Source organism: Phalangium opilio, unplaced genomic scaffold (assembly GCF_054372755.1).
Source record: "Phalangium opilio isolate 3A_F unplaced genomic scaffold, DU_Popi_V2 ptg000002l_1, whole genome shotgun sequence".
Taxonomy (NCBI): Eukaryota; Metazoa; Arthropoda; class Arachnida; order Opiliones; family Phalangiidae; genus Phalangium; species Phalangium opilio.
Window position 1 is genome coordinate 16,956,190 of NW_028324144.1, and position 69,210 is coordinate 17,025,399.

Consider the following 69,210-nt stretch of genomic DNA (forward strand, 5'->3'; position numbering starts at 1 on the left):
AGCCCAAAAGTTAAATGCTCGTCAGGTATTATGTAAAAACCTTGACTTTTTACGTCACATCTGAGACCTCACAACACCGCTCCCGGATGGGGTCGAACCACCAACCTATTGGTTAACAGCCGAACGCGCTAACCATTGCGCCACGGAAGCCCAAAAATTAAATGGTCGTCATTTATTGTGCAAAAACTTTGGCTTTCTACGTTACATTTCAGATCCCACAACACCGCTCCCGGGTGGGCTCGAACCACCAACCTATTGGTTAACAGCCGAACGCGCTAACCATTGAGCCACGGAAGCTCAGAAATTAAATGGTTGTCAGGTATTGTGGAAAACCTTGACTTTTTACGTCACATCTGAGACCTCACAACACCGCTCCCGGATGGGCTCGAACCACCAACCTATTGGTTAACAGCCGAACGTGCTAACCATTGCGCCACGGAAGCCCAAAAATTAAATGGTCGTCAGGTATTGTGGAAAAATTTTGGCTTTCTACGTTACATTTGAGATCACACAACACCGCTCCCGGGTGGGCTCGAACCACCAACCTATTGGTTAACAGCCGAACGCGCTAACCATTGCGCCAAGGAAGCCCAAAATTTAAATGCTCGTCAGGTATTGTGTAAAAACCTTGACTTTTTACGTCACATCTGAGACCTCACAACACCGCTCCCGGATGGGCTCGAACCACCAACCTATTGCATAACAGCCGAACGCGCTAACCATTGCGCCACGGAAGCCCAAAACCTAAATGCTCGTCAGGTATTGTGCAAAAAACTTGACTTTTTACGTCACATCTGAGACCTCACAACACCGCTCCCGGATGGGCTCGAACAACCAACCTATTGGTTAACAGCCGAACGCGCTAACCATTGCGCCACGGAAGCCCAAAAGTTAAATGCTCGTCAGGTATTGTGTAAAAACCTTGACTTTTTACGTCACATCTGAGACCTCACAACACCGCTCCCGGATGGGCTCGAACCACCAACCTATTGGTTAACAGCCGAACGCGCTAACCATTGAGCCACGGAAGCTCAGAAATTAAATGGTTGTCAGGTGTTGTGGAAAAACTTTGGCTTCTTACGCCACATCTGAGACCTCACAACACCGCTCCCGGATGGGCTCGAACCACCAACCTATTGGTTAACAGCCGAACGCGCTAACCATTGCGCCACGGAAGCCCAAAAGTTTAATGCTCTTCAGGTATTGTGTAAAAACCTTGACTTTTTACGTCACATCTGAGACCTCACAACACCGCTCCCGGATGGGCTCGAACCACCTACCTATTGGTTAACAGCCGAACGCGCTAAACATTGCGCCACGGAAGCCCAAAAGTTTAATGCTCGTCAGGTATTGTGTAAAAACCTTGACTTTTTACGTCACATCTGAGACCTCACAACACCGCTCCCGGATGGGCTCGAACCACCAACCTATTGGTTAACAGCCGAACGCGCTAACCATTGCGCCACGGAAGCCCAAAAATTCAATGTTCGACAGGTATTGTGGAGAAACTCTGACATTTTATGTTACATTTGAGACGTCACAACACCGCTAACGGGAGAGCTCAAACCACCAGTCTTTTGAATAGCAGCTGAACGCGCTAACCATTGCGCCACGGAAGCCCAAAAGTTAAATGCTCGTCAGGTATTATGTAAAAACCTTGACTTTTTACGTCACATCTGAGACCTCACAACACCGCTCCCGGATGGGCTCGAACCACCAACCTATTGGTTAACAGCCGAACGCGCTAACCATTGAGCCACGGAAGCTCAGAGATTAAATTGTTGTCAGGTATTGTGGATAAGTTATGACTTATTACGTTACATCTGTTAACCAATAGGTTGGTGGTTTGAGCCCATCCGGGAGCGGTGTTGTGAGGTCTCAGATGTGACGTAAAAAGTCAAGGTTTTTACACAATACCTGACGAGCATTAAACTTTTGGGCTTCCGTGGCGCAATGTTTAGCGCGTTCGGCTGTTAACCAATAGGTTGGTGGTTCGAGCCCATCCGGGAGCGGTGTTGTGAGGTCTCAGATGTGACGTAAAAAGTCAAGGTTTTTACACAATACCTGACGAGCATTAAACTTTTGGGCTTCCGTGGCGCAATGGTTAGCGCGTTCGGCTGTTAACCAATAGGTTGGTGGTTCGAGCCCATCCGGGAGCGGTGTTGTGAGGTCTCAGATGTGGCGTAAGAAGTCAAGGTTTTTACACAATACCTGACGAGTATTTAACTTCTGGGCTTCCGTGGCGCAATGGTTAGCGCGTTCGGCTGTTAACCAATAGGTTGGTGGTTCGAGCCCATCCGGGAGCGGTGTTGTGAGGTCTCAGATGTGACGTAAAAAGTCAAGGTTTTTACACAGTACCTGACGAGCATTTAATTTTTGGGATTCCGTGGCGCAATGGTTAGCGCGTTCAGCTGTTAATCGAAAGGTTGGTGGTTCGAGCCCACCCGGGAGAGGTGTTGTGGGTGTCTCAAATGTAACGTAGAAAGCCAAAGTTTTTCCACAACACCTGACAACCATTTAATTTCTGAGCTTCCGTGGCTCAATGGTTAGCGCGTTCGGTTTTTAACCAATAGGTTGGTGGTTCGAGCCCATCCGGGAGCGGTGGTGTGAGGTCTCAGATGTGACGTAAAAAGTCAAGGTTTTTACACAATACCTGACGAGCATTTAACTTTTGGGCTTCCGTGGCGCAATGGTTAGCGCGTTCGGCTGTTAACCAATAGGTTGGTTGTTCGAGCCCATCCGGGAGCGGTGTTGTGAGGTCTCAGATGTGACGTAAAAAGTCAAGGTTTTTACACAATACCTGTCGAGCATTTAACTTTTGGGCGTCCGTGGCGCAATGGTTAGCGCGTTCGGCTGTTAATTAATAGGTTGGTGGTTCGAGCCCATCCGGGAGCGGTGTTGTGAGGTCTCAGATGTGACGTAAAAAGTCAAGGTTTTTACACAATACCTGACGAGCATTTAAATTTTGGGCTTCCTTGGCGCAATGGTTAGCGCGTTCGGCTGTTAACCAATAGCTTGGTGGTTCGAGCCCACCCGGGAGCGGTGTTGTGTGATCTCAAATGTAACGTAGAAAGCCAAAATTTTTCCACAATACCTGACGACCATTTAATTTTTGGGCTTCCGTGGCGCAATGGTTAGCACGTTCGGCTGTTAACCAATAGGTTGGTGGTTCGAGCCCATCCGGGAGCGGTGTTGTGAGGTCTCAGATGTGACGTAAAAAGTCAAGGTTTTCCACAATACCTGACAACCATTTAATTTCTGAGCTTCCGTGGCTCAATGGTTAGCGCGTTCGGCTGTTAACCAATAGGTTGGTGGTTCGAGCCCACCCGGGAGCGGTGTTGTGGGATCTGAAATGTAACGTAGAAAGCCAAAGTTTTTGCACAATAAATGACGACCATTTAATTTTTGGGCTTCCGTGGCGCAATGGTTAGCGCGTTCGGCTGTTAACCAATAGGTTGGTGGTTCGACCCCATCCGGGAGCGGTGTTGTGAGGTCTCAGATGTGACGTAAAAAGTCCAGGTTTTTCCACAATACCGGACGACCATTTAATTTTTGGGCTTCCGTGGCGCAATGGTTAGCGCGTTCAGCTGCTATTCAAAAGACTGGTGGTTTGAGCCCTTCCGGGAGCGGTGTTGTGACGTCTCAGATGTAACATAAAATGTCAGAGTTTTTCCACAATACCTGACGAATATTGAACTTTCGGGCTTCCGTGGCGCAATGGTTAGCGCGTTCGGCTGTTAACCAATAGGTTGGTGGTTCGAGCCCATCCGGGAGCGGTGTTGTGAGGTCTCAGAAGTGACCTAAAAAGTCAAGGTTTTTACACAATACCTGACGAGCATTTAATTTTTGGGCTTCCGTGGCGCAATGGTTAGCGCGTTCAGCAGTAAACAAATAGGTTAGTGGTTCGAGCCCACCCGGGAGCGGCGTTGTGGGATCTCAAACGTAACGTAGAAAGCCAAAGTTTTTCCACAATACCTGACGACCATTTAATTTTTGGGCTTCCGTGGCGCAATGGTTAACGCGTTCGGGTGTTAACAAATAGGTTGGTGGTTCGAGCCTGCCCGGGAGCTGTGTTGTGGGATCTCAAATGTAACGTAGAAAGCCAAAGTTTTTCCACAATACGTGACAACCATTTAATTTCTGAGCTTCCGTGGCTGAATGGTGAGCGTTCAGCTTTTAACCAATAGGGTGGTGGTTCGAGCCCACCCGGGTGCGGTGTTGTGGGATCTCAAATGTAACGTAGAAAGACAAAGTTTTTCCACAATACCTGACGACCATTTATTTTTTGGGCTTCCTTGGCGCCATGGTTAGCGCGTTCGGCTGTTAACCGAAAGGTTGGTGGTTCGAGCCCAACCGAGAGAGGTGTTGTAGGGTCTCAGATGTAACGTAATAAGTCATAACTTATCCACAACACCTGACAACCATTTAATCTCTGAGCTTCCGTGGCTCAATGGTTAGCGCGTTCGGCTGTTAACCAATAGGTTGGTGGTTCGAGCCCACCCGGGAGCGGCGTTGTGGGATCTCAAACGTAACGTAGAAAGCCAAAGTTTTTCCACAATACCTCACGACCATTTAATTTTTGGGCTTCCGTGGCGCAATGGTTAACGCGTTCGGCTGTTAACCAATAGGTTGGTGGTTCGAGCCCACCCGGGAGCGGTGTTGTGGGATCTCAAATGTAACGTAGAAAGCCAAAGTTTTTCCACAATACGTGACGACCATTTAATTTCTGAGCTTCCGTGGCTCAATGGTTAGCGCGTTCGGCTGTTAACCAATAGGTTGGTGGTTCGAGCCCATCCGGGAGCGGTGTTGTGAGGTCTCAGAAGTGACGTAAAAAGTCAAGGTTTTTCCACAATACCTGACGAACATTTAATTTTTGGGCTTCCATGGCGCAATGGTTAGCGCGTTCGGCTGTTAACCAAAAGGTTGGTGGTTCGAGCCCAACCGGGAGAGGTGTTGTGGGGTCTCAGATGTAGCGTAAAAAGTCAAAACTTTTCCACAATACGTGACAACCATTTAATTTCTGAGCTTCCGTGGCTGAATGGTTAGCGCGTTCAGCTTTTAACCAATAGGGTGGTGGTTCGAGCCCACCCGGGATCGGTGTTGTGGGATCTCAAATGTAACGTAGAAAGACAAAGTTTTTCCACAATACCTGACGACCATTTATTTTTTGGGCTTCCTTGGCGCAATGGTTAGCGCGTTCGGCTGTTAACCGAAAGGTTGGTGGTTCGAGCCCAACCGTGAGAGGTGTTGTAGGGTCTCAGATGTAACGTAATAAGTCATAACTTATCCACAATACCTGACAACAATTTAATCTCTGAGCTTCCGTGGCTCAATGGTTAGCGCGTTCGGCTGTTAACCAATAGGTTGGTGGTTCGAGCCCATCCGGGAGCGGTGATGTGAGGTCTCAGATGTAACGTAAAATGTCAGAGTTTTTCCACAATACCTGACGAACATTTAATTTTTGGGCTTCCGTGGCGCAATGGTTAGCGCGTTCGGCTGTTAACCAATAGGTTGGTTGTTCGAGCCCATCCGGGAGCGGTGTTGTGAGGTCTCAGATGTGACGTAAAAAGTCAAGGTTTTTACACAATACCTGACGAGCATTTAACTTTTGGGCTTCCGTGGCGCAATGGTTAGCGCGTTCGGCTGTTAACCAATAGGTTGGTTGTTCGAGCCCATCCGGGAGCGGTGTTGTGAGGTCTCAGATGTGACGCAAAAAGTCAAGGTTTTTACACAATACCTGACGAGCATTTAATTTTTGGGCTTCCGTGGCTCAATGGTTAGCGCGTTCGGCTCTTAACCTAAAGGTTGGTGGTTCGTGCCCATCCGGGAGCGGTGTTGTGGCGTCTCAGATGTAACGTAAAATGTCAGAGTTTTTCCACAATACCTGACGAACATTTAACTTTTGGGCTTCCTTGGCGCAATTATTAGCGCGTTCAACTGGAAATCGAAAGGCTGGTGGTTCAAGCCCACCCGGAAGAGGTGTTGTGGGGTCTCAGATGTAGCGTAAAAAGTCAAAACTTATCCACAATACGTGACAACCATTTAATTTCTGAGATTCCGTGGCTCAATGGTTAGCGCGTTCGGCTGTTAACCAATAGGTTGGTGGTTCGAGCCCACCCGGGAGCGGTGGTGTGGGATCTCAAATGTAACGTAGAAAGCCAAAGTTTTGCCACAATACCTGACGACCATTAAATTTTTGGGCTTCCTTGGCGCAATTGTTAGTGCGTTCGGCTGTTAACCGAAAGGTTGGTGGTTTGGAACCACCAACCTATTGGTTAACAGCCAAACGCGCTAACCATTGAGCCACGGAAGCTCAGAAATTAAATGGTTGTCACGTATTGTGGATAAGTTTTGACTTTTTACGCTACATCTGAGACCCCACAACACCTCTTCCGGGTGCGCTTGAACCACCAGCCTTTCGATTAACAGTTGAACGCGCTAATAATTGCGCCAAGGAAGCCCAAAAATTAAATGTTCGTCAGGTATTGTGGAAAAACTCTGACATTTTACGTTACATCTGAGACGTCACAACACCGCTCCCGGATGGGCTCGAACCACACACCTATTGGTTAACAGCCGAACGCGCTAACCTTTGAGCCACGGAAGCTCAGAAATTAAATGGTTGTCAGGTATTGTAGATAAGTTAAGACTTTTTACGTTACATCTGAGACCCTACAACACCTCTCCCGGGTGGGCTCGAACCTTCAACCTTTCGATTAACAGCTGAACGCGCTAATCATTGCGCCACGGAAGCCCAAAAATTAAATGTTCGTCAGGTATTGTGGAAAAACTCTGACATTTTACGTTACATCTGAGACCTCACAACACTGCTCCCGGATGGGCTCGAACCACCTACTTATTGGTTAACAGCCGAACGCGCTAACCATTGCGCCACGGAATCCCAAAATTTAAATGGTCGTCAGGTGTTGTGGAAAAAACCTTGACTTTTTACATCACATCTGAGACGTCACAACACCGCTCCCGGATGGGCTCGAACCACACACCTATTGGTTAACAGCCGAACGCGCTAACCTTTGAGCCACGGAAGCTCACAAATTAAATGGTTGTCAGGTATTGTAGATAAGTTATGACTTTTTACGTTACATCTGAGACCCTACAACACCTCTTCCGGTTGGGCACGAACCACCAACCTTTCGGTTAACAGCCGAACGCACTAATCATTGAGCCACGGAAGCCCAGAAATAAAATGGTTGTCACGTATTGTGGAAAAGTTTTGACTTTTTACGCTACATCTGAGACCCCACAACACCTCTCCCGGGTGGGCTCGTACCACCAACCTTTCGATTAACAGCTGAACGCGCTAACCATTGCGCCACGGAAGCCCAAAAATTAAATGTTCGTCAGGTATTGTGGAAAAACTCTGACATTTTACGTTACATCTGAGACCTCACAACACTGCTCCCGGATGGGCTCGAACCACCTACTTATTGGTTAACAGCCGAACGCGCTAACCATTGCGCCACGGAATCCCAAAATTTAAATGGTCGTCAGGTGTTGTGGAAAAAACCTTGACTTTTTACATCACATCTGAGACGTCACAACACCGCTCCCGGATGGGCTCGAACCACACACCTATTGGTTAACAGCCGAACGCGCTAACCTTTGAGCCACGGAAGCTCACAAATTAAATGGTTGTCAGGTATTGTAGATAAGTTATGACTTTTTACGTTACATCTGAGACCCTACAACACCTCTTCCGGTTGGGCACGAACCACCAACCTTTCGGTTAACAGCCGAACGCACTAATCATTGAGCCACGGAAGCCCAGAAATAAAATGGTTGTCACGTATTGTGGAAAAGTTTTGACTTTTTACGCTACATCTGAGACCCCACAACACCTCTCCCGGGTGGGCTCGTACCACCAACCTTTCGATTAACAGCTGAACGCGCTAACCATTGCGCCACGGAAGCCCAAAAATTCAATGTTCGACAGGTATTGTGGAAAAACTCTGACATTTTATGTTACATTTGAGACGTCACAACACCGCTCCCGGGAGAGCTCAAACCACCAGTCTTTTGAATAGCAGCTGAACGCGCTAACCATTGCGCCACGGAAGCCCAAAAATTAAATGGTCGTCAGGTATTTTGGAAAAACCTTGACTTTTAACGTCACATCTGAGACGTCACAATACCGCTCCCGGATGGGCTCGAACCACCAACCTATTGGTTAACAGCCGAACGCGCTAACCTTTGAGCCACGGAAGCTCACAAATTAAATGGTTGTCAGGTATTGTAGATAAGTTATGACTTTTTACGTTACATCTGAGACCCTACAACACCTCTTCCGGTTGGGCACGAACCACCAACCTTTCGGTTAACAGCCGAACGCACTAACAATTGCGCCAAGGAAGCCCAAAAATTTAATGGTCGTCAGGTATTGTGGCAAAACTTTGGCTTTCTACGTTACATTTGAGATCCCACACCACCGCTCCCGGGTGGGCTCGAACCACCAACCTATTGGTTAACAGCCGAACGCGCTAACCATTGAGCCACGGAATCTCAGAAATTAAATGGTTGTCACGTATTGTGGATAAGTTTTGACTTTTTACGCTACATCTGAGACCCCACAACACCTCTTCCGGGTGGGCTTGAACCACCAGCCTTTCGATTTCCAGTTGAACGCGCTAATAATTGCGCCAAGGAAGCCCAAAAGTTAAATGTTCGTCAGGTATTGTGGAAAAACTCTGACATTTTACGTTACATCTGAGACGCCACAACACCGCTCCCGGATGGGCACGAACCACCAACCTTTAGGTTAAGAGCCGAACGCGCTAACCATTGAGCCACGGAAGCCCAAAAATTAAATGCTCGTCAGGTATTGTGTAAAAACCTTGACTTTTTGCGTCACATCTGAGACCTCACAACACCGCTCCCGGATGGGCTCGAACAACCAACCTATTGGTTAACAGCCGAACGCGCTAACCATTGCGCCACGGAAGCCCAAAAGTTAAATGCTCGTCAGGTATTGTGTAAAAACCTTGACTTTTTACGTCACATCTGAGACCTCACAACACCGCTCCCGGATGGGCTCGAACAACCAACCTATTGGTTAACAGCCGAACGCGCTAACCATTGCGCCACGGAAGCCCAAAAATTAAATGTTCGTCAGGTATTGTGGAAAAACTCTGACATTTTACGTTACATCTGAGACCTCACATCACCGCTCCCGGATGGGCTCGAACCACCAACCTATTGGTTAACAGCCGAACGCGCTAACCATTGAGCCACGGAAGCTCAGAGATTAAATTGTTGTCAGGTATTGTGGATAAGTTATGACTTATTACGTTACATCTGAGACCCTACAACACCTCTCACGGTTGGGCTCGAACCACCAACCTTTCGGTTAACAGCCGAACGCGCTAACCATTGCGCCAAGGAAGCCCAAAAAATAAATGGTCGTCAGGTATTGTGGAAAAACTTTGTCTTTCTACGTTACATTTGAGATCCCACAACACCGATCCCGGGTGGGCTCGAACCACCACCCTATTGGTTAAAAGCTGAACGCGCTAACCATTCAGCCACGGAAGCTCAGAAATTAAATGGTTGTCACGTATTGTGGAAAAGTTTTGACTTTTTACGCTACATCTGAGACCCCACAACACCTCTCCCGGTTGGGCTCGAACCACCAACCTTTTGGTTAACAGCCGAACGCGCTAACCATTGCGCCATGGAAGCCCAAAAATTAAATGTTCGTCAGGTATTGTGGAAAAACCTTGACTTTTTACGTCACTTCTGAGACCTCACAACACCGCTCCCGGATGGGCTCGAACCACCAACCTATTGGTTAACAGCCGAACGCGCTAACCATTGAGCCACGGAAGCTCAGAAATTAAATGGTCGTCACGTATTGTGGAAAAACTTTGGCTTTCTACGTTACATTTGAGATCCCACAACACCGCTCCCGGGTGGGCTCGAACCACCAACCTATTGGTTAACAGCCGAACGCGTTAACCATTGCGCCACGGAAGCCCAAAAATTAAATGGTCGTGAGGTATTGTGGAAAAACTTTGGCTTTCTACGTTACGTTTGAGATCCCACAACGCCGCTCCCGGGTGGGCTCGAACCACCAACCTATTGGTTAACAGCCGAACGCGCTAACCATTGAGCCACGGAAGCTCAGAGATTAAATGGTTGTCAGGTGTTGTGGATAAGTTATGACTTATTACGTTACATCTGAGACCCTACAACACCTCTCTCGGTTGGGCTCGAACCACCAACCTTTCGGTTAACAGCCGAACGCGCTAACCATGGCGCCAAGGAAGCCCAAAAAATAAATGGTCGTCAGGTATTGTGGAAAAACTTTGTCTTTCTACGTTACATTTGAGATCCCACAACACCGCTCCCGGGTGGGCTCGAACCACCACCCTATTGGTTAAAAGCTGAACGCTCACCATTCAGCCACGGAAGCTCAGAAATTAAATGGTTGTCACGTATTGTGGAAAAACTTTGGCTTTCTACGTTACATTTGAGATCCCACAACACAGCTCCCGGGCAGGCTCGAACCACCAACCTATTTGTTAACACCCGAACGCGTTAACCATTGCGCCACGGAAGCCCAAAAATTAAATGGTCGTCAGGTATTGTGGAAAAACTTTGGCTTTCTACGTTACGTTTGAGATCCCACAACGCCGCTCCCGGGTGGGCTCGAACCACTAACCTATTTGTTTACTGCTGAACGCGCTAACCATTGCGCCACGGAAGCCCAAAAATTAAATGCTCGTCAGGTATTGTGTAAAAACCTTGACTTTTTAGGTCACTTCTGAGACCTCACAACACCGCTCCCGGATGGGCTCGAACCACCAACCTATTGGTTAACAGCCGAACGCGCTAACCATTGCGCCACGGAAGCCCGAAAGTTCAATATTCGTCAGGTATTGTGGAAAAACTCTGACATTTTATGTTACATCTGAGACGTCACAACACCGCTCCCGGAAGGGCTCAAACCACCAGTCTTTTGAATAGCAGCTGAACGCGCTAACCATTGCGCCACGGAAGCCCAAAAATTAAATGGTCGTCCGGTATTGTGGAAAAACCTGGACTTTTTACGTAACATCTGAGACCTCATAGCACCGCTCCCGGGTGTGCTCGAACCACCAACCTTTCTGTTAACAGCCGAACGCGCTAACGATTGCGCCACGGAAGCCCCAAAATTAAATGGTCGTCCGGGTTTGGGGAAAAACCTGGACTTTTTACGTCACATCTGCGACGTCACAACACCGCTCCCGGATGGGCTCGAACCACCAACCTATTGGTTAACAGCCGAACGCGCTAACCATTGAGCCACGGAAGCTCAGAAATTAAATGGTTTTCACGTATTGCGGAAAGGTTTTGACTTTTTACGCTACATCTGAGACCCCACAACACCTCTCTCGGGTGGAATCGAACCTTCAACCTTTCGATTAACAGCTGAACGCGCTAATCATTGCGCCACGGAAGCCCAAAAATTAAATGGTCGTCAGGTATTGTGGAAAAACATTGGCTTTCTACGTTACGTTTGAGACCTCACAACACCGCTCCCGGATGGGCTCGAACAACCAACCTATTGGTTAACAGCCGAACGCGCTAACCATTGCGCCACGGAAGCCCAAAAGTTAAATGCTCGTCAGGTATTGTGTAAAAACCTTGCCTTTTTACGTCACATCTGAGACCTCACAACACCGCTCCCGGATGGGCTCGAACCACCAACCTATTGGTTAACAGCCGAACGCGCTAACCATTGAGCCACGGAAGCTCAGAAATTAAATGGTTGTCAGGTGTTGTGGAAAAACTTTGGCTTTCTACGTTACATTTGAGACACCCACAACACCTCTCCCGGGTGGGCTCGAACCACCAACCTTTCGATTAACAGCTGAACGCGCTAACCATTGCGCCACGGAAGCCCAAAAATTCAATGTTCGACAGGTATTGTGGAAAAACTCTGACATTTTATGTTACATTTGAGACGTCACAACACCGCTCCCGGGAGAGCTCAAACCACCAGTCTTTTGAATAGCAGCTGAACGCGCTAACCATTGCGCCACGGAAGCCCAAAAGTTAAATGCTCGTCAGGTATTATGTAAAAACCTTGACTTTTTACGTCACATCTGAGACCTCACAACACCGCTCCCGGATGGGGTCGAACCACCAACCTATTGGTTAACAGCCGAACGCGCTAACCATTGCGCCACGGAAGCCCAAAAATTAAATGGTCGTCATTTATTGTGCAAAAACTTTGGCTTTCTACGTTACATTTCAGATCCCACAACACCGCTCCCGGGTGGGCTCGAACCACCAACCTATTGGTTAACAGTCGAACGCGCTAACCATTGAGCCACGGAAGCTCAGAAATTAAATGGTTGTCAGGTATTGTGGAAAACCTTGACTTTTTACGTCACATCTGAGACCTCACAACACCGCTCCCGGATGGGCTCGAACCACCAACCTATTGGTTAACAGCCGAACGTGCTAACCATTGCGCCACGGAAGCCCAAAAATTAAATGGTCGTCAGGTATTGTGGAAAAATTTTGGCTTTCTACGTTACATTTGAGATCACACAACACCGCTCCCGGGTGAGCTCGAACCACCAACCTATTGGTTAACAGCCGAACGCGCTAACCATTGCGCCAAGGAAGCCCAAAATTTAAATGCTCGTCAGGTATTGTGTAAAAACCTTGACTTTTTACGTCACATCTGAGACCTCACAACACCGCTCCCGGATGGGCTCGAACCACCAACCTATTGCATAACAGCCGAACGCGCTAACCATTGCGCCACGGACGCCCAAAACCTAAATGCTCGTCAGGTATTGTGCAAAAAACTTGACTTTTTACGTCACATCTGAGACCTCACAACACCGCTCCCGGATGGGCTCGAACCACCAACCTATTAATTAACAGCCGAACGCGCTAACCATTGCGCCACGGACGCCCAAAAGTTAAATGCTCGACAGGTATTGTGTAAAAACCTTGACTTTTTACGTCACATCTGAGACCTCACAACACCGCTCCCGGATGGGCTCGAACAACCAACCTATTGGTTAACAGCCGAACGCGCTAACCATTGCGCCACGGAAGCCCAAAAGTTAAATGCTCGTCAGGTATTGTGTAAAAACCTTGACTTTTTACGTCACATCTGAGACCTCACAACACCGCTCCCGGATGGGCTCGAACCACCAACCTATTGGTTAACAGCCGAACGCGCTAACCATTGAGCCACGGAAGCTCAGAAATTAAATGGTTGTCAGGTGTTGTGGAAAAACTTTGGCTTTCTACGTTACATTTGAGACACCCACAACACCTCTCCCGGGTGGGCTCGAACCACCAACCTTTCGATTAACAGCTGAACGCGCTAACCATTGCGCCACGGAATCCCAAAAATTAAATGCTCGTCAGGTACTGTGTAAAAACCTTGACTTTTTACGTCACATCTGAGACCTCACAACACCGCTCCCGGATGGGCTCGAACCACCAACCTATTGGTTAACAGCCGAACGCGCTAACCATTGCGCCACGGAAGCCCAGAAGTTAAATACTCGTCAGGTATTGTGTAAAAACCTTGACTTCTTACGCCACATCTGAGACCTCACAACACCGCTCCCGGATGGGCTCGAACCACCAACCTATTGGTTAACAGCCGAACGCGCTAACCATTGCGCCACGGAAGCCCAAAAGTTTAATGCTCGTCAGGTATTGTGTAAAAACCTTGACTTTTTACGTCACATCTGAGACCACACAACACCGCTCCCGGATGGGCTCGAACCACCAACCTATTGGTTAACAGCCGAACGCGCTAAACATTGCGCCACGGAAGCCCAAAAGTTTAATGCTCGTCAGGTATTGTGTAAAAACCTTGACTTTTTACGTCACATCTGAGACCTCACAACACCGCTCCCGGATGGGCTCGAACCACCAACCTATTGGTTAACAGCCGAACGCGCTAACCATTGCGCCACGGAAGCCCAAAAATTCAATGTTCGACAGGTATTGTGGAAAAACTCTGACATTTTATGTTACATTTGAGACGTCACAACACCGCTGACGGGAGAGCTCAAACCACCAGTCTTTTGAATAGCAGCTGAACGCGCTAACCATTGCGCCACGGAAGCCCAAAAGTTAAATGCTCGTCAGGTATTATGTAAAAACCTTGACTTTTTACGTCACATCTGAGACCTCACAACACCGCTCCCGGATGGGGTCGAACCACCAACCTATTGGTTAACAGCCGAACGCGCTAACCATTGCGCCACGGAAGCCCAAAAATTAAATGGTCGTCATTTATTGTGCAAAAACTTTGGCTTTCTACGTTACATTTCAGATCCCACAACACCGCTCCCGGGTGGGCTCGAACCACCAACCTATTGGTTAACAGCCGAACGCGCTAACCATTGAGCCACGGAAGCTCAGAAATTAAATGGTTGTCAGGTATTGTGGAAAACCTTGACTTTTTACGTCACATCTGAGACCTCACAACACCGCTCCCGGATGGGCTCGAACCACCAACCTATTGGTTAACAGCCGAACGTGCTAACCATTGCGCCACGGAAGCCCAAAAATTAAATGGTCGTCAGGTATTGTGGAAAAATTTTGGCTTTCTACGTTACATTTGAGATCACACAACACCGCTCCCGGGTGGGCTCGAACCACCAAGCTATTGGTTAACAGCCGAACGCGCTAACCATTGCGCCAAGGAAGCCCAAAATTTAAATGCTCGTCAGGTATTGTGTAAAAACCTTGACTTTTTACGTCACATCTGAGACCTCACAACACCGCTCCCGGATGGGCTCGAACCACCAACCTATTAATTAACAGCCGAACGCGCTAACCATTGCGCCACGGACGCCCAAAAGTTAAATGCTCGACAGGTATTGTGTAAAAACCTTGACTTTTTACGTCACATCTGAGACCTCACAACACCGCTCCCGGATGGGCTCGAACAACCAACCTATTGGTTAACAGCCGAACGCGCTAACCATTGCGCCACGGAAGCCCAAAAGTTAAATGCTCGTCAGGTATTGTGTAAAAACCTTGACTTTTTACGTCACATCTGAGACCTCACACCACCGCTCCCGGATGGGCTCGAACCACCAACCTATTGGTTAAAAACCGAACGCGCTAACCATTGAGCCACGGAAGCTCAGAAATTAAATGGTTGTCAGGTGTTGTGGAAAAACTTTGGCTTTCTACGTTACATTTGAGACACCCACAACACCTCTCCCGGGTGGGCTCGAACCACCAACCTTTCGATTAACAGCTGAACGCGCTAACCATTGCGCCACGGAATCCCAAAAATTAAATGCTCGTCAGGTACTGTGTAAAAACCTTGACTTTTTACGTCACATCTGAGACCTCACAACACCGCTCCCGGATGGGCTCGAACCACCAACCTATTGGTTAACAGCCGAACGCGCTAACCATTGCGCCACGGAAGCCCAGAAGTTAAATACTCGTCAGGTATTGTGTAAAAACCTTGACTTCTTACGCCACATCTGAGACCTCACAACACCGCTCCCGGATGGGCTCGAACCACCAACCTATTGGTTAACAGCCGAACGCGCTAACCATTGCGCCACGGAAGCCCAAAAGTTTAATGCTCGTCAGGTATTGTGTAAAAACCTTGACTTTTTACGTCACATCTGAGACCTCACAACACCGCTCCCGGATGGGCTCGAACCACCAACCTATTGGTTAACAGCCGAACGCGCTAAACATTGCGCCACGGAAGCCCAAAAGTTTAATGCTCGTCAGGTATTGTGTAAAAACCTTGACTTTTTACGTCACATCTGAGACCTCACAACACCGCTCCCGGATGGGCTCGAACCACCAACCTATTGGTTAACAGCCGAACGCGCTAACCATTGCGCCACGGAAGCCCAAAAATTCAATGTTCGACAGGTATTGTGGAAAAACTCTGACATTTTATGTTACATTTGAGACGTCACAACACCGCTAACGGGAGAGCTCAAACCACCAGTCTTTTGAATAGCAGCTGAACGCGCTAACCATTGCGCCACGGAAGCCCAAAAGTTAAATGCTCGTCAGGTATTGTGTAAAAACCTTGACTTTTTACGTCACATCTGAGACCTCACAACACCGCTCCCGGATGGGCTCGAACCACCAACCTATTGGTTAACAGCCGAACGCGCTAACCATTGAGCCACGGAAGCTCAGAAATTAAATGGCTGTCAGGTGTTGTGGAAAAACTTTGGCTTTCTACGTTACATTTGAGACACCCACAACACCTCTCCCGGGTGGGCTCGAACCACCAACCTTTCGATTAACAGCTGAACGCGCTAACCATTGCGCCACGGAATCCCAAAAATTAAATGCTCGTCAGGTACTGTGTAAAAACCTTGACTTTTTACGTCACATCTGAGACCTCACAACACCGCTCCCGGATGGGCTCGAACCACCAACCTATTGGTTAACAGCCGAACGCGCTAACCATTGCGCCACGGAAGCCCAGAAGTTAAATACTCGTCAGGTATTGTGTAAAAACCTTGACTTCTTACGCCACATCTGAGACCTCACAACACCGCTCCCGGATGGGCTCGAACCACCAACCTATTGGTTAACAGCCGAACGCGCTAACCATTGCGCCACGGAAGCCCAAAAGTTTAATGCTCGTCAGGTATTGTGTAAAAACCTTGACTTTTTACGTCACATCTGAGACCTCACAACACCGCTCCCGGATGGGCTCAAACCACCAACCTATTGGTTAACAGCCGAACGCGCTAAACATTGCGCCACGGAAGCCCAAAAGTTTAATGCTCGTCAGGTATTGTGTAAAAACCTTGACTTTTTACGTCACATCTGAGACCTCACAACACCGCTCCCGGATGGGCTCGAACCACCAACCTATTGGTTAACAGCCGAACGCGCTAACCATTGCGCCACGGAAGCCCAAAAATTCAGTGTTCGACAGGTATTGTGGAAAAACTCTGACATTTTATGTTACATTTGAGACGTCACAACACCGCTAACGGGAGAGCTCAAACCACCAGTCTTTTGAATAGCAGCTGAACGCGCTAACCATTGCGCCACGGAAGCCCAAAAGTTAAATGCTCGTCAGGTATTATGTAAAAACCTTGACTTTTTACGTCACATCTGAGACCTCACAACACCGCTCCCGGATGGGGTCGAACCACCAACCTATTGGTTAACAGCCGAACGCGCTAACCATTGCGCCACGGAAGCCCAAAAATTAAATGGTCGTCATTTATTGTGCAAAAACTTTGGCTTTCTACGTTACATTTCAGATCCCACAACACCGCTCCCGGGTGGGCTCGAACCACCAACCTATTGGTTAACAGCCGAACGCGCTAACCATTGAGCCACGGAAGCTCAGAAATTAAATGGTTGTCAGGTATTGTGGAAAACCTTGACTTTTTACGTCACATCTGAGACCTCACAACACCGCTCCCGGATGGGCTCGAACCACCAACCTATTGGTTAACAGCCGAACGTGCTAACCATTGCGCCACGGAAGCCCAAAAATTAAATGGTCGTCAGGTATTGTGGAAAAATTTTGGCTTTCTACGTTACATTTGAGATCACACAACACCGCTCCCGGGTGGGCTCGAACCACCAACCTATTGGTTAACAGCCGAACGCGCTAACCATTGCGCCAAGGAAGCCCAAAATTTAAATGCTCGTCAGGTATTGTGTAAAAACCTTGACTTTTTACGTCACATCTGAGACCTCACAACACCGCTCCCGGATGGGCTCGAACCACCAACCTATTGCATAACAGCCGAACGCGCTAACCATTGCGCCACGGAAGCCCAAAACCTAAATGCTCGTCAGGTATTGTGCAAAAAACTTGACTTTTTACGTCACATCTGAGACCTCACAACACCGCTCCCGGATGGGCTCGAACAACCAACCTATTGGTTAACAGCCGAACGCGCTAACCATTGCGCCACGGAAGCCCAAAAGTTAAATGCTCGTCAGGTATTGTGTAAAAACCTTGACTTTTTACGTCACATCTGAGACCTCACAACACCGCTCCCGGATGGGCTCGAACCACCAACCTATTGGTTAACAGCCGAACGCGCTAACCATTGAGCCACGGAAGCTCAGAAATTAAATGGTTGTCAGGTGTTGTGGAAAAACTTTGGCTTCTTACGCCACATCTGAGACCTCACAACACCGCTCCCGGATGGGCTCGAACCACCAACCTATTGGTTAACAGCCGAACGCGCTAACCATTGCGCCACGGAAGCCCAAAAGTTTAATGCTCTTCAGGTATTGTGTAAAAACCTTGACTTTTTACGTCACATCTGAGACCTCACAACACCGCTCCCGGATGGGCTCGAACCACCTACCTATTGGTTAACAGCCGAACGCGCTAAACATTGCGCCACGGAAGCCCAAAAGTTTAATGCTCGTCAGGTATTGTGTAAAAACCTTGACTTTTTACGTCACATCTGAGACCTCACAACACCGCTCCCGGATGGGCTCGAACCACCAACCTATTGGTTAACAGCCGAACGCGCTAACCATTGCGCCACGGAAGCCCAAAAATTCAATGTTCGACAGGTATTGTGGAGAAACTCTGACATTTTATGTTACATTTGAGACGTCACAACACCGCTAACGGGAGAGCTCAAACCACCAGTCTTTTGAATAGCAGCTGAACGCGCTAACCATTGCGCCACGGAAGCCCAAAAGTTAAATGCTCGTCAGGTATTATGTAAAAACCTTGACTTTTTACGTCACATCTGAGACCTCACAACACCGCTCCCGGATGGGGTCGAACCACCAACCTATTGGTTAACAGCCGAACGCGCTAACCATTGCGCCACGGAAGCCCAAAAATTAAATGGTCCGTGGCTCAATGGTTAGCGCGTTCGGCTGTTAACCAATAGGTTGGTGGTTCGAGCCCATCCGGGAGCGGTGTTGTGAGGTCTCAGATGTGACGTAAAAAGTCAAGGTTTTTACACAATACCTGACGAGCATTTAACTTTTGGGCTTCCGTGGCGCAATGGTTAGCGCGTTCGGCGGTTAACCATTAGGTTGGTGGTTCGAGCCCATCCGGGAGCGGTGTTGTGAGGTCTCAGATGTGACGTAAAAAGTCAAGATTTTTGCACAATACCTGACGAGCATTTAGCTTTTGGGCTTCCGTGGCGCAATGGTTAGCGCGTTCGGCTGTTAAGCAATAGGTTGGTGGTTCGAGCCCATCCGGGAGCGATGTTGTGAGGTCTCAGATGTGACGTAAAAAGTCAAGGTTTTTACACAATACCTGACGAGCATTTAAATTTTGGGCTTCCTTGGCGCAATGGTTAGCGCGTTCGGCTGTTAACCAATAGGTTGGTGGTTCGAGCCCACCCGGGAGCGGTGTTGTGGGATCTGAAATGTAACGTAGAAAGCCAAAGTTTTTGCACAATAAATGACGACCATTTAATTTTTGGGCTTCCGTGGCGCAATGGTTAGCGCGTTCGGCTGTTAACCAATAGGTTGGTGGTTCGACCCCATCCGGGAGCGGTGTTGTGAGGTCTTAGATGTGACGTAAAAAGTCAAGGTTATAAAGATGAAGGTTAATTTGTCTCACTTAATTTAAATTCGAATTTTTAACTAGCACTCTCGGCAACGGCCATATCACGCTGAGAACACCGGTTCTCGTCCGATCGCCGACGTTAGCAGCGTCGAGCGCAGTCAGTACTTGGGAATACTGCGTGCCGTTGGCTTTTCACTTTTGTTTCCTCTATTAAATTCCACCCGATTAGAAAAAAGCACACATATCTTCTTTTTGTTATTGTTTTATAAAGATGAAAGTTAATTAAATTCAAATTATTAACTAGCACTCTCGACAACGGCCATATCACGCTGAATACACCGGTGTTCGTCCGAAAACCGAAGTTAAGCAGCGTCGAGCGTAGTCACTACTTGGGAGGGAGACCACTTAGGTACACTGCGTGCCGTTGGCTTTTTCACTTTTTTTTCCTCTTTTAAATTCCAATCGATTTGAAAAGAGCAAACTTATTTTCTTTTTGTTATTGTTTTAAAAAGATGATGGTTAATTTGTCTCACTTAATTTAAATTCGAATTATTAACTAGCACTCTCGGCAACGACCATATCACGCTGAAAAAAGCGGTTCTCGTCCGATCACCGAAGTTAAGCAGCGTCGAGCGCAGTCAGTACTTGGGATGGAGACCACTTAGGAACACTGCGAGCCGTTGGCTTTTTCACTTTTTTTTCCTCTTTTAAATTTTAATAGATATGAAAAAAGCAAACATATCTTCTTTTTTGTTATTGTTTTATAAAGATGAAAGTTAATTAAATTCAAATTATTAACTAGCACTCTCGGCAACGGCCACATCACGCTGAATACACCGGTTCTCGTCCGATAACCGAAGTTAAGCAGCGTCGAGCGTAGTCAGTACTTGGGAGGGAGACCACTTAGGAACACTGCGTGCCGTTGATTTTTTCACTTTTTTTTTCCTCTTAAAAATTTTAATAGATATGAAAAAAGCAAACATGTTTTTTTTGTTATTGTTTTAAAATGATGAAGGTTAATTTGTCTCACTTAATTTAAATTCGAATTATTAACAAGCACTCTCGGCAACGGCCATATCACGCTGAAAACACCGGTTTTCGTCCGATCACCGAAGTTAAGCAGCGTCGAGCGCATACAGTACTTGGGAATACTGGGTTCCGTTGGTTTTTCACTTTTGTTTCCTCTTTTAAATTCCACCCGATATGAAAGAAGCAAACATATCTTCTTTTTGTTATTGTTTTATAAAGATGAAAGTTAATTAAATTCAAATTATTAACTAGCACTCTCGGCAACGGCCGTATCACGCTGAATACACCGGTTCTCGTCCGATAACCGAAGTTAAGCAGCGTCGAGCGCAGTCAGTACTTGGGAACACTGCATGCCGATGGCTTTTTCACTTTTGTTTCCTCTTAAATTCCACCAGATATGAAAAAACAAACATATCTTCTTATTGTTATTTTTTATAAAGATGAAGGTTAATTAAGTTCAAATTATTAACTAGCACTCTCGGCAACGGCCATATCACGCTGAATACACCGGTTCTCGTCCGATAACTGAAGTTAAGCAGCGTCGAGCGCAGTCACTACTTGGGAGGGCGACAACTTAGGAACACTGCGTGCCGTTAGCTTTTTCACTTTTTTTTTCCTCTTTTAAATTCCAATAGATATGAAAAAAGCAAACATATTTTCTTGTTTTTATTGTTTTAAAAAGATGAAGGTTAATTTGTCTGACTTAATTTAAATTCGAATTATTATCTAGCACTCTCGGAAACGGCCATATCACGCTGAGAACACCGGTTCTCGTCCGATCGCCGACGTTAGCAGCGTCGAGCGCAGTCAGTACTTGGGAATACTGCGTGCCGTTGGCTTTTTCACTTTTGTTTCCTCTTTTAAATTCCACCCGATATGAAAAAAGCAAATATATCTTCTTTTTTTTATTGTTTTATAAAGATGAAGGTTAATTTGTCTCACTTAATTTAAATTCGAATTTTTAACTAGCACTCTCGGCAACGGCCATATCACGCTGAGAACACCGGTTCTCGTCCGATCGCCGACGTTAGCAGCGTCGAGCGCAGTCAGTACTTGGGAATACTGCGTGCCGTTGGTTTTTCACTTTTGTTTCCTCTTTTAAATTCCACCCGATTTGAAAAAGCACAGATATCTTCTTTTTGTTATTGTTTTATAAAGATGAAAGTTAATTAAACTAAAATTATTAACTAGCACTCTCGGCAACGGCCATATCACGCTGAATACACCGGTTCTCGTCCGATAACTGAAGTTAAGCAGCGTGGAGCGCAGTCAGTACTTGGGATGGAGACCACTTAGGAACACTGCGTGCCGTTGGCTTTTTCACTTTTTTTTCCTCTTTTAAATTTTAATAGATATGAAAAAAGCAAACATGTTTTCATTTTGTTATTGTTTTAAAATGATGAAGGTTAATTTGTCTCACTTAATTTAAATTCGAATTATTAACTAGCACTCTCGGCAACGGCCATATCACGCTGAGAACACCGGTTCTCGTCCGATCGCCGACGTTAGCAGCGTCGAGCGCAGTCAGTACTTGGGAATACTGCGTGCCGTTGGCTTTTTCACTTTTGTTTCCTCTTTTAAATTCCACCCGATATGAAAAAAGCAAACATATCTTCTTTTTGTTATTGTTTTATAAAGATGAAGGTTAATTTGTCTCACTTAATTTAAATTCGAATTTTTAACTAGCACTCTCGGCAACGGCCATTTCACGCTGAGAACACCGGTTCTCGTCCGATCGCCGACGTTAGCAGCGTCGAGCGCAGTCAGTACTTGGGAATACTGCGTGCCGTTGGTTTTTCACTTTTGTTTCCTCTTTTAAATTCCACCCGATTTGAAAAAGCACAGATATCTTCTTTTTGTTATTTTTTTATAAAGATGAAAGTTAATTAAATTAAAATTATTAAATAGCACTCTCGGCAACGGCCATATCACGCTGAATACACCGGTTCTCGTCCGATAACTGAAGTTAAGCAGCGTCGAGCGCAGTCACTACTTGGGAGGGAGACCACTCAGGAACACTGCGTGCCGTTGGATTTTTCACTTTTTTTTCCTCTTTTAAATTTTAATAGATATGAAAAAAGCAAACATGTTTTCATTTTGTTATTGTTTTAAAATGATGAAGATTAATTTGTCTCACTTAATTTAAATTCGAATTATTAACTAGCACTCTCGGCAACGAGCATATCACGCTGAATACAGCGGTTCTCGTCCGATCACCGAAGTTAAGCAGCGTCGAGCGCAGTCAGTACTTGGGATGGAGACCACTTAGGAACACTGCGTGCCGTTGGCTTTTTCACTTTTTTTTCCTCTTTTAAATTTTAATAGATATGAAAAAAGCAAACATATCTTCTTTTTTGTTATTGTTTTATAAAGATGAAAGTTAATTAAATTCAAATTATTAACTAGCACTCTCGGCAACGGCCATATCACGCTGAATACACCGGTTCTCGTCCGATAACTGAAGTTAAGCAGCGTCGAGCGCAGTCACTACTTGGGAGGGAGACCACTTAGGAACACTGCGTGCCGTTGGCTTTTTCACTTTTTTTTCCTCTTTTAAATTTTAATAGATATGAAAAAAGCAAACATGTTTTCATTTTGTTATTGTTTTAAAATGATGAAGGTTAATTTGTCTCACTTAATTTAAATTCGAATTATTAACTAGCACTCTCGGCAACGACCATATCACGCTGAATACAGCGGTTCTCGTCCGATCACCGAAGTTAAGCAGCGTCGAGCGCAGTCAGTACTTGGGATGGAGACCACTTAGGAACACTGCGTGCCGTTGGCTTTTTCACTTTTTTTTCCTCTTTTAAATTTTAATAGATATGAAAAAAGCAAACATATCTTCATTTTTGTTATTGTTTTATAAAGATGAAAGTTAATTAAATTCAAATTATTAACTTGCACTCTCGGCAACGGCCATATCACGCTGAATACACCGGTTCTCGTCCGATAACCGAAGTTAAGCAGCGTCGAGCGCAGTCAGTACTTGGGAGGGAGACCACTTAGGAACACTGCGTGCCGTTTTTTCACTTTTTTTCCCTCTTATAAATTTTAATAGATATGAAAAAGCAAACATATCTTCTTTTTTGTTATTGTTTTATAAAGATGAAAGTTAATTAAATTTAAATTATTAACTAGCACTCTCGGCAACGGCCATATCACGCTGAATACACCGGTTCTCGTCCGATAACCGAAGTTAAGCAGCGTCGAGCGCATACAGTACTTGGGAATACTGCGTTCCGTTGGTTTTTCACTTTTGTTTCCTCTTTTAAATTCCACCCGATATGAAAGAAGCAAACATATCTTCTTTTTGTTATTGTTTTATAAAGATGAAAGTTAATTAAATTCAAATTATTAACTAGCACTCTCGGCAACGGCCATATCACGCTGAATACACCGGTTCTCGTCCGATCACCGAAGTTAAGAAGCGTCGAGCGCAGTCAGTACTTGGGAGGGCGACCACTTAGGAACACTGCGTGCCGTTAGCTTTTTCACTTTTTTTTCCTCTTTTAAATTCCAATAGATATAAAAAAGCAAACATATTTTCTTTTTGTTATTGTTTTAAAAAGATGAAGGTTAATTAGTCTCACTTAATTTAAGTTCGAATTATTATCTAGCACTCTCGGCAACGGCCATATCAAGCTGAGAACACCGGTTCTCGTCCGATCGCCGACGTTAGCAGCGTCGAGCGCAGTCAGTACTTGGGAATACTGCGTGCCGTTGGCTTTTTCACTTTTGTTTCCTCTTTTAAATTCCACCCGATATGAAAAAAGCAAACATATCTTCTTTTTGTTATTGTTTTATAAAGATGAAAGTTTATTCAGTTCAAATTTGAACTGAATAAACTTTCATCTTTATAAAACAATAACAAAAAGAAGATATGTTTGCTTTTTTCATATCGGGTGGAATTTAAAAGAGGAAACAAAAGTGAAAAAGCCAACGGCACGCAGTATTCCCAAGTACTGACTGCGCTCGACGCTGCTAACGTCGGCGATCGGACGAGAACCGGTGTTCTCAGCTTGATATGGCCGTTGCCGAGAGTGCTAGATAATAATTCGAACTTAAATTAAGTGAGACTAATTAACCTTCATCTTTTTAAAACAATAACAAAAAGAAAATATGTTTGCTTTTTTATATCTATTGGAATTTAAAAGAGGAAAAAAAAGTGAAAAAGCTAACGGCACGCAGTGTTCCTAAGTGGTCGCCCTCCCAAGTACTGACTGCGCTCGACGCTTCTTAACTTCGGTGATCGGACGAGAACCGGTGTATTCAGCGTGATATGGCCGTTGCCGAGAGTGCTAGTTAATAATTTGAATTTAATTAACTTTCATCTTTATAAAACAATAACAAAAAGAAGATATGTTTGCTTCTTTCATATCGGGTGGAATTTAAAAGAGGAAACAAAAGTGAAAAACCAACGGAACGCAGTATTCCCAAGTACTGTATGCGCTCGACGCTGCTTAACTTCGGTTATCGGACGAGAACCGGTGTATTCAGCGTGATATGGCCGTTGCCGAGAGTGCTAGTTAATAATTTAAATTTAATTAACTTTCATCTTTATAAAACAATAACAAAAAAGAAGATATGTTTGCTTTTTCATATCTATTAAAATTTATAAGAGGGAAAAAAAGTGAAAAAACGGCACGCAGTGTTCCTAAGTGGTCTCCCTCCCAAGTACTGACTGCGCTCGACGCTGCTTAACTTCGGTTATCGGACGAGAACCGGTGTATTCAGCGTGATATGGCCGTTGCCGAGAGTGCAAGTTAATAATTTGAATTTAATTAACTTTCATCTTTATAAAACAATAACAAAAATGAAGATATGTTTGCTTTTTTCATATCTATTAAAATTTAAAAGAGGAAAAAAAAGTGAAAAAGCCAACGGCACGCAGTGTTCCTAAGTGGTCTCCATCCCAAGTACTGACTGCGCTCGACGCTGCTTAACTTCGGTGATCGGACGAGAACCGCTGTATTCAGCGTGATATGGTCGTTGCCGAGAGTGCTAGTTAATAATTCGAATTTAAATTAAGTGAGACAAATTAACCTTCATCATTTTAAAACAATAACAAAATGAAAACATGTTTGCTTTTTTCATATCTATTAAAATTTAAAAGAGGAAAAAAAAGTGAAAAAGCCAACGGCACGCAGTGTTCCTAAGTGGTCTCCCTCCCAAGTAGTGACTGCGCTCGACGCTGCTTAACTTCAGTTATCGGACGAGAACCGGTGTATTCAGCGTGATATGGCCGTTGCCGAGAGTGCTAGTTAATAATTTGAATTTAATTAACTTTCATCTTTATAAAACAATAACAAAAAAGAAGATATGTTTGCTTTTTTCATATCTATTAAAATTTAAAAGAGGAAAAAAAAGTGAAAAAGCCAACGGCACGCAGTGTTCCTAAGTGGTCTCCATCCCAAGTACTGACTGCGCTCGACGCTGCTTAACTTCGGTGATCGGACGAGAACCGCTGTATTCAGCGTGATATGCTCGTTGCCGAGAGTGCTAGTTAATAATTCGAATTTAAATTAAGTGAGACAAATTAATCTTCATCATTTTAAAACAATAACAAAATGAAAACATGTTTGCTTTTTTCATATCTATTAAAATTTAAAAGAGGAAAAAAAAGTGAAAAATCCAACGGCACGCAGTGTTCCTGAGTGGTCTCCCTCCCAAGTAGTGACTGCGCTCGACGCTGCTTAACTTCAGTTATCGGACGAGAACCGGTGTATTCAGCGTGATATGGCCGTTGCCGAGAGTGCTATTTAATAATTTTAATTTAATTAACTTTCATCTTTATAAAAAAATAACAAAAAGAAGATATCTGTGCTTTTTCAAATCGGGTGGAATTTAAAAGAGGAAACAAAAGTGAAAAACCAACGGCACGCAGTATTCCCAAGTACTGACTGCGCTCGACGCTGCTAACGTCGGCGATCGGACGAGAACCGGTGTTCTCAGCGTGAAATGGCCGTTGCCGAGAGTGCTAGTTAAAAATTCGAATTTAAATTAAGTGAGACAAATTAACCTTCATCTTTATAAAACAATAACAAAAAGAAGATATGTTTGCTTTTTTCATATCGGGTGGAATTTAAAAGAGGAAACAAAAGTGAAAAAGCCAACGGCACGCAGTATTCCCAAGTACTGACTGCGCTCGACGCTGCTAACGTCGGCGATCGGACGAGAACCGGTGTTCTCAGCGTGATATGGCCGTTGCCGAGAGTGCTAGTTAATAATTCGAATTTAAATTAAGTGAGACAAATTAACCTTCATCATTTTAAAACAATAACAAAATGAAAACATGTTTGCTTTTTTCATATCTATTAAAATTTAAAAGAGGAAAAAAAAGTGAAAAAGCCAACGGCACGCAGTGTTCCTAAGTGGTCTCCATCCCAAGTACTGACTGCGCTCCACGCTGCTTAACTTCAGTTATCGGACGAGAACCGGTGTATTCAGCGTGATATGGCCGTTGCCGAGAGTGCTAGTTAATAATTTTAGTTTAATTAACTTTCATCTTTATAAAACAATAACAAAAAGAAGATATCTGTGCTTTTTCAAATCGGGTGGAATTTAAAAGAGGAAACAAAAGTGAAAAACCAACGGCACGCAGTATTCCCAAGTACTGACTGCGCTCGACGCTGCTAACGTCGGCGATCGGACGAGAACCGGTGTTCTCAGCGTGATATGGCCGTTGCCGAGAGTGCTAGTTAAAAATTCGAATTTAAATTAAGTGAGACAAATTAACCTTCATCTTTATAAAACAATAAAAAAAAGAAGATATATTTGCTTTTTTCATATCGGGTGGAATTTAAAAGAGGAAACAAAAGTGAAAAAGCCAACGGCACGCAGTATTCCCAAGTACTGACTGCGCTCGACGCTGCTAACGTCGGCGATCGGACGAGAACCGGTGTTCTCAGCGTGATATGGCCGTTTCCGAGAGTGCTAGATAATAATTCGAATTTAAATTAAGTGAGACAAATTAACCTTCATCTTTTTAAAACAATAAAAACAAGAAAATATGTTTGCTTTTTTCATATCTATTGGAATTTAAAAGAGGAAAAAAAAAGTGAAAAAGCTAACGGCACGCAGTGTTCCTAAGTTGTCGCCCTCCCAAGTAGTGACTGCGCTCGACGCTGCTTAACTTCAGTTATCGGACGAGAACCGGTGTATTCAGCGTGATATGGCCGTTGCCGAGAGTGCTAGTTAATAATTTGAAATTAATTAACCTTCATCTTTATAAAAAATAACAATAAGAAGATATGTTTGTTTTTTCATATCTGGTGGAATTTAAGAGGAAACAAAAGTGAAAAAGCCATCGGCATGCAGTGTTCCCAAGTACTGACTGCGCTCGACGCTGCTTAACTTCGGTTATCGGACGAGAACCGGTGTATTCAGCGTGATACGGCCGTTGCCGAGAGTGCTAGTTAATAATTTGAATTTAATTAACTTTCATCTTTATAAAACAATAACAAAAAGAAGATATGTTTGCTTCTTTCATATCGGGTGGAATTTAAAAGAGGAAACAAAAGTGAAAAACCAACGGAACCCAGTATTCCCAAGTACTGTATGCGCTCGACGCTGCTTAACTTCGGTGATCGGACGAAAACCGGTGTTTTCAGCGTGATATGGCCGTTGCCGAGAGTGCTTGTTAATAATTCGAATTTAAATTAAGTGAGACAAATTAACCTTCATCATTTTAAAACAATAACAAAAAAAACATGTTTGCTTTTTTCATATCTATTAAAATTTTTAAGAGGAAAAAAAAAGTGAAAAAATCAACGGCACGCAGTGTTCCTAAGTGGTCTCCCTCCCAAGTACTGACTACGCTCGACGCTGCTTAACTTCGGTTATCGGACGAGAACCGGTGTATTCAGCGTGATGTGGCCGTTGCCGAGAGTGCTAGTTAATAATTTGAATTTAATTAACTTTCATCTTTATAAAACAATAACAAAAAAGAAGATATGTTTGCTTTTTTCATATCTATTAAAATTTAAAAGAGGAAAAAAAAGTGAAAAAGCCAACGGCTCGCAGTGTTCCTAAGTGGTCTCCATCCCAAGTACTGACTGCGCTCGACGCTGCTTAACTTCGGTGATCGGACGAGAACCGCTTTTTTCAGCGTGATATGGTCGTTGCCGAGAGTGCTAGTTAATAATTCGAATTTAAATTAAGTGAGACAAATTAACCATCATCTTTTTAAAACAATAACAAAAAGAAAATAAGTTTGCTCTTTTCAAATCGATTGGAATTTAAAAGAGGAAAAAAAAGTGAAAAAGCCAACGGCACGCAGTGTACCTAAGTGGTCTCCCTCCCAAGTAGTGACTACGCTCGACGCTGCTTAACTTCGGTTTTCGGACGAACACCGGTGTATTCAGCGTGATATGGCCGTTGTCGAGAGTGCTAGTTAATAATTTGAATTTAATTAACTTTCATCTTTATAAAACAATAACAAAAAGAAGATATGTGTGCTTTTTTCAAATCGGGTGGAATTTAATAGAGGAAACAAAAGTGAAAAGCCAACGGCACGCAGTATTCCCAAGTACTGACTGCGCTCGACGCTGCTAACGTCGGCGATCGGACGAGAACCGGTGTTCTCAGCGTGATATGGCCGTTGCCGAGAGTGCTAGTTAAAAATTCGAATTTAAATTAAGTGAGACCAATTAACCTTCATCTTTATAACCTTGACTTTTTACGTCACATCTAAGACCTCACAACACCGCTCCCGGATGGGGTCGAACCACCAACCTATTGGTTAACAGCCGAACGCGCTAACCATTGCGCCACGGAAGCCCAAAAATTAAATGGTCGTCATTTATTGTGCAAAAACTTTGGCTTTCTACGTTACATTTCAGATCCCACAACACCGCTCCCGGGTGGGCTCGAACCACCAACCTATTGGTTAACAGCCGAACGCGCTAACCATTGCGCCAAGGAAGCCCAAAATTTAAATGCTCGTCAGGTATTGTGTAAAAACCTTGACTTTTTACGTCACATCTGAGACCTCACAACATCGCTCCCGGATGGGCTCGAACCACCAACCTATTGCTTAACAGCCGAACGCGCTAACCATTGCGCCACGGAAGCCCAAAAGCTAAATGCTCGTCAGGTATTGTGCAAAAATCTTGACTTTTTACGTCACATCTGAGACCTCACAACACCGCTCCCGGATGGGCTCGAACCACCAACCTAATGGTTAACCGCCGAACGCGCTAACCATTGCGCCACGGAAGCCCAAAAGTTAAATGCTCGTCAGGTATTGTGTAAAAACCTTGACTTTTTACGTCACATCTGAGACCTCACAACACCGCTCCCGGATGGGCTCGAACCACCAACCTATTGGTTAACAGCCGAACGCGCTAACCATTGAGCCACGGACCATTTAATTTTTGGGCTTCCGTGGCGCAATGGTTAGCGCGTTCGGCTGTTAACCAATAGGTTGGTGGTTCGACCCCATCCGGGAGCGGTGTTGTGAGGTCTCAGATGTGACGTAAAAAGTCAAGGTTTTTACATAATACCTGACGAGCATTTAACTTTTGGGCTTCCGTGGCGCAATGGTTAGCGCGTTCAGCTGCTATTCAAAAGACTGGTGGTTTGAGCTCTCCCGTTAGCGGTGTTGTGACGTCTCAAATGTAACATAAAATGTCAGAGTTTCTCCACAATACCTGTCGAACATTGAATTTTTGGGCTTCCGTGGCGCAATGGTTAGCGCGTTCGGCTGTTAACCAATAGGTTGGTGGTTCGAGCCCATCCGGGAGCGGTGTTGTGAGGTCTCAGATGTGACGTAAAAAGTCAAGGTTTTTACACAATACCTGACGAGCATTAAACTTTTGGGCTTCCGTGGCGCAATGTTTAGCGCGTTCGGCTGTTAACCAATAGGTAGGTGGTTCGAGCCCATCCGGGAGCGGTGTTGTGAGGTCTCAGATGTGACGTAAAAAGTCAAGGTTTTTACACAATACCTGAAGAGCATTAAACTTTTGGGCTTCCGTGGCGCAATGGTTAGCGCGTTCGGCTGTTAACCAATAGGTTGGTGGTTCGAGCCCATCCGGGAGCGGTGTTGTGAGGTCTCAGATGTGGCGTAAGAAGCCAAAGTTTTTCCACAACACCTGACAACCATTTAATTTCTGAGCTTCCGTGGCTCAATGGTTAGCGCGTTCGGCTGTTAACCAATAGGTTGGTGGTTCGAGCCCATCCGGGAGCGGTGTTGTGAGGTCTCAGATGTGACGTAAAAAGTCAAGGTTTTTACACAATACCTGACGAGCATTTAACTTTTGGGCTTCCGTGGCGCAATGGTTAGCGCGTTCGGCTGTTAACCAATAGGTTGGTTGTTCGAGCCCATCCGGGAGCGGTGTTGTGAGGTCTCAGATGTGACGTAAAAAGTCAAGTTTTTTGCACAATACCTGACGAGCATTTAGGTTTTGGGCTTCCGTGGCGCAATGGTTAGCGCGTTCGGCTGTTATGCAATAGGTTGGTGGTTCGAGCCCATCCGGGAGCGGTGTTGTGAGGTCTCAGATGTGACGTAAAAAGTCAAGGTTTTTACACAATACCTGACGAGCATTTAAATTTTGGGCTTCCTTGGCGCAATGGTTAGCGCGTTCGGCTGTTAACCAATAGGTTGGTGGTTCGAGCCCACCCGGGAGCGGTGTTGTGTGATCTCAAATGTAACGTAGAAAGCCAAAATTTTTCCACAATACCTGACGACCATTTAATTTTTGGGCTTCCGTGGCGCAATGGTTAGCACGTTCGGCTGTTAACCAATAGGTTGGTGGTTCGAGCCCATCCGGGAGCGGTGTTGTGAGGTCTCAGATGTGACGTAAAAAGTCAAGGTTTTCCACAATACCTGACAACCATTTAATTTCTGAGCTTCCGTGGCTCAATGGTTAGCGCGTTCGGCTGTTAACCAATAGGTTGGTGGTTCGAGCCCACCCGGGAGCGGTGTTGTGGGATCTGAAATGTAACGTAGAAAGCCAAAGTTTTTGCACAATAAATGACGACCATTTAATTTTTGGGCTTCCGTGGCGCAATGGTTAGCGCGTTCGGCTGTTAACCAATAGGTTGGTGGTTCGACCCCATCCGGGAGCGGTGTTGTGAGGTCTCAGATGTGACGTAAAAAGTCAAGGTTTTTACATAATACCTGACGAGCATTTAACTTTTGGGCTTCCGTGGCGCAATGGTTAGCGCGTTCAGCTGCTATTCAAAAGACTGGTGGTTTGAGCTCTCCCGTTAGCGGTGTTGTGACGTCTCAAATGTAACATAAAATGTCAGAGTTTTTCCACAATACCTGTCGAACACTGAATTTTTGGGCTTCCGTGGCGCAATGGTTAGCGCGTTCGGCTGTTAACCAATAGGTTGGTGGTTCGAGCCCATCCGGGAGCGGTGTTGTGAGGTCTCAGATGTGACGTAAAAAGTCAAGGTTTTTACACAATACCTGACGAGCATTAAACTTTTGGGCTTCCGTGGCGCAATGTTTAGCGCGTTCGGCTGTTAACCAATAGGTTGGTGGTTTGAGCCCATCCGGGAGCGGTGTTGTGAGGTCTCAGATGTGACGTAAAAAGTCAAGGTTTTTACACAATACCTGACGAGCATTAAACTTTTGGGCTTCCGTGGCGCAATGGTTAGCGCGTTCGGCTGTTAACCAATAGGTTGGTGGTTCGAGCCCATCCGGGAGCGGTGTTGTGAGGTCTCAGATGTGGCGTAAGAAGTCAAGGTTTTTACACAATACCTGACGAGTATTTAACTTCTGGGCTTCCGTGGCGCAATGGTTAGCGCGTTCGGCTGTTAACCAATAGGTTGGTGGTTCGAGCCCATCCGGGAGCGGTGTTGTGAGGTCTCAGATGTGACGTAAAAAGTCAAGGTTTTTACACAGTACCTGACGAGCATTTAATTTTTGGGATTCCGTGGCGCAATGGTTAGCGCGTTCAGCTGTTAATCGAAAGGTTGGTGGTTCGAGCCCACCCGGGAGAGGTGTTGTGGGTGTCTCAAATGTAACGTAGAAAGCCAAAGTTTTTCCACAACACCTGACAGCCATTTAATTTCTGAGCTTCCGTGGCTCAATGGTTAGCGCGTTCGGCTGTTAACCAATAGGTTGGTGGTTCGAGCCCATCCGGGAGCGGTGTTGTGAGGTCTCAGATGTGACGTAAAAAGTCAAGGTTTTTACACAATACCTGACGAGCATTTAACTTTTGGGCTTCCGTGGCGCAATGGTTAGCGCGTTCAGCTGCTATTCAAAAGACTGGTGGTTTGAGCTCTCCCGTTAGCGGTGTTGTGACGTCTCAAATGTAACATAAAATGTCAGAGTTTTTCCACAATACCTGTCGAACATTGAATTTTTGGGCTTCCGTGGCGCAATGGTTAGCGCGTTCGGCTGTTAACCAATAGGTTGGTGGTTCGAGCCCATCCGGGAGCGGTGTTGTGAGGTCTCAGATGTGACGTAAAAAGTCAAGGTTTTTACACAATACCTGACGAGCATTAAACTTTTGGGCTTCCGTGGCGCAATGTTTAGCGCGTTCGGCTGTTAACCAATAGGTTGGTGGTTCGAGCCCATCCGGGAGCGGTGTTGTGAGGTCTCAGATGTGACGTAAAAAGTCAAGGTTTTTACACAATACCTGACGAGCATTAAACTTTTGGGCTTCCGTGGCGCAATGGTTAGCGCGTTCGGCTGTTAACCAATAGGTTGGTGGTTCGAGCCCATCCGGGAGCGGTGTTGTGAGGTCTCAGATGTGGCGTAAGAAGTCAAGGTTTTTACACAATACCTGACGAGTATTTAACTTCTGGGCTTCCGTGGCGCAATGGTTAGCGCGTTCGGCTGTTAACCAATAGGTTGGTGGTTCGAGCCCATCCGGGAGCGGTGTTGTGAGGTCTCAGATGTGACGTAAAAAGTCAAGGTTTTTACACAGTACCTGACGAGCATTTAATTTTTGGGATTCCGTGGCGCAATGGTTAGCGCGTTCAGCTGTTAATCGAAAGGTTGGTGGTTCGAGCCCACCCGGGAGAGGTGTTGTGGGTGTCTCAAATGTAACGTAGAAAGCCAAAGTTTTTCCACAACACCTGACAACCATTTAATTTCTGAGCTTCCGTGGCTCAATGGTTAGCGCGTTCGGTTTTTAACCAATAGGTTGGTGGTTCGAGCCCATCCGGGAGCGGTGGTGTGAGGTCTCAGATGTGACGTAAAAAGTCAAGGTTTTTACACAATACCTGACGAGCATTTAACTTTTGGGCTTCCGTGGCGCAATGGTTAGCGCGTTCGGCTGTTAACCAATAGGTTGGTTGTTCGAGCCCATCCGGGAGCGGTGTTGTGAGGTCTCAGATGTGACGTAAAAAGTCAAGGTTTTTACACAATACCTGACGAGCATTTAAATTTTGGGCTTCCTTGGCGCAATGGTTAGCGCGTTCGGCTGTTAACCAATAGCTTGGTGGTTCGAGCCCACCCGGGAGCGGTGTTGTGTGATCTCAAATGTAACGTAGAAAGCCAAAATTTTTCCACAATACCTGACGACCATTTAATTTTTGGGCTTCCGTGGCGCAATGGTTAGCACGTTCGGCTGTTAACCAATAGGTTGGTGGTTCGAGCCCATCCGGGAGCGGTGTTGTGAGGTCTCAGATGTGACGTAAAAAGTCAAGGTTTTCCACAATACCTGACAACCATTTAATTTCTGAGCTTCCGTGGCTCAATGGTTAGCGCGTTCGGCTGTTAACCAATAGGTTGGTGGTTCGAGCCCACCCGGGAGCGGTGTTGTGGGATCTGAAATGTAACGTAGAAAGCCAAAGTTTTTGCACAATAAATGACGACCATTTAATTTTTGGGCTTCCGTGGCGCAATGGTTAGCGCGTTCGGCTGTTAACCAATAGGTTGGTGGTTCGACCCCATCCGGGAGCGGTGTTGTGAGGTCTCAGATGTGACGTAAAAAGTCAAGGTTTTTACATAATACCTGACGAGCATTTAACTTTTGGGCTTCCGTGGCGCAATGGTTAGCGCGTTCAGCTGCTATTCAAAAGACTGGTGGTTTGAGCTCTCCCGTCAGCGGTGTTGTGACGTCTCAAATGTAACATAAAATGTCAGAGTTTTTCCACAATACCTGTCGAACATTGAATTTTTGGGCTTCCGTGGCGCAATGGTTAGCGCGTTCGGCTGTTAACCAATAGGTTGGTGGTTCGAGCCCATCCGGGAGCGGTGTTGTGAGGTCTCAGATGTGACGTAAAAAGTCAAGGTTTTTACACAATACCTGACGAGCATTAAACTTTTGGGCTTCCGTGGCGCAATGTTTAGCGCGTTCGGCTGTTAACCAATAGGTTGGTGGTTCGAGCCCATCCGGGAGCGGTGTTGTGTGGTCTCAGATGTGACGTAAAAAGTCAAGGTTTTTACACAATACCTGACGAGCATTAAACTTTTGGGCTTCCGTGGCGCAATGGTTAGCGCGTTCGGCTGTTAACCAATAGGTTGGTGGTTCGAGCCCATCCGGGAGCGGTGTTGTGAGGTCTCAGATGTGGCGTAAGAAGTCAAGGTTTTTACACAATACCTGACGAGTATTTAACTTCTGGGCTTCCGTGGCGCAATGGTTAGCGCGTTCGGCTGTTAACCAATAGGTTGGTGGTTCGAGCCCATCCGGGAGCGGTGTTGTGAGGTCTCAGATGTGACGTAAAAAGTCAAGCTTTTTACACAGTACCTGACGAGCATTTAATTTTTGGGATTCCGTGGCGCAATGGTTAGCGCGTTCAGCTGTTAATCGAAAGGTTGGTGGTTCGAGCCCACCCGGGAGAGGTGTTGTGGGTGTCTCAAATGTAACGTAGAAAGCCAAAGTTTTTCCACAACACCTGACAACCATTTAATTTCTGAGCTTCCGTGGCTCAATGGTTAGCGCGTTCGGCTGTTAACCAATAGGTTGGTGGTTCGAGCCCATCCGGGAGCGGTGTTGTGAGGTCTCAGATGTGACGTAAAAAGTCAAGGTTTTTACACAATACCTGACGAGCATTTAACTTTTGGGCTTCCGTGGCGCAATGGTTAGCGCGTTCGGCTGTTAACCAATAGGTTGGTTGTTCGAGCCCATCCGGGAGCGGTGTTGTGAGGTCTCAGATGTGACGTAAAAAGTCAAGGTTTTTACACAATACCTGTCGAGCATTTAACTTTTGGGCGTCCGTGGCGCAATGGTTAGCGCGTTCGGCTGTTAATTAATAGGTTGGTGGTTCGAGCCCATCCGGGAGCGGTGTTGTGACGTCTCAAATGTAACATAAAATGTCAGAGTTTTTCCACAATACCTGTCGAACATTGAATTTTTGGGCTTCCGTGGCGCAATGGTTAGCGCGTTCGGCTGTTAACCAATAGGTTGGTGGTTCGAGCCCATCCGGGAGCGGTGTTGTGAGGTCTCAGATGTGACGTAAAAAGTCAAGGTTTTTACACAATACCTGACGAGCATTAAACTTTTGGGCTTCCGTGGCGCAATGTTTAGCGCGTTCGGCTGTTAACCAATAGGTTGGTGGTTCGAGCCCATCCGGGAGCGGTGTTGTGTGGTCTCAGATGTGACGTAAAAAGTCAAGGTTTTTACACAATACCTGACGAGCATTAAACTTTTGGGCTTCCGTGGCGCAATGGTTAGCGCGTTCGGCTGTTAACCAATAGGTTGGTGGTTCGAGCCCATCCGGGAGCGGTGTTGTGAGGTCTCAGATGTGGCGTAAGAAGTCAAGGTTTTTACACAATACCTGACGAGTATTTAACTTCTGGGCTTCCGTGGCGCAATGGTTAGCGCGTTCGGCTGTTAACCAATAGGTTGGTGGTTCGAGCCCATCCGGGAGCGGTGTTGTGAGGTCTCAGATGTGACGTAAAAAGTCAAGCTTTTTACACAGTACCTGACGAGCATTTAATTTTTGGGATTCCGTGGCGCAATGGTTAGCGCGTTCAGCTGTTAATCGAAAGGTTGGTGGTTCGAGCCCACCCGGGAGAGGTGTTGTGGGTGTCTCAAATGTAACGTAGAAAGCCAAAGTTTTTCCACAACACCTGACAACCATTTAATTTCTGAGCTTCCGTGGCTCAATGGTTAGCGCGTTCGGCTGTTAACCAATAGGTTGGTGGTTCGAGCCCATCCGGGAGCGGTGTTGTGAGGTCTCAGATGTGACGTAAAAAGTCAAGGTTTTTACACAATACCTGACGAGCATTTAACTTTTGGGCTTCCGTGGCGCAATGGTTAGCGCGTTCGGCTGTTAACCAATAGGTTGGTTGTTCGAGCCCATCCGGGAGCGGTGTTGTGAGGTCTCAGATGTGACGTAAAAAGTCAAGGTTTTTACACAATACCTGTCGAGCATTTAACTTTTGGGCGTCCGTGGCGCAATGGTTAGCGCGTTCGGCTGTTAATTAATAGGTTGGTGGTTCGAGCCCATCCGGGAGCGGTGTTGTGAGGTCTCAGATGTGACGTAAAAAGTCAAGTTTTTTGCACAATACCTGACGAGCATTTAGGTTTTGGGCGTCCGTGGCGCAATGGTTAGCGCGTTCGGCTGTTATGCAATAGGTTGGTGGTTCGAGCCCATCCGGGAGCGGTGTTGTGAGGTCTCAGATGTGACGTAAAAAGTCAAGGTTTTTACACAATACCTGACGAGCATTTAAATTTTGGGCTTCCTTGGCGCAATGGTTAGCGCGTTCGGCTGTTAACCAATAGGTTGGTGGTTCGAGCTCACCCGGGAGCGGTGTTGTGTGATCTCAAATGTAACGTAGAAAGCCAAAATTTTTCCACAATACCTGACGACCATTTAATTTTTGGGCTTCCGTGGCGCAATGGTTAGCACGTTCGGCTGTTAACCAATAGGTTGGTGGTTCGAGCCCATCCGGGAGCGGTGTTGTGAGGTCTCAGATGTGACGTAAAAAGTCAAGGTTTTCCACAATACCTGACAACCATTTAATTTCTGAGCTTCCGTGGCTCAATGGTTAGCGCGTTCGACTGTTAACCAATAGGTTGGTGGTTCGAGCCCACCCGGGAGCGGTGTTGTGGGATCTGAAATGTAACGTAGAAAGCCAAAGTTTTTGCACAATAAATGACGACCATTTAATTTTTGGGCTTCCGTGGCGCAATGGTTAGCGCGTTCGGCTGTTAACCAATAGGTTGGTGGTTCGACCCCATCCGGGAGCGGTGTTGTGAGGTCTCAGATGTGACGTAAAAAGTCAAGGTTTTTACATAATACCTGACGAGCATTTAACTTTTGGGCTTCCGTGGCGCAATGGTTAGCGCGTTCAGCTGCTATTCAAAAGACTGGTGGTTTGAGCTCTCCCGGGAGCGGTGTTGTGACGTCTCAAATGTAACATAAAATGTCAGAGTTTTTCCACAATACCTGTCGAACATTGAATTTTTGGGCTTCCGTGGCGCAATGGTTAGCGCGTTCAGCTGTTAATCGAAAGGTTGGTGGTTCGAGCCCACCCGGGAGAGGTGTTGTGGGTGTCTCAAATGTAACGTAGAAAGCCAAAGTTTTTCCACAACACCTGACAACCATTTAATTTCTGAGCTTCCGTGGCTCAATGGTTAGCGCGTTCGGCTGTTAACCAATAGGTTGGTGGTTCGAGCCCATCCGGGAGCGGTGTTGTGAGGTCTCAGATGTGACGTAAAAAGGCAAGGTTTTTACACAATACCTGACGAGCATTTAACTTTTGGGCTTCCGTGGCGCAATGGTTAGCGCGTTCGGCTGTTAACCAATAGGTTGGTTGTTCGAGCCCATCCGGGAGCGGTGTTGTGAGGTCTCAAACGTAACGTAGAAAGCCAATGTTTTTCCACAATACCTGACGACCATTTAATTTTTGGGCTTCCGTGGCGCAATGATTAGCGCGTTCAGCTGTTAATCGAAAGGTTGAAGGTTCGATTCCACCCGAGAGAGGTGTTGTGGGGTCTCAGATGTAGCGTAAAAAGTCAAAACCTTTCCGCAATACGTGAAAACCATTTAATTTCTGAGCTTCCGTGGCTCAATGGTTAGCGCGTTCGGCTGTTAACCAATAGGTTGGTGGTTCGAGCCCATCCGGGAGCGGTGTTGTGACGTCGCAGATGTGACGTAAAAAGTCAAGGTTTTTCCCCAAACCCGGACGACCATTTAATTTTGGGGCTTCCGTGGCGCAATCGTTAGCGCGTTCGGCTGTTAACAGAAAGGTTGGTGGTTCGAGCACACCCGGGAGCGGTGCTATGAGGTCTCAGATGTTACGTAAAAAGTCCAGGTTTTTCCACAATACCGGACGACCATTTAATTTTTGGGCTTCCGTGGCGCAATGGTTAGCGCGTTCAGCTGCTATTCAAAAGACTGGTGGTTTGAGCCCTTCCGGGAGCGGTGTTGTGACGTCTCAGATGTAACATAAAATGTCAGAGTTTTTCCACAATACCTGACGAATATTGAACTTTCGGGCTTCCGTGGCGCAATGGTTAGCGCGTTCGGCTGTTAACCAATAGGTTGGTGGTTCGAGCCCATCCGGGAGCGGTGTTGTGAGGTCTCAGAAGTGACCTAAAAAGTCAAGGTTTTTACACAATACCTGACGAGCATTTAATTTTTGGGCTTCCGTGGCGCAATGGTTAGCGCGTTCAGCAGTAAACAAATAGGTTAGTGGTTCGAGCCCACCCGGGAGCGGCGTTGTGGGATCTCAAACGTAACGTAGAAAGCCAAAGTTTTTCCACAATACCTGACGACCATTTAATTTTTGGGCTTCCGTGGCGCAATGGTTAACGCGTTCGGGTGTTAACAAATAGGTTGGTGGTTCGAGCCTGCCCGGGAGCTGTGTTGTGGGATCTCAAATGTAACGTAGAAAGCCAAAGTTTTTCCACAATACGTGACAACCATTTAATTTCTGAGCTTCCGTGGCTGAATGGTGAGCGTTCAGCTTTTAACCAATAGGGTGGTGGTTCGAGCCCACCCGGGAGCGGTGTTGTGGGATCTCAAATGTAACGTAGAAAGACAAAGTTTTTCCACAATACCTGACGACCATTTATTTTTTGGGCTTCCTTGGCGCCATGGTTAGCGCGTTCGGCTGTTAACCAAAAGGTTGGTGGTTCGAGCCCAACCGGGAGAGGTGTTGTGGGGTCTCAGATGTAGCGTAAAAAGTCAAAACTTTTCCACAATACGTGACAACCATTTAATTTCTGAGCTTCCGTGGCTGAATGGTTAGCGCGTTCAGCTTTTAACCAATAGGGTGGTGGTTCGAGCCCACCCGGGATCGGTGTTGTGGGATCTCAAATGTAACGTAGAAAGACAAAGTTTTTCCACAATACCTGACGACCATTTATTTTTTGGGCTTCCTTGGCGCAATGGTTAGCGCGTTCGGCTGTTAACCGAAAGGTTGGTGGTTCGAGCCCAACCGTGAGAGGTGTTGTAGGGTCTCAGATGTAACGTAATAAGTCATAACTTATCCACAATACCTGACAACAATTTAATCTCTGAGCTTCCGTGGCTCAATGGTTAGCGCGTTCGGCTGTTAACCAATAGGTTGGTGGTTCGAGCCCATCCGGGAGCGGTGATGTGAGGTCTCAGATGTAACGTAAAATGTCAGAGTTTTTCCACAATACCTGACGAACATTTAATTTTTGGGCTTCCGTGGCGCAATGGTTAGCGCGTTCGGCTGTTAACCAATAGGTTGGTTGTTCGAGCCCATCCGGGAGCGGTGTTGTGAGGTCTCAGATGTGACGTAAAAAGTCAAGGTTTTTACACAATACCTGACGAGCATTTAACTTTTGGGCTTCCGTGGCGCAATGGTTAGCGCGTTCGGCTGTTAACCAATAGGTTGGTTGTTCGAGCCCATCCGGGAGCGGTGTTGTGAGGTCTCAGATGTGACGCAAAAAGTCAAGGTTTTTACACAATACCTGACGAGCATTTAATTTTTGGGCTTCCGTGGCTCAATGGTTAGCGCGTTCGGCTCTTAACCTAAAGGTTGGTGGTTCGTGCCCATCCGGGAGCGGTGTTGTGGCGTCTCAGATGTAACGTAAAATGTCAGAGTTTTTCCACAATACCTGACGAACATTTAACTTTTGGGCTTCCTTGGCGCAATTATTAGCGCGTTCAACTGGAAATCGAAAGGCTGGTGGTTCAAGCCCACCCGGAAGAGGTGTTGTGGGGTCTCAGATGTAGCGTAAAAAGTCAAAACTTATCCACAATACGTGACAACCATTTAATTTCTGAGATTCCGTGGCTCAATGGTTAGCGCGTTCGGCTGTTAACCAATAGGTTGGTGGTTCGAGCCCACCCGGGAGCGGTGGTGTGGGATCTCAAATGTAACGTAGAAAGCCAAAGTTTTGCCACAATACCTGACGACCATTAAATTTTTGGGCTTCCTTGGCGCAATTGTTAGTGCGTTCGGCTGTTAACCGAAAGGTTGGTGGTTCGTGCCCAACCGGAAGAGGTGTTGTAGGGTCTCAGATGTAACGTAAAAAGTCATAACTTATCTACAATACCTGACAACCATTTAATTTGTGAGCTTCCGTGGCTCAAAGGTTAGCGCGTTCGGCTGTTAACCAATAGGTTGGTGGTTCGAGCCCATCCGGGAGCGGTATTGTGACGTCTCAGATGTGACGTTAAAAGTCAAGGTTTTTCCAAAATACCTGACGACCATTTAATTTTTGGGCTTCCGTGGCGCAATGGTTAGCGCGTTCAGCTGCTATTCAAAAGACTGGTGGTTTGAGCTCTCATGGGAGCGGTGTTGTGACGTCTCAAATGTAACATAAAATGTCAGAGTTTTTCCACAATACCTGTCGAACATTGAATTTTTGGGCTTCCGTGGCGCAATGGTTAGCGCGTTCAGCTGTTAATCGAAAGGTTGGTGGTACGAGCCCACCCGGGAGAGGTGTTGTGGGGTCTCAGATGTAGCGTAAAAAGTCAAAACTTTTCCACAATACGTGACAACCATTTTATTTCTGGGCTTCCGTGGCTCAATGATTAGTGCGTTCGGCTGTTAACCGAAAGGTTGGTGGTTCGTGCCCAACCGGAAGAGGTGTTGTAGGGTCTCAGATGTAACGTAAAAAGTCATAACTTATCTACAATACCTGACAACCATTTAATTTGTGAGCTTCCGTGGCTCAAAGGTTAGCGCGTTCGGCTGTTAACCAATAGGTGTGTGGTTCGAGCCCATCCGGGAGCGGTGTTGTGACGTCTCAGATGTGATGTAAAAAGTCAAGGTTTTTTCCACAACACCTGACGACCATTTAAATTTTGGGATTCCGTGGCGCAATGGTTAGCGCGTTCGGCTGTTAACCAATAAGTAGGTGGTTCGAGCCCATCCGGGAGCAGTGTTGTGAGGTCTCAGATGTAACGTAAAATGTCAGAGTTTTTCCACAATACCTGACGAACATTTAATTTTTGGGCTTCCGTGGCGCAATGGTTAGCGCGTTCAGCTGTTAATCGAAAGGTTGGTGGTACGAGCCCACCCGGGAGAGGTGTTGTGGGTGTCTCAAATGTAACGTAGAAAGCCAAAGTTTTTCCACAACACCTGACAACCATTTAATTTCTGAGCTTCCGTGGCTCAATGGTTAGCGCGTTCGGTTTTTAACCAATAGGTTGGTGGTTCGAGCCCATCCGGGAGCGGTGGTGTGAGGTCTCAGATGTGACGTAAAAAGTCAAGGTTTTTACACAATACCTGACGAGCATTTAACTTTTGGGCTTCCGTGGCGCAATGGTTAGCGCGTTCGGCTGTTAACCAATAGGTTGGTTGTTCGAGCCCATCCGGGAGCGGTGTTGTGAGGTCTCAGATGTGACGTAAAAAGTCAAGGTTTTTACACAATACCTGTCGAGCATTTAACTTTTGGGCGTCCGTGGCGCAATGGTTAGCGCGTTCGGCTGTTAATTAATAGGTTGGTGGTTCGAGCCCATCCGGGAGCGGTGTTGTGAGGTCTCAGATGTGACGTAAAAAGTCAAGGTTTTTACACAATACCTGACGAGCATTTAAATTTTGGGCTTCCTTGGCGCAATGGTTAGCGCGTTCGGCTGTTAACCAATAGCTTGGTGGTTCGAGCCCACCCGGGAGCGGTGTTGTGTGATCTCAAATGTAACGTAGAAAGCCAAAATTTTTCCACAATACCTGACGACCATTTAATTTTTGGGCTTCCGTGGCGCAATGGTTAGCACGTTCGGCTGTTAACCAATAGGTTGGTGGTTCGAGCCCATCCGGGAGCGGTGTTGTGAGGTCTCAGATGTGACGTAAAAAGTCAAGGTTTTCCACAATACCTGACAACCATTTAATTTCTGAGCTTCCGTGGCTCAATGGTTAGCGCGTTCGGCTGTTAACCAATAGGTTGGTGGTTCGAGCCCACCCGGGAGCGGTGTTGTGGGATCTGAAATGTAACGTAGAAAGCCAAAGTTTTTGCACAATAAATGACGACCATTTAATTTTTGGGCTTCCGTGGCGCAATGGTTAGCGCGTTCGGCTGTTAACCAATAGGTTGGTGGTTCGACCCCATCCGGGAGCGGTGTTGTGAGGTCTCAGATGTGACGTAAAAAGTCAAGGTTTTTACATAATACCTGACGAGCATTTAACTTTTGGGCTTCCGTGGCGCAATGGTTAGCGCGTTCAGCTGCTATTCAAAAGACTGGTGGTTTGAGCTCTCCCGTCAGCGGTGTTGTGACGTCTCAAATGTAACATAAAATGTCAGAGTTTTTCCACAATACCTGTCGAACATTGAATTTTTGGGCTTCCGTGGCGCAATGGTTAGCGCGTTCGGCTGTTAACCAATAGGTTGGTGGTTCGAGCCCATCCGGGAGCGGTGTTGTGAGGTCTCAGATGTGACGTAAAAAGTCAAGGTTTTTACACAATACCTGACGAGCATTAAACTTTTGGGCTTCCGTGGCGCAATGTTTAGCGCGTTCGGCTGTTAACCAATAGGTTGGTGGTTCGAGCCCATCCGGGAGCGGTGTTGTGTGGTCTCAGATGTGACGTAAAAAGTCAAGGTTTTTACACAATACCTGACGAGCATTAAACTTTTGGGCTTCCGTGGCGCAATGGTTAGCGCGTTCGGCTGTTAACCAATAGGTTGGTGGTTCGAGCCCATCCGGGAGCGGTGTTGTGAGGTCTCAGATGTGGCGTAAGAAGTCAAGGTTTTTACACAATACCTGACGAGTATTTAACTTCTGGGCTTCCGTGGCGCAATGGTTAGCGCGTTCGGCTGTTAACCAATAGGTTGGTGGTTCGAGCCCATCCGGGAGCGGTGTTGTGAGGTCTCAGATGTGACGTAAAAAGTCAAGCTTTTTACACAGTACCTGACGAGCATTTAATTTTTGGGATTCCGTGGCGCAATGGTTAGCGCGTTCAGCTGTTAATCGAAAGGTTGGTGGTTCGAGCCCACCCGGGAGAGGTGTTGTGGGTGTCTCAAATGTAACGTAGAAAGCCAAAGTTTTTCCACAACACCTGACAACCATTTAATTTCTGAGCTTCCGTGGCTCAATGGTTAGCGCGTTCGGCTGTTAACCAATAGGTTGGTGGTTCGAGCCCATCCGGGAGCGGTGTTGTGAGGTCTCAGATGTGACGTAAAAAGTCAAGGTTTTTACACAATACCTGACGAGCATTTAACTTTTGGGCTTCCGTGGCGCAATGGTTAGCGCGTTCGGCTGTTAACCAATAGGTTGGTTGTTCGAGCCCATCCGGGAGCGGTGTTGTGAGGTCTCAGATGTGACGTAAAAAGTCAAGGTTTTTACACAATACCTGTCGAGCATTTAACTTTTGGGCGTCCGTGGCGCAATGGTTAGCGCGTTCGGCTGTTAATTAATAGGTTGGTGGTTCGAGCCCATCCGGGAGCGGTGTTGTGAGGTCTCAGATGTGACGTAAAAAGTCAAGTTTTTTGCACAATACCTGACGAGCATTTAGGTTTTGGGCGTCCGTGGCGCAATGGTTAGCGCGTTCAGCTGTTATGCAATAGGTTGGTGGTTCGAGCCCATCCGGGAGCGGTGTTGTGAGGTCTCAGATGTGACGTAAAAAGTCAAGGTTTTTACACAATACCTGACGAGCATTTAAATTTTGGGCTTCCTTGGCGCAATGGTTAGCGCGTTCGGCTGTTAACCAATAGGTTGGTGGTTCGAGCTCACCCGGGAGCGGTGTTGTGTGATCTCAAATGTAACGTAGAAAGCCAAAATTTTTCCACAATACCTGACGACCATTTAATTTTTGGGCTTCCGTGGCGCAATGGTTAGCACGTTCGGCTGTTAACCAATAGGTTGGTGGTTCGAGCCCATCCGGGAGCGGTGTTGTGAGGTCTCAGATGTGACGTAAAAAGTCAAGGTTTTCCACAATACCTGACAACCATTTAATTTCTGAGCTTCCGTGGCTCAATGGTTAGCGCGTTCGACTGTTAACCAATAGGTTGGTGGTTCGAGCCCACCCGGGAGCGGTGTTGTGGGATCTGAAATGTAACGTAGAAAGCCAAAGTTTTTGCACAATAAATGACGACCATTTAATTTTTGGGCTTCCGTGGCGCAATGGTTAGCGCGTTCGGCTGTTAACCAATAGGTTGGTGGTTCGACCCCATCCGGGAGCGGTGTTGTGAGGTCTCAGATGTGACGTAAAAAGTCAAGGTTTTTACATAATACCTGACGAGCATTTAACTTTTGGGCTTCCGTGGCGCAATGGTTAGCGCGTTCAGCTGCTATTCAAAAGACTGGTGGTTTGAGCTCTCCCGGGAGCGGTGTTGTGACGTCTCAAATGTAACATAAAATGTCAGAGTTTTTCCACAATACCTGTCGAACATTGAATTTTTGGGCTTCCGTGGCGCAATGGTTAGCGCGTTCAGCTGTTAATCGAAAGGTTGGTGGTTCGAGCCCACCCGGGAGAGGTGTTGTGGGTGTCTCAAATGTAACGTAGAAAGCCAAAGTTTTTCCACAACACCTGACAACCATTTAATTTCTGAGCTTCCGTGGCTCAATGGTTAGCGCGTTCGGCTGTTAACCAATAGGTTGGTGGTTCGAGCCCATCCGGGAGCGGTGTTGTGAGGTCTCAGATGTGACGTAAAAAGGCAAGGTTTTTACACAATACCTGACGAGCATTTAACTTTTGGGCTTCCGTGGCGCAATGGTTAGCGCGTTCGGCTGTTAACCAATAGGTTGGTTGTTCGAGCCCATCCGGGAGCGGTGTTGTGAGGTCTCAAACGTAACGTAGAAAGCCAATGTTTTTCCACAATACCTGACGACCATTTAATTTTTGGGCTTCCGTGGCGCAATGATTAGCGCGTTCAGCTGTTAATCGAAAGGTTGAAGGTTCGATTCCACCCGAGAGAGGTGTTGTGGGGTCTCAGATGTAGCGTAAAAAGTCAAAACCTTTCCGCAATACGTGAAAACCATTTAATTTCTGAGCTTCCGTGGCTCAATGGTTAGCGCGTTCGGCTGTTAACCAATAGGTTGGTGGTTCGAGCCCATCCGGGAGCGGTGTTGTGACGTCGCAGATGTGACGTAAAAAGTCCAGGTTTTTCCCCAAACCCGGACGACCATTTAATTTTGGGGCTTCCGTGGCGCAATCGTTAGCGCGTTCGGCTGTTAACAGAAAGGTTGGTGGTTCGAGCACACCCGGGAGCGGTGCTATGAGGTCTCAGATGTTACGTAAAAAGTCCAGGTTTTTCCACAATACCGGACGACCATTTAATTTTTGGGCTTCCGTGGCGCAATGGTTAGCGCGTTCAGCTGCTATTCAAAAGACTGGTGGTTTGAGCCCTTCCGGGAGCGGTGTTGTGACGTCTCAGATGTAACATAAAATGTCAGAGTTTTTCCACAATACCTGACGAATATTGAACTTTCGGGCTTCCGTGGCGCAATGGTTAGCGCGTTCGGCTGTTAACCAATAGGTTGGTGGTTCGAGCCCATCCGGGAGCGGTGTTGTGAGGTCTCAGAAGTGACCTAAAAAGTCAAGGTTTTTACACAATACCTGACGAGCATTTAATTTTTGGGCTTCCGTGGCGCAATGGTTAGCGCGTTCAGCAGTAAACAAATAGGTTAGTGGTTCGAGCCCACCCGGGAGCGGCGTTGTGGGATCTCAAACGTAACGTAGAAAGCCAAAGTTTTTCCACAATACCTGACGACCATTTAATTTTTGGGCTTCCGTGGCGCAATGGTTAACGCGTTCGGGTGTTAACAAATAGGTTGGTGGTTCGAGCCTGCCCGGGAGCTGTGTTGTGGGATCTCAAATGTAACGTAGAAAGCCAAAGTTTTTCCACAATACGTGACAACCATTTAATTTCTGAGCTTCCGTGGCTGAATGGTGAGCGTTCAGCTTTTAACCAATAGGGTGGTGGTTCGAGCCCACCCGGGAGCGGTGTTGTGGGATCTCAAATGTAACGTAGAAAGACAAAGTTTTTCCACAATACCTGACGACCATTTATTTTTTGGGCTTCCTTGGCGCCATGGTTAGCGCGTTCGGCTGTTAACCGAAAGGTTGGTGGTTCGAGCCCAACCGAGAGAGGTGTTGTAGGGTCTCAGATGTAACGTAATAAGTCATAACTTATCCACAACACCTGACAACCATTTAATCTCTGAGCTTCCGTGGCTCAATGGTTAGCGCGTTCGGCTGTTAACCAATAGGTTGGTGGTTCGAGCCCACCCGGGAGCGGCGTTGTGGGATCTCAAACGTAACGTAGAAAGCCAAAGTTTTTCCACAATACCTCACGACCATTTAATTTTTGGGCTTCCGTGGCGCAATGGTTAACGCGTTCGGCTGTTAACCAATAGGTTGGTGGTTCGAGCCCACCCGGGAGCGGTGTTGTGGGATCTCAAATGTAACGTAGAAAGCCAAAGTTTTTCCACAATACGTGACGACCATTTAATTTCTGAGCTTCCGTGGCTCAATGGTTAGCGCGTTCGGCTGTTAACCAATAGGTTGGTGGTTCGAGCCCATCCGGGAGCGGTGTTGTGAGGTCTCAGAAGTGACGTAAAAAGTCAAGGTTTTTCCACAATACCTGACGAACATTTAATTTTTGGGCTTCCATGGCGCAATGGTTAGCGCGTTCGGCTGTTAACCAAAAGGTTGGTGGTTCGAGCCCAACCGGGAGAGGTGTTGTGGGGTCTCAGATGTAGCGTAAAAAGTCAAAACTTTTCCACAATACGTGACAACCATTTAATTTCTGAGCTTCCGTGGCTGAATGGTTAGCGCGTTCAGCTTTTAACCAATAGGGTGGTGGTTCGAGCCCACCCGGGATCGGTGTTGTGGGATCTCAAATGTAACGTAGAAAGACAAAGTTTTTCCACAATACCTGACGACCATTTATTTTTTGGGCTTCCTTGGCGCAATGGTTAGCGCGTTCGGCTGTTAACCGAAAGGTTGGTGGTTCGAGCCCAACCGTGAGAGGTGTTGTAGGGTCTCAGATGTAACGTAATAAGTCATAACTTATCCACAATACCTGACAACAATTTAATCTCTGAGCTTCCGTGGCTCAATGGTTAGCGCGTTCGGCTGTTAACCAATAGGTTGGTGGTTCGAGCCCATCCGGGAGCGGTGATGTGAGGTCTCAGATGTAACGTAAAATGTCAGAGTTTTTCCACAATACCTGACGAACATTTAATTTTTGGGCTTCCGTGGCGCAATGGTTAGCGCGTTCGGCTGTTAACCAATAGGTTGGTTGTTCGAGCCCATCCGGGAGCGGTGTTGTGAGGTCTCAGATGTGACGTAAAAAGTCAAGGTTTTTACACAATACCTGACGAGCATTTAACTTTTGGGCTTCCGTGGCGCAATGGTTAGCGCGTTCGGCTGTTAACCAATAGGTTGGTTGTTCGAGCCCATCCGGGAGCGGTGTTGTGAGGTCTCAGATGTGACGCAAAAAGTCAAGGTTTTTACACAATACCTGACGAGCATTTAATTTTTGGGCTTCCGTGGCTCAATGGTTAGCGCGTTCGGCTCTTAACCTAAAGGTTGGTGGTTCGTGCCCATCCGGGAGCGGTGTTGTGGCGTCTCAGATGTAACGTAAAATGTCAGAGTTTTTCCACAATACCTGACGAACATTTAACTTTTGGGCTTCCTTGGCGCAATTATTAGCGCGTTCAACTGGAAATCGAAAGGCTGGTGGTTCAAGCCCACCCGGAAGAGGTGTTGTGGGGTCTCAGATGTAGCGTAAAAAGTCAAAACTTATCCACAATACGTGACAACCATTTAATTTCTGAGATTCCGTGGCTCAATGGTTAGCGCGTTCGGCTGTTAACCAATAGGTTGGTGGTTCGAGCCCACCCGGGAGCGGTGGTGTGGGATCTCAAATGTAACGTAGAAAGCCAAAGTTTTGCCACAATACCTGACGACCATTAAATTTTTGGGCTTCCTTGGCGCAATTGTTAGTGCGTTCGGCTGTTAACCGAAAGGTTGGTGGTTCGTGCCCAACCGGAAGAGGTGTTGTAGGGTCTCAGATGTAACGTAAAAAGTCATAACTTATCTACAATACCTGACAACCATTTAATTTGTGAGCTTCCGTGGCTCAAAGGTTAGCGCGTTCGGCTGTTAACCAATAGGTTGGTGGTTCGAGCCCATCCGGGAGCGGTATTGTGACGTCTCAGATGTGACGTTAAAAGTCAAGGTTTTTCCAAAATACCTGACGACCATTTAATTTTTGGGCTTCCGTGGCGCAATGGTTAGCGCGTTCAGCTGCTATTCAAAAGACTGGTGGTTTGAGCTCTCATGGGAGCGGTGTTGTGACGTCTCAAATGTAACATAAAATGTCAGAGTTTTTCCACAATACCTGTCGAACATTGAATTTTTGGGCTTCCGTGGCGCAATGGTTAGCGCGTTCAGCTGTTAATCGAAAGGTTGGTGGTACGAGCCCACCCGGGAGAGGTGTTGTGGGGTCTCAGATGTAGCGTAAAAAGTCAAAACTTTTCCACAATACGTGACAACCATTTTATTTCTGGGCTTCCGTGGCTCAATGATTAGTGCGTTCGGCTGTTAACCGAAAGGTTGGTGGTTCGTGCCCAACCGGAAGAGGTGTTGTAGGGTCTCAGATGTAACGTAAAAAGTCATAACTTATCTACAATACCTGACAACCATTTAATTTGTGAGCTTCCGTGGCTCAAAGGTTAGCGCGTTCGGCTGTTAACCAATAGGTGTGTGGTTCGAGCCCATCCGGGAGCGGTGTTGTGACGTCTCAGATGTGATGTAAAAAGTCAAGGTTTTTTCCACAACACCTGACGACCATTTAAATTTTGGGATTCCGTGGCGCAATGGTTAGCGCGTTCGGCTGTTAACCAATAAGTAGGTGGTTCGAGCCCATCCGGGAGCAGTGTTGTGAGGTCTCAGATGTAACGTAAAATGTCAGAGTTTTTCCACAATACCTGACGAACATTTAATTTTTGGGCTTCCGTGGCGCAATGATTAGCGCGTTCAGCTGTTAATCGAAAGGTTGAAGGTTCGAGCCCACCCGGGAGAGGTGTTGTAGGGTCTCAGATGTAACGTAAAAAGTCTTAACTTATCTACAATACCTGACAACCATTTAATTTCTGAGCTTCCGTGGCTCAAAGGTTAGCGCGTTCGGCTGTTAACCAATAGGTGTGTGGTTCGAGCCCATCCGGGAGCGGTGTTGTGACGTCTCAGATGTAACGTAAAATGTCAGAGTTTTTCCACAATACCTGACGAACATTTAATTTTTGGGCTTCCTTGGCGCAATTATTAGCGCGTTCAACTGTTAATCGAAAGGCTGGTGGTTCAAGCGCACCCGGAAGAGGTGTTGTGGGGTCTCAGATGTAGCGTAAAAAGTCAAAACTTATCCACAATACGTGACAACCATTTAATTTCTGAGCTTCCGTGGCTCAATGGTTAGCGCGTTTGGCTGTTAACCAATAGGTTGGTGGTTCCAAACCACCAACCTTTCGGTTAACAGCCGAACGCACTAACAATTGCGCCAAGGAAGCCCAAAAATTTAATGGTCGTCAGGTATTGTGGCAAAACTTTGGCTTTCTACGTTACATTTGAGATCCCACACCACCGCTCCCGGGTGGGCTCGAACCACCAACCTATTGGTTAACAGCCGAACGCGCTAACCATTGAGCCACGGAATCTCAGAAATTAAATGGTTGTCACGTATTGTGGATAAGTTTTGACTTTTTACGCTACATCTGAGACCCCACAACACCTCTTCCGGGTGGGCTTGAACCACCAGCCTTTCGATTTCCAGTTGAACGCGCCACGGAAGCCCAGAAGTTAAATACTCGTCAGGTATTGTGTAAAAACCTTGACTTCTTACGCCACATCTGAGACCTCACAACACCGCTCCCGGATGGGCTCGAACCACCAACCTATTGGTTAACAGCCGAACGCGCTAACCATTGCGCCACGGAAGCCCAAAAGTTAAATGTTCGTCAGGTATTGTGGAAAAACTCTGACATTTTACGTTACATCTGAGACGCCACAACACCGCTCCCGGATGGGCACGAACCACCAACCTTTAGGTTAAGAGCCGAACGCGCTAACCATTGAGCCACGGAAGCCCAAAAATTAAATGCTCGTCAGGTATTGTGTAAAAACCTTGACTTTTTGCGTCACATCTGAGACCTCACAACACCGCTCCCGGATGGGCTCGAACAACCAACCTATTGGTTAACAGCCGAACGCGCTAACCATTGCGCCACGGAAGCCCAAAAGTTAAATGCTCGTCAGGTATTGTGTAAAAACCTTGACTTTTTACGTCACATCTGAGACCTCACAACACCGCTCCCGGATGGGCTCGAACAACCAACCTATTGGTTAACAGCCGAACGCGCTAACCATTGCGCCACGGAAGCCCAAAAATTAAATGTTCGTCAGGTATTGTGGAAAAACTCTGACATTTTACGTTACATCTGAGACCTCACATCACCGCTCCCGGATGGGCTCGAACCACCAACCTATTGGTTAACAGCCGAACGCGCTAACCATTGAGCCACGGAAGCTCAGAGATTAAATTGTTGTCAGGTATTGTGGATAAGTTATGACTTATTACGTTACATCTGAGACCCTACAACACCTCTCACGGTTGGGCTCGAACCACCAACCTTTCGGTTAACAGCCGAACGCGCTAACCATTGCGCCAAGGAAGCCCAAAAAATAAATGGTCGTCAGGTATTGTGGAAAAACTTTGTCTTTCTACGTTACATTTGAGATCCCACAACACCGATCCCGGGTGGGCTCGAACCACCACCCTATTGGTTAAAAGCTGAACGCGCTAACCATTCAGCCACGGAAGCTCAGAAATTAAATGGTTGTCACGTATTGTGGAAAAGTTTTGACTTTTTACGCTACATCTGAGACCCCACAACACCTCTCCCGGTTGGGCTCGAACCACCAACCTTTTGGTTAACAGCCGAACGCGCTAACCATTGCGCCATGGAAGCCCAAAAATTAAATGTTCGTCAGGTATTGTGGAAAAACCTTGACTTTTTACGTCACTTCTGAGACCTCACAACACCGCTCCCGGATGGGCTCGAACCACCAACCTATTGGTTAACAGCCGAACGCGCTAACCATTGAGCCACGGAAGCTCAGAAATTAAATGGTCGTCACGTATTGTGGAAAAACTTTGGCTTTCTACGTTACATTTGAGATCCCACAACACCGCTCCCGGGTGGGCTCGAACCACCAACCTATTGGTTAACAGCCGAACGCGTTAACCATTGCGCCACGGAAGCCCAAAAATTAAATGGTCGTGAGGTATTGTGGAAAAACTTTGGCTTTCTACGTTACGTTTGAGATCCCACAACGCCGCTCCCGGGTGGGCTCGAACCACCAACCTATTGGTTAACAGCCGAACGCGCTAACCATTGAGCCACGGAAGCTCAGAGATTAAATGGTTGTCAGGTGTTGTGGATAAGTTATGACTTATTACGTTACATCTGAGACCCTACAACACCTCTCTCGGTTGGGCTCGAACCACCAACCTTTCGGTTAACAGCCGAACGCGCTAACCATGGCGCCAAGGAAGCCCAAAAAATAAATGGTCGTCAGGTATTGTGGAAAAACTTTGTCTTTCTACGTTACATTTGAGATCCCACAACACCGCTCCCGGGTGGGCTCGAACCACCACCCTATTGGTTAAAAGCTGAACGCTCACCATTCAGCCACGGAAGCTCAGAAATTAAATGGTTGTCACGTATTGTGGAAAAACTTTGGCTTTCTACGTTACATTTGAGATCCCACAACACAGCTCCCGGGCAGGCTCGAACCACCAACCTATTTGTTAACACCCGAACGCGTTAACCATTGCGCCACGGAAGCCCAAAAATTAAATGGTCGTCAGGTATTGTGGAAAAACTTTGGCTTTCTACGTTACGTTTGAGATCCCACAACGCCGCTCCCGGGTGGGCTCGAACCACTAACCTATTTGTTTACTGCTGAACGCGCTAACCATTGCGCCACGGAAGCCCAAAAATTAAATGCTCGTCAGGTATTGTGTAAAAACCTTGACTTTTTAGGTCACTTCTGAGACCTCACAACACCGCTCCCGGATGGGCTCGAACCACCAACCTATTGGTTAACAGCCGAACGCGCTAACCATTGCGCCACGGAAGCCCGAAAGTTCAATATTCGTCAGGTATTGTGGAAAAACTCTGACATTTTATGTTACATCTGAGACGTCACAACACCGCTCCCGGAAGGGCTCAAACCACCAGTCTTTTGAATAGCAGCTGAACGCGCTAACCATTGCGCCACGGAAGCCCAAAAATTAAATGGTCGTCCGGTATTGTGGAAAAACCTGGACTTTTTACGTAACATCTGAGACCTCATAGCACCGCTCCCGGGTGTGCTCGAACCACCAACCTTTCTGTTAACAGCCGAACGCGCTAACGATTGCGCCACGGAAGCCCCAAAATTAAATGGTCGTCCGGGTTTGGGGAAAAACCTGGACTTTTTACGTCACATCTGCGACGTCACAACACCGCTCCCGGATGGGCTCGAACCACCAACCTATTGGTTAACAGCCGAACGCGCTAACCATTGAGCCACGGAAGCTCAGAAATTAAATGGTTTTCACGTATTGCGGAAAGGTTTTGACTTTTTACGCTACATCTGAGACCCCACAACACCTCTCTCGGGTGGAATCGAACCTTCAACCTTTCGATTAACAGCTGAACGCGCTAATCATTGCGCCACGGAAGCCCAAAAATTAAATGGTCGTCAGGTATTGTGGAAAAACATTGGCTTTCTACGTTACGTTTGAGACCTCACAACACCGCTCCCGGATGGGCTCGAACAACCAACCTATTGGTTAACAGCCGAACGCGCTAACCATTGCGCCACGGAAGCCCAAAAGTTAAATGCTCGTCAGGTATTGTGTAAAAACCTTGCCTTTTTACGTCACATCTGAGACCTCACAACACCGCTCCCGGATGGGCTCGAACCACCAACCTATTGGTTAACAGCCGAACGCGCTAACCATTGAGCCACGGAAGCTCAGAAATTAAATGGTTGTCAGGTGTTGTGGAAAAACTTTGGCTTTCTACGTTACATTTGAGACACCCACAACACCTCTCCCGGGTGGGCTCGAACCACCAACCTTTCGATTAACAGCTGAACGCGCTAACCATTGCGCCACGGAAGCCCAAAAATTCAATGTTCGACAGGTATTGTGGAAAAACTCTGACATTTTATGTTACATTTGAGACGTCACAACACCGCTCCCGGGAGAGCTCAAACCACCAGTCTTTTGAATAGCAGCTGAACGCGCTAACCATTGCGCCACGGAAGCCCAAAAGTTAAATGCTCGTCAGGTATTATGTAAAAACCTTGACTTTTTACGTCACATCTGAGACCTCACAACACCGCTCCCGGATGGGGTCGAACCACCAACCTATTGGTTAACAGCCGAACGCGCTAACCATTGCGCCACGGAAGCCCAAAAATTAAATGGTCGTCATTTATTGTGCAAAAACTTTGGCTTTCTACGTTACATTTCAGATCCCACAACACCGCTCCCGGGTGGGCTCGAACCACCAACCTATTGGTTAACAGTCGAACGCGCTAACCATTGAGCCACGGAAGCTCAGAAATTAAATGGTTGTCAGGTATTGTGGAAAACCTTGACTTTTTACGTCACATCTGAGACCTCACAACACCGCTCCCGGATGGGCTCGAACCACCAACCTATTGGTTAACAGCCGAACGTGCTAACCATTGCGCCACGGAAGCCCAAAAATTAAATGGTCGTCAGGTATTGTGGAAAAATTTTGGCTTTCTACGTTACATTTGAGATCACACAACACCGCTCCCGGGTGAGCTCGAACCACCAACCTATTGGTTAACAGCCGAACGCGCTAACCATTGCGCCAAGGAAGCCCAAAATTTAAATGCTCGTCAGGTATTGTGTAAAAACCTTGACTTTTTACGTCACATCTGAGACCTCACAACACCGCTCCCGGATGGGCTCGAACCACCAACCTATTGCATAACAGCCGAACGCGCTAACCATTGCGCCACGGACGCCCAAAACCTAAATGCTCGTCAGGTATTGTGCAAAAAACTTGACTTTTTACGTCACATCTGAGACCTCACAACACCGCTCCCGGATGGGCTCGAACCACCAACCTATTAATTAACAGCCGAACGCGCTAACCATTGCGCCACGGACGCCCAAAAGTTAAATGCTCGACAGGTATTGTGTAAAAACCTTGACTTTTTACGTCACATCTGAGACCTCACAACACCGCTCCCGGATGGGCTCGAACAACCAACCTATTGGTTAACAGCCGAACGCGCTAACCATTGCGCCACGGAAGCCCAAAAGTTAAATGCTCGTCAGGTATTGTGTAAAAACCTTGACTTTTTACGTCACATCTGAGACCTCACAACACCGCTCCCGGATGGGCTCGAACCACCAACCTATTGGTTAACAGCCGAACGCGCTAACCATTGAGCCACGGAAGCTCAGAAATTAAATGGTTGTCAGGTGTTGTGGAAAAACTTTGGCTTTCTACGTTACATTTGAGACACCCACAACACCTCTCCCGGGTGGGCTCGAACCACCAACCTTTCGATTAACAGCTGAACGCGCTAACCATTGCGCCACGGAATCCCAAAAATTAAATGCTCGTCAGGTACTGTGTAAAAACCTTGACTTTTTACGTCACATCTGAGACCTCACAACACCGCTCCCGGATGGGCTCGAACCACCAACCTATTGGTTAACAGCCGAACGCGCTAACCATTGCGCCACGGAAGCCCAGAAGTTAAATACTCGTCAGGTATTGTGTAAAAACCTTGACTTCTTACGCCACATCTGAGACCTCACAACACCGCTCCCGGATGGGCTCGAACCACCAACCTATTGGTTAACAGCCGAACGCGCTAACCATTGCGCCACGGAAGCCCAAAAGTTTAATGCTCGTCAGGTATTGTGTAAAAACCTTGACTTTTTACGTCACATCTGAGACCACACAACACCGCTCCCGGATGGGCTCGAACCACCAACCTATTGGTTAACAGCCGAACGCGCTAAACATTGCGCCACGGAAGCCCAAAAGTTTAATGCTCGTCAGGTATTGTGTAAAAACCTTGACTTTTTACGTCACATCTGAGACCTCACAACACCGCTCCCGGATGGGCTCGAACCACCAACCTATTGGTTAACAGCCGAACGCGCTAACCATTGCGCCACGGAAGCCCAAAAATTCAATGTTCGACAGGTATTGTGGAAAAACTCTGACATTTTATGTTACATTTGAGACGTCACAACACCGCTGACGGGAGAGCTCAAACCACCAGTCTTTTGAATAGCAGCTGAACGCGCTAACCATTGCGCCACGGAAGCCCAAAAGTTAAATGCTCGTCAGGTATTATGTAAAAACCTTGACTTTTTACGTCACATCTGAGACCTCACAACACCGCTCCCGGATGGGGTCGAACCACCAACCTATTGGTTAACAGCCGAACGCGCTAACCATTGCGCCACGGAAGCCCAAAAATTAAATGGTCGTCATTTATTGTGCAAAAACTTTGGCTTTCTACGTTACATTTCAGATCCCACAACACCGCTCCCGGGTGGGCTCGAACCACCAACCTATTGGTTAACAGCCGAACGCGCTAACCATTGAGCCACGGAAGCTCAGAAATTAAATGGTTGTCAGGTATTGTGGAAAACCTTGACTTTTTACGTCACATCTGAGACCTCACAACACCGCTCCCGGATGGGCTCGAACCACCAACCTATTGGTTAACAGCCGAACGTGCTAACCATTGCGCCACGGAAGCCCAAAAATTAAATGGTCGTCAGGTATTGTGGAAAAATTTTGGCTTTCTACGTTACATTTGAGATCACACAACACCGCTCCCGGGTGGGCTCGAACCACCAAGCTATTGGTTAACAGCCGAACGCGCTAACCATTGCGCCAAGGAAGCCCAAAATTTAAATGCTCGTCAGGTATTGTGTAAAAACCTTGACTTTTTACGTCACATCTGAGACCTCACAACACCGCTCCCGGATGGGCTCGAACCACCAACCTATTAATTAACAGCCGAACGCGCTAACCATTGCGCCACGGACGCCCAAAAGTTAAATGCTCGACAGGTATTGTGTAAAAACCTTGACTTTTTACGTCACATCTGAGACCTCACAACACCGCTCCCGGATGGGCTCGAACAACCAACCTATTGGTTAACAGCCGAACGCGCTAACCATTGCGCCACGGAAGCCCAAAAGTTAAATGCTCGTCAGGTATTGTGTAAAAACCTTGACTTTTTACGTCACATCTGAGACCTCACACCACCGCTCCCGGATGGGCTCGAACCACCAACCTATTGGTTAAAAACCGAACGCGCTAACCATTGAGCCACGGAAGCTCAGAAATTAAATGGTTGTCAGGTGTTGTGGAAAAACTTTGGCTTTCTACGTTACATTTGAGACACCCACAACACCTCTCCCGGGTGGGCTCGAACCACCAACCTTTCGATTAACAGCTGAACGCGCTAACCATTGCGCCACGGAATCCCAAAAATTAAATGCTCGTCAGGTACTGTGTAAAAACCTTGACTTTTTACGTCACATCTGAGACCTCACAACACCGCTCCCGGATGGGCTCGAACCACCAACCTATTGGTTAACAGCCGAACGCGCTAACCATTGCGCCACGGAAGCCCAGAAGTTAAATACTCGTCAGGTATTGTGTAAAAACCTTGACTTCTTACGCCACATCTGAGACCTCACAACACCGCTCCCGGATGGGCTCGAACCACCAACCTATTGGTTAACAGCCGAACGCGCTAACCATTGCGCCACGGAAGCCCAAAAGTTTAATGCTCGTCAGGTATTGTGTAAAAACCTTGACTTTTTACGTCACATCTGAGACCTCACAACACCGCTCCCGGATGGGCTCGAACCACCAACCTATTGGTTAACAGCCGAACGCGCTAAACATTGCGCCACGGAAGCCCAAAAGTTTAATGCTCGTCAGGTATTGTGTAAAAACCTTGACTTTTTACGTCACATCTGAGACCTCACAACACCGCTCCCGGATGGGCTCGAACCACCAACCTATTGGTTAACAGCCGAACGCGCTAACCATTGCGCCACGGAAGCCCAAAAATTCAATGTTCGACAGGTATTGTGGAAAAACTCTGACATTTTATGTTACATTTGAGACGTCACAACACCGCTAACGGGAGAGCTCAAACCACCAGTCTTTTGAATAGCAGCTGAACGCGCTAACCATTGCGCCACGGAAGCCCAAAAGTTAAATGCTCGTCAGGTATTGTGTAAAAACCTTGACTTTTTACGTCACATCTGAGACCTCACAACACCGCTCCCGGATGGGCTCGAACCACCAACCTATTGGTTAACAGCCGAACGCGCTAACCATTGAGCCACGGAAGCTCAGAAATTAAATGGCTGTCAGGTGTTGTGGAAAAACTTTGGCTTTCTACGTTACATTTGAGACACCCACAACACCTCTCCCGGGTGGGCTCGAACCACCAACCTTTCGATTAACAGCTGAACGCGCTAACCATTGCGCCACGGAATCCCAAAAATTAAATGCTCGTCAGGTACTGTGTAAAAACCTTGACTTTTTACGTCACATCTGAGACCTCACAACACCGCTCCCGGATGGGCTCGAACCACCAACCTATTGGTTAACAGCCGAACGCGCTAACCATTGCGCCACGGAAGCCCAGAAGTTAAATACTCGTCAGGTATTGTGTAAAAACCTTGACTTCTTACGCCACATCTGAGACCTCACAACACCGCTCCCGGATGGGCTCGAACCACCAACCTATTGGTTAACAGCCGAACGCGCTAACCATTGCGCCACGGAAGCCCAAAAGTTTAATGCTCGTCAGGTATTGTGTAAAAACCTTGACTTTTTACGTCACATCTGAGACCTCACAACACCGCTCCCGGATGGGCTCAAACCACCAACCTATTGGTTAACAGCCGAACGCGCTAAACATTGCGCCACGGAAGCCCAAAAGTTTAATGCTCGTCAGGTATTGTGTAAAAACCTTGACTTTTTACGTCACATCTGAGACCTCACAACACCGCTCCCGGATGGGCTCGAACCACCAACCTATTGGTTAACAGCCGAACGCGCTAACCATTGCGCCACGGAAGCCCAAAAATTCAGTGTTCGACAGGTATTGTGGAAAAACTCTGACATTTTATGTTACATTTGAGACGTCACAACACCGCTAACGGGAGAGCTCAAACCACCAGTCTTTTGAATAGCAGCTGAACGCGCTAACCATTGCGCCACGGAAGCCCAAAAGTTAAATGCTCGTCAGGTATTATGTAAAAACCTTGACTTTTTACGTCACATCTGAGACCTCACAACACCGCTCCCGGATGGGGTCGAACCACCAACCTATTGGTTAACAGCCGAACGCGCTAACCATTGCGCCACGGAAGCCCAAAAATTAAATGGTCGTCATTTATTGTGCAAAAACTTTGGCTTTCTACGTTACATTTCAGATCCCACAACACCGCTCCCGGGTGGGCTCGAACCACCAACCTATTGGTTAACAGCCGAACGCGCTAACCATTGAGCCACGGAAGCTCAGAAATTAAATGGTTGTCAGGTATTGTGGAAAACCTTGACTTTTTACGTCACATCTGAGACCTCACAACACCGCTCCCGGATGGGCTCGAACCACCAACCTATTGGTTAACAGCCGAACGTGCTAACCATTGCGCCACGGAAGCCCAAAAATTAAATGGTCGTCAGGTATTGTGGAAAAATTTTGGCTTTCTACGTTACATTTGAGATCACACAACACCGCTCCCGGGTGGGCTCGAACCACCAACCTATTGGTTAACAGCCGAACGCGCTAACCATTGCGCCAAGGAAGCCCAAAATTTAAATGCTCGTCAGGTATTGTGTAAAAACCTTGACTTTTTACGTCACATCTGAGACCTCACAACACCGCTCCCGGATGGGCTCGAACCACCAACCTATTGCATAACAGCCGAACGCGCTAACCATTGCGCCACGGAAGCCCAAAACCTAAATGCTCGTCAGGTATTGTGCAAAAAACTTGACTTTTTACGTCACATCTGAGACCTCACAACACCGCTCCCGGATGGGCTCGAACAACCAACCTATTGGTTAACAGCCGAACGCGCTAACCATTGCGCCACGGAAGCCCAAAAGTTAAATGCTCGTCAGGTATTGTGTAAAAACCTTGACTTTTTACGTCACATCTGAGACCTCACAACACCGCTCCCGGATGGGCTCGAACCACCAACCTATTGGTTAACAGCCGAACGCGCTAACCATTGAGCCACGGAAGCTCAGAAATTAAATGGTTGTCAGGTGTTGTGGAAAAACTTTGGCTTCTTACGCCACATCTGAGACCTCACAACACCGCTCCCGGATGGGCTCGAACCACCAACCTATTGGTTAACAGCCGAACGCGCTAACCATTGCGCCACGGAAGCCCAAAAGTTTAATGCTCTTCAGGTATTGTGTAAAAACCTTGACTTTTTACGTCACATCTGAGACCTCACAACACCGCTCCCGGATGGGCTCGAACCACCTACCTATTGGTTAACAGCCGAACGCGCTAAACATTGCGCCACGGAAGCCCAAAAGTTAAATGCTCGTCAGGTATTGTGTAAAAACCTTGACTTTTTACGTCACATCTGAGACCTCACAACACCGCTCCCGGATGGGCTCGAACCACCAACCTATTGGTTAACAGCCGAACGCGCTAACCATTGCGCCACGGAAGCCCAAAAATTCAATGTTCGACAGGTATTGTGGAGAAACTCTGACATTTTATGTTACATTTGAGACGTCACAACACCGCTAACGGGAGAGCTCAAACCACCAGTCTTTTGAATAGCAGCTGAACGCGCTAACCATTGCGCCACGGAAGCCCAAAAGTTAAATGCTCGTCAGGTATTATGTAAAAACCTTGACTTTTTACGTCACATCTGAGACCTCACAACACCGCTCCCGGATGGGGTCGAACCACCAACCTATTGGTTAACAGCCGAACGCGCTAACCATTGCGCCACGGAAGCCCAAAAATTAAATGGTCCGTGGCTCAATGGTTAGCGCGTTCGGCTGTTAACCAATAGGTTGGTGGTTCGAGCCCATCCGGGAGCGGTGTTGTGAGGTCTCAGATGTGACGTAAAAAGTCAAGGTTTTTACACAATACCTGACGAGCATTTAACTTTTGGGCTTCCGTGGCGCAATGGTTAGCGCGTTCGGCGGTTAACCATTAGGTTGGTGGTTCGAGCCCATCCGGGAGCGGTGTTGTGAGGTCTCAGATGTGACGTAAAAAGTCAAGATTTTTGCACAATACCTGACGAGCATTTAGCTTTTGGGCTTCCGTGGCGCAATGGTTAGCGCGTTCGGCTGTTAAGCAATAGGTTGGTGGTTCGAGCCCATCCGGGAGCGATGTTGTGAGGTCTCAGATGTGACGTAAAAAGTCAAGGTTTTTACACAATACCTGACGAGCATTTAAATTTTGGGCTTCCTTGGCGCAATGGTTAGCGCGTTCGGCTGTTAACCAATAGGTTGGTGGTTCGAGCCCACCCGGGAGCGGTGTTGTGGGATCTGAAATGTAACGTAGAAAGCCAAAGTTTTTGCACAATAAATGACGACCATTTAATTTTTGGGCTTCCGTGGCGCAATGGTTAGCGCGTTCGGCTGTTAACCAATAGGTTGGTGGTTCGACCCCATCCGGGAGCGGTGTTGTGAGGTCTTAGATGTGACGTAAAAAGTCAAGGTTATAAAGATGAAGGTTAATTTGTCTCACTTAATTTAAATTCGAATTTTTAACTAGCACTCTCGGCAACGGCCATATCACGCTGAGAACACCGGTTCTCGTCCGATCGCCGACGTTAGCAGCGTCGAGCGCAGTCAGTACTTGGGAATACTGCGTGCCGTTGGCTTTTCACTTTTGTTTCCTCTATTAAATTCCACCCGATTTGAAAAAAGCACACATATCTTCTTTTTGTTATTGTTTTATAAAGATGAAAGTTAATTAAATTCAAATTATTAACTAGCACTCTCGACAACGGCCATATCACGCTGAATACACCGGTGTTCGTCCGAAAACCGAAGTTAAGCAGCGTCGAGCGTAGTCACTACTTGGGAGGGAGACCACTTAGGTACACTGCGTGCCGTTGGCTTTTTCACTTTTTTTTCCTCTTTTAAATTCCAATCGATTTGAAAAGAGCAAACTTATTTTCTTTTTGTTATTGTTTTAAAAAGATGATGGTTAATTTGTCTCACTTAATTTAAATTCGAATTATTAACTAGCACTCTCGGCAACGACCATATCACGCTGAAAAAAGCGGTTCTCGTCCGATCACCGAAGTTAAGCAGCGTCGAGCGCAGTCAGTACTTGGGATGGAGACCACTTAGGAACACTGCGAGCCGTTGGCTTTTTCACTTTTTTTTCCTCTTTTAAATTTTAATAGATATGAAAAAAGCAAACATATCTTCTTTTTTGTTATTGTTTTATAAAGATGAAAGTTAATTAAATTCAAATTATTAACTAGCACTCTCGGCAACGGCCACATCACGCTGAATACACCGGTTCTCGTCCGATAACCGAAGTTAAGCAGCGTCGAGCGTAGTCAGTACTTGGGAGGGAGACCACTTAGGAACACTGCGTGCCGTTGATTTTTTCACTTTTTTTTTCCTCTTAAAAATTTTAATAGATATGAAAAAAGCAAACATGTTTTTTTTGTTATTGTTTTAAAATGATGAAGGTTAATTTGTCTCACTTAATTTAAATTCGAATTATTAACAAGCACTCTCGGCAACGGCCATATCACGCTGAAAACACCGGTTTTCGTCCGATCACCGAAGTTAAGCAGCGTCGAGCGCATACAGTACTTGGGAATACTGGGTTCCGTTGGTTTTTCACTTTTGTTTCCTCTTTTAAATTCCACCCGATATGAAAGAAGCAAACATATCTTCTTTTTGTTATTGTTTTATAAAGATGAAAGTTAATTAAATTCAAATTATTAACTAGCACTCTCGGCAACGGCCGTATCACGCTGAATACACCGGTTCTCGTCCGATAACCGAAGTTAAGCAGCGTCGAGCGCAGTCAGTACTTGGGAACACTGCATGCCGATGGCTTTTTCACTTTTGTTTCCTCTTAAATTCCACCAGATATGAAAAAACAAACATATCTTCTTATTGTTATTTTTTATAAAGATGAAGGTTAATTAAGTTCAAATTATTAACTAGCACTCTCGGCAACGGCCATATCACGCTGAATACACCGGTTCTCGTCCGATAACTGAAGTTAAGCAGCGTCGAGCGCAGTCACTACTTGGGAGTGCGACAACTTAGGAACACTGCGTGCCGTTAGCTTTTTCACTTTTTTTTTCCTCTTTTAAATTCCAATAGATATGAAAAAAGCAAACATATTTTCTTGTTTTTATTGTTTTAAAAAGATGAAGGTTAATTTGTCTCACTTAATTTAAATTCGAATTATTATCTAGCACTCTCGGAAACGGCCATATCACGCTGAGAACACCGGTTCTCGTCCGATCGCCGACGTTAGCAGCGTCGAGCGCAGTCAGTACTTGGGAATACTGCGTGCCGTTGGCTTTTTCACTTTTGTTTCCTCTTTTAAATTCCACCCGATATGAAAAAAGCAAATATATCTTCTTTTTTTTATTGTTTTATAAAGATGAAGGTTAATTTGTCTCACTTAATTTAAATTCGAATTTTTAACTAGCACTCTCGGCAACGGCCATATCACGCTGAGAACACCGGTTCTCGTCCGATCGCCGACGTTAGCAGCGTCGAGCGCAGTCAGTACTTGGGAATACTGCGTGCCGTTGGTTTTTCACTTTTGTTTCCTCTTTTAAATTCCACCCGATTTGAAAAAGCACAGATATCTTCTTTTTGTTATTGTTTTATAAAGATGAAAGTTAATTAAACTAAAATTATTAACTAGCACTCTCGGCAACGGCCATATCACGCTGAATACACCGGTTCTCGTCCGATAACTGAAGTTAAGCAGCGTGGAGCGCAGTCAATACTTGGGATGGAGACCACTTAGGAACACTGCGTGCCGTTGGCTTTTTCACTTTTTTTTCCTCTTTTAAATTTTAATAGATATGAAAAAAGCAAACATGTTTTCATTTTGTTATTGTTTTAAAATGATGAAGGTTAATTTGTCTCACTTAATTTAAATTCGAATTATTAACTAGCACTCTCGGCAACGGCCATATCACGCTGAGAACACCGGTTCTCGTCCGATCGCCGACGTTAGCAGCGTCGAGCGCAGTCAGTACTTGGGAATACTGCGTGCCGTTGGCTTTTTCACTTTTGTTTCCTCTTTTAAATTCCACCCGATATGAAAAAAGCAAACATATCTTCTTTTTGTTATTGTTTTATAAAGATGAAGGTTAATTTGTCTCACTTAATTTAAATTCGAATTTTTAACTAGCACTCTCGGCAACGGCCATTTCACGCTGAGAACACCGGTTCTCGTCCGATCGCCGACGTTAGCAGCGTCGAGCGCAGTCAGTACTTGGGAATACTGCGTGCCGTTGGTTTTTCACTTTTGTTTCCTCTTTTAAATTCCACCCGATTTGAAAAAGCACAGATATCTTCTTTTTGTTATTTTTTTATAAAGATGAAAGTTAATTAAATTAAAATTATTAAATAGCACTCTCGGCAACGGCCATATCACGCTGAATACACCGGTTCTCGTCCGATAACTGAAGTTAAGCAGCGTCGAGCGCAGTCACTACTTGGGAGGGAGACCACTCAGGAACACTGCGTGCCGTTGGATTTTTCACTTTTTTTTCCTCTTTTAAATTTTAATAGATATGAAAAAAGCAAACATGTTTTCATTTTGTTATTGTTTTAAAATGATGAAGATTAATTTGTCTCACTTAATTTAAATTCGAATTATTAACTAGCACTCTCGGCAACGGCCATATCACGCTGAATACACCGGTTCTCGTCCGATAACTGAAGTTAAGCAGCGTCGAGCGCAGTCACTACTTGGGAGTGCGACAACTTAGGAACACTGCGTGCCGTTAGCTTTTTCACTTTTTTTTTCCTCTTTTAAATTCCAATAGATATGAAAAAAGCAAACATATTTTCTTGTTTTTATTGTTTTAAAAAGATGAAGGTTAATTTGTCTCACTTAATTTAAATTCGAATTATTATCTAGCACTCTCGGAAACGGCCATATCACGCTGAGAACACCGGTTCTCGTCCGATCGCCGACGTTAGCAGCGTCGAGCGCAGTCAGTACTTGGGAATACTGCGTGCCGTTGGCTTTTTCACTTTTGTTTCCTCTTTTAAATTCCACCCGATATGAAAAAAGCAAATATATCTTCTTTTTTTTATTGTTTTATAAAGATGAAGGTTAATTTGTCTCACTTAATTTAAATTCGAATTTTTAACTAGCACTCTCGGCAACGGCCATATCACGCTGAGAACACCGGTTCTCGTCCGATCGCCGACGTTAGCAGCGTCGAGCGCAGTCAGTACTTGGGAATACTGCGTGCCGTTGGTTTTTCACTTTTGTTTCCTCTTTTAAATTCCACCCGATTTGAAAAAGCACAGATATCTTCTTTTTGTTATTGTTTTATAAAGATGAAAGTTAATTAAACTAAAATTATTAACTAGCACTCTCGGCAACGGCCATATCACGCTGAATACACCGGTTCTCGTCCGATAACTGAAGTTAAGCAGCGTGGAGCGCAGTCAATACTTGGGATGGAGACCACTTAGGAACACTGCGTGCCGTTGGCTTTTTCACTTTTTTTTCCTCTTTTAAATTTTAATAGATATGAAAAAAGCAAACATGTTTTCATTTTGTTATTGTTTTAAAATGATGAAGGTTAATTTGTCTCACTTAATTTAAATTCGAATTATTAACTAGCACTCTCGGCAACGGCCATATCACGCTGAGAACACCGGTTCTCGTCCGATCGCCGACGTTAGCAGCGTCGAGCGCAGTCAGTACTTGGGAATACTGCGTGCCGTTGGCTTTTTCACTTTTGTTTCCTCTTTTAAATTCCACCCGATATGAAAAAAGCAAACATATCTTCTTTTTGTTATTGTTTTATAAAGATGAAGGTTAATTTGTCTCACTTAATTTAAATTCGAATTTTTAACTAGCACTCTCGGCAACGGCCATTTCACGCTGAGAACACCGGTTCTCGTCCGATCGCCGACGTTAGCAGCGTCGAGCGCAGTCAGTACTTGGGAATACTGCGTGCCGTTGGTTTTTCACTTTTGTTTCCTCTTTTAAATTCCACCCGATTTGAAAAAGCACAGATATCTTCTTTTTGTTATTTTTTTATAAAGATGAAAGTTAATTAAATTAAAATTATTAAATAGCACTCTCGGCAACGGCCATATCACGCTGAATACACCGGTTCTCGTCCGATAACTGAAGTTAAGCAGCGTCGAGCGCAGTCACTACTTGGGAGGGAGACCACTCAGGAACACTGCGTGCCGTTGGATTTTTCACTTTTTTTTCCTCTTTTAAATTTTAATAGATATGAAAAAAGCAAACATGTTTTCATTTTGTTATTGTTTTAAAATGATGAAGATTAATTTGTCTCACTTAATTTAAATTCGAATTATTAACTAGCACTCTCGGCAACGAGCATATCACGCTGAATACAGCGGTTCTCGTCCGATCACCGAAGTTAAGCAGCGTCGAGCGCAGTCAGTACTTGGGATGGAGACCACTTAGGAACACTGCGTGCCGTTGGCTTTTTCACTTTTTTTTCCTCTTTTAAATTTTAATAGATATGAAAAAAGCAAACATATCTTCTTTTTTGTTATTGTTTTATAAAGATGAAAGTTAATTAAATTCAAATTATTAACTAGCACTCTCGGCAACGGCCATATCACGCTGAATACACCGGTTCTCGTCCGATAACTGAAGTTAAGCAGCGTCGAGCGCAGTCACTACTTGGGAGGGAGACCACTTAGGAACACTGCGTGCCGTTGGCTTTTTCACTTTTTTTTCCTCTTTTAAATTTTAATAGATATGAAAAAAGCAAACATGTTTTCATTTTGTTATTGTTTTAAAATGATGAAGGTTAATTTGTCTCACTTAATTTAAATTCGAATTATTAACTAGCACTCTCGGCAACGACCATATCACGCTGAATACAGCGGTTCTCGTCCGATCACCGAAGTTAAGCAGCGTCGAGCGCAGTCAGTACTTGGGATGGAGACCACTTAGGAACACTGCGTGCCGTTGGCTTTTTCACTTTTTTTTCCTCTTTTAAATTTTAATAGATATGAAAAAAGCAAACATATCTTCATTTTTGTTATTGTTTTATAAAGATGAAAGTTAATTAAATTCAAATTATTAACTTGCACTCTCGGCAACGGCCATATCACGCTGAATACACCGGTTCTCGTCCGATAACCGAAGTTAAGCAGCGTCGAGCGCAGTCAGTACTTGGGAGGGAGACCACTTAGGAACACTGCGTGCCGTTTTTTCACTTTTTTTCCCTCTTATAAATTTTAATAGATATGAAAAAGCAAACATATCTTCTTTTTTGTTATTGTTTTATAAAGATGAAAGTTAATTAAATTTAAATTATTAACTAGCACTCTCGGCAACGGCCATATCACGCTGAATACACCGGTTCTCGTCCGATAACCGAAGTTAAGCAGCGTCGAGCGCATACAGTACTTGGGAATACTGCGTTCCGTTGGTTTTTCACTTTTGTTTCCTCTTTTAAATTCCACCCGATATGAAAGAAGCAAACATATCTTCTTTTTGTTATTGTTTTATAAAGATGAAAGTTAATTAAATTCAAATTATTAACTAGCACTCTCGGCAACGGCCATATCACGCTGAATACACCGGTTCTCGTCCGATCACCGAAGTTAAGAAGCGTCGAGCGCAGTCAGTACTTGGGAGGGCGACCACTTAGGAACACTGCGTGCCGTTAGCTTTTTCACTTTTTTTTCCTCTTTTAAATTCCAATAGATATAAAAAAGCAAACATATTTTCTTTTTGTTATTGTTTTAAAAAGATGAAGGTTAATTAGTCTCACTTAATTTAAGTTCGAATTATTATCTAGCACTCTCGGCAACGGCCATATCAAGCTGAGAACACCGGTTCTCGTCCGATCGCCGACGTTAGCAGCGTCGAGCGCAGTCAGTACTTGGGAATACTGCGTGCCGTTGGCTTTTTCACTTTTGTTTCCTCTTTTAAATTCCACCCGATATGAAAAAAGCAAACATATCTTCTTTTTGTTATTGTTTTATAAAGATGAAAGTTTATTCAGTTCAAATTATTAACTAGCATTCTCGGCAACGGCCATAACACGCTGAATACACCGGTTCTCGTCCGATCACCGAAGTTAAGCAGCGTCGAGCGCAGTCAGTACTTGGGAGGGAGACCACTTAGGAACACTGCGTGCCGTTGGGTTTTTCACTTTTTTTCCTCTTTTAAATTTTAATAGATATGAAAAAAGCAAACATGTTTTTTTTTGTTATTGTTTTAAAATTATGAAGGTTAATTTGTCTCACTTAATTTAAATTCGAATTATTAACTAGCACTCTCGGCAACGGCCATATCACGCTGAAAACACCGGTTCTCGTCCGATCACCGAAGTTAAGCAGCGTCGAGCGCATACAGTACTTGGGAATACTGCGTGCCGTTGGCTTTTTCACTTTTTTTTCCTCTTTTAAATTTTAATAGATATGAAAAAAGCAAACATATCTTCATTTTTGTTATTGTTTTATAAAGATGAAAGTTAATTAAATTCAAATTATTAACTTGCACTCTCGGCAACGGCCATATCACGCTGAATACACCGGTTCTCGTCCGATAACCGAAGTTAAGCAGCGTCGAGCGCAGTCAGTACTTGGGAGGGAGACCACTTAGGAACACTGCGTGCCGTTTTTTCACTTTTTTTCCCTCTTATAAATTTTAATAGATATGAAAAAGCAAACATATCTTCTTTTTTGTTATTGTTTTATAAAGATGAAAGTTAATTAAATTCAAATTATTAACTAGCACTCTCGGCAACGGCCATATCACGCTGAATACACCGGTTCTCGTCCGATAACCGAAGTTAAGCAGCGTCGAGCGCATACAGTACTTGGGAATAGTGCGTTCCGTTGGTTTTTCACTTTTGTTTCCTCTTTTAAATTCCACCCGATATGAAAGAAGCAAACATATCTTCTTTTTGTTATTGTTTTATAAAGATGAAAGTTAATTAAATTCAAATTATTAATAGCACTCTCGGCAACGGCCATATCACGCTGAATACACCGGTTCTCGTCCGATCACCGAAGTTAAGAAGCGTCGAGCGCAGTCAGTACTTATGAGGGCGACCACTTAGGAACACTGCGTGCCGTTAGCTTTTTCACTTTTTTTTCCT

At 45.9% G+C, this 69,210-nt stretch overlaps 38 pseudogenes; 27 read left to right on the forward strand and 11 right to left on the reverse strand.

Annotated features, from left to right (window-relative positions):
• The first annotated feature begins 19,806 nt into the window (after positions 1 to 19,806).
• Positions 19,807 to 19,925, forward strand: LOC149721966 (5S ribosomal RNA; annotated as a pseudogene).
• A 137-nt stretch (positions 19,926 to 20,062) lies between these two features.
• Positions 20,063 to 20,181, forward strand: LOC149721967 (5S ribosomal RNA; annotated as a pseudogene).
• Positions 20,182 to 20,304: 123 nt separating this feature from the next.
• On the forward strand, positions 20,305 to 20,423 carry LOC149721968 (5S ribosomal RNA; annotated as a pseudogene).
• A 581-nt stretch (positions 20,424 to 21,004) lies between these two features.
• Positions 21,005 to 21,123, forward strand: LOC149721969 (5S ribosomal RNA; annotated as a pseudogene).
• Positions 21,124 to 21,722: 599 nt separating this feature from the next.
• Positions 21,723 to 21,841, forward strand: LOC149721970 (5S ribosomal RNA; annotated as a pseudogene).
• Positions 21,842 to 22,439: 598 nt separating this feature from the next.
• LOC149721971 (5S ribosomal RNA) lies at positions 22,440 to 22,558 on the forward strand (annotated as a pseudogene).
• A 137-nt stretch (positions 22,559 to 22,695) lies between these two features.
• LOC149721972 (5S ribosomal RNA) lies at positions 22,696 to 22,814 on the forward strand (annotated as a pseudogene).
• Positions 22,815 to 22,937: 123 nt separating this feature from the next.
• LOC149721973 (5S ribosomal RNA) lies at positions 22,938 to 23,056 on the forward strand (annotated as a pseudogene).
• A 137-nt stretch (positions 23,057 to 23,193) lies between these two features.
• LOC149721974 (5S ribosomal RNA) lies at positions 23,194 to 23,312 on the forward strand (annotated as a pseudogene).
• A 123-nt stretch (positions 23,313 to 23,435) lies between these two features.
• On the forward strand, positions 23,436 to 23,554 carry LOC149721975 (5S ribosomal RNA; annotated as a pseudogene).
• Positions 23,555 to 23,896: 342 nt separating this feature from the next.
• LOC149721976 (5S ribosomal RNA) lies at positions 23,897 to 24,015 on the forward strand (annotated as a pseudogene).
• A 684-nt stretch (positions 24,016 to 24,699) lies between these two features.
• LOC149721977 (5S ribosomal RNA) lies at positions 24,700 to 24,818 on the reverse strand (annotated as a pseudogene).
• Positions 24,819 to 25,160: 342 nt separating this feature from the next.
• LOC149721978 (5S ribosomal RNA) lies at positions 25,161 to 25,279 on the reverse strand (annotated as a pseudogene).
• A 123-nt stretch (positions 25,280 to 25,402) lies between these two features.
• Positions 25,403 to 25,521, reverse strand: LOC149721979 (5S ribosomal RNA; annotated as a pseudogene).
• A 137-nt stretch (positions 25,522 to 25,658) lies between these two features.
• On the reverse strand, positions 25,659 to 25,777 carry LOC149721980 (5S ribosomal RNA; annotated as a pseudogene).
• Positions 25,778 to 25,900: 123 nt separating this feature from the next.
• LOC149721981 (5S ribosomal RNA) lies at positions 25,901 to 26,019 on the reverse strand (annotated as a pseudogene).
• A 137-nt stretch (positions 26,020 to 26,156) lies between these two features.
• LOC149721982 (5S ribosomal RNA) lies at positions 26,157 to 26,275 on the reverse strand (annotated as a pseudogene).
• A 598-nt stretch (positions 26,276 to 26,873) lies between these two features.
• On the reverse strand, positions 26,874 to 26,992 carry LOC149721983 (5S ribosomal RNA; annotated as a pseudogene).
• A 599-nt stretch (positions 26,993 to 27,591) lies between these two features.
• LOC149721984 (5S ribosomal RNA) lies at positions 27,592 to 27,710 on the reverse strand (annotated as a pseudogene).
• Positions 27,711 to 28,291: 581 nt separating this feature from the next.
• On the reverse strand, positions 28,292 to 28,410 carry LOC149721985 (5S ribosomal RNA; annotated as a pseudogene).
• Positions 28,411 to 28,533: 123 nt separating this feature from the next.
• LOC149721986 (5S ribosomal RNA) lies at positions 28,534 to 28,652 on the reverse strand (annotated as a pseudogene).
• A 137-nt stretch (positions 28,653 to 28,789) lies between these two features.
• Positions 28,790 to 28,908, reverse strand: LOC149721987 (5S ribosomal RNA; annotated as a pseudogene).
• A 32,965-nt stretch (positions 28,909 to 61,873) lies between these two features.
• Positions 61,874 to 61,992, forward strand: LOC149721988 (5S ribosomal RNA; annotated as a pseudogene).
• Positions 61,993 to 62,129: 137 nt separating this feature from the next.
• On the forward strand, positions 62,130 to 62,248 carry LOC149721989 (5S ribosomal RNA; annotated as a pseudogene).
• Positions 62,249 to 62,371: 123 nt separating this feature from the next.
• On the forward strand, positions 62,372 to 62,490 carry LOC149721990 (5S ribosomal RNA; annotated as a pseudogene).
• Positions 62,491 to 63,789: 1,299 nt separating this feature from the next.
• LOC149721991 (5S ribosomal RNA) lies at positions 63,790 to 63,908 on the forward strand (annotated as a pseudogene).
• A 598-nt stretch (positions 63,909 to 64,506) lies between these two features.
• On the forward strand, positions 64,507 to 64,625 carry LOC149721992 (5S ribosomal RNA; annotated as a pseudogene).
• An 855-nt stretch (positions 64,626 to 65,480) lies between these two features.
• On the forward strand, positions 65,481 to 65,599 carry LOC149721993 (5S ribosomal RNA; annotated as a pseudogene).
• A 598-nt stretch (positions 65,600 to 66,197) lies between these two features.
• LOC149721994 (5S ribosomal RNA) lies at positions 66,198 to 66,316 on the forward strand (annotated as a pseudogene).
• Positions 66,317 to 66,453: 137 nt separating this feature from the next.
• LOC149721995 (5S ribosomal RNA) lies at positions 66,454 to 66,572 on the forward strand (annotated as a pseudogene).
• Positions 66,573 to 66,695: 123 nt separating this feature from the next.
• Positions 66,696 to 66,814, forward strand: LOC149721996 (5S ribosomal RNA; annotated as a pseudogene).
• A 137-nt stretch (positions 66,815 to 66,951) lies between these two features.
• Positions 66,952 to 67,070, forward strand: LOC149721997 (5S ribosomal RNA; annotated as a pseudogene).
• Positions 67,071 to 67,193: 123 nt separating this feature from the next.
• LOC149721998 (5S ribosomal RNA) lies at positions 67,194 to 67,312 on the forward strand (annotated as a pseudogene).
• A 342-nt stretch (positions 67,313 to 67,654) lies between these two features.
• On the forward strand, positions 67,655 to 67,773 carry LOC149721999 (5S ribosomal RNA; annotated as a pseudogene).
• A 360-nt stretch (positions 67,774 to 68,133) lies between these two features.
• Positions 68,134 to 68,252, forward strand: LOC149722000 (5S ribosomal RNA; annotated as a pseudogene).
• A 135-nt stretch (positions 68,253 to 68,387) lies between these two features.
• Positions 68,388 to 68,490, forward strand: LOC149722001 (5S ribosomal RNA; annotated as a pseudogene).
• A 123-nt stretch (positions 68,491 to 68,613) lies between these two features.
• On the forward strand, positions 68,614 to 68,732 carry LOC149722002 (5S ribosomal RNA; annotated as a pseudogene).
• A 341-nt stretch (positions 68,733 to 69,073) lies between these two features.
• LOC149722003 (5S ribosomal RNA) lies at positions 69,074 to 69,192 on the forward strand (annotated as a pseudogene).
• The last annotated feature ends 18 nt before the right edge of the window (positions 69,193 to 69,210 follow it).